The 72,089-nt window shown below is 36.3% G+C and overlaps 3 protein-coding genes and 1 long non-coding RNA gene across 5 annotated transcripts; 2 read left to right on the forward strand and 2 right to left on the reverse strand.

The window, feature by feature from the left end:
- Window positions 1-6,217: 6,217 nt before the first annotated feature.
- LOC113302806 lies at window positions 6,218-9,121 on the reverse strand. Of its 2 annotated transcripts, XR_003337103.1 has the most exons (5): window positions 8,814-9,121; window positions 7,604-7,988; window positions 7,206-7,514; window positions 6,991-7,100; window positions 6,218-6,521 (listed from the first exon to the last, which is right to left on the reverse strand). It is a non-coding gene; the product is annotated as an uncharacterized LOC113302806 (long non-coding RNA). The 2 variants fall into 2 exon arrangements; XR_003337102.1 differs by lacking the exon at window positions 8,814-9,121 and having other exon boundaries at window positions 7,604-8,766.
- Window positions 9,122-18,649: 9,528 nt separating this feature from the next.
- LOC113305421 (zinc finger BED domain-containing protein RICESLEEPER 2-like) lies at window positions 18,650-51,043 on the reverse strand. The gene is made up of 4 exons (XM_026554460.1): window positions 50,999-51,043; window positions 49,238-50,705; window positions 48,310-49,146; window positions 18,650-18,762 (listed from the first exon to the last, which is right to left on the reverse strand). Exons 1-4 carry the CDS (start codon window positions 51,041-51,043, stop codon window positions 18,650-18,652), a joined length of 2,463 nt encoding a protein of 820 aa, XP_026410245.1.
- Window positions 51,044-58,133: 7,090 nt separating this feature from the next.
- On the forward strand, window positions 58,134-61,338 carry LOC113306564. Its single transcript, XM_026555491.1, has 3 exons — window positions 58,134-58,612; window positions 59,788-59,945; window positions 60,495-61,338. Exons 1-3 carry the CDS (start codon window positions 58,378-58,380, stop codon window positions 61,170-61,172), a joined length of 1,071 nt encoding a protein of 356 aa, XP_026411276.1. The 5' UTR covers window positions 58,134-58,377; the 3' UTR covers window positions 61,173-61,338.
- Window positions 61,339-61,506: 168 nt separating this feature from the next.
- On the forward strand, window positions 61,507-68,245 carry LOC113306563 (probable serine/threonine-protein kinase At1g54610). The gene is made up of 8 exons (XM_026555490.1): window positions 61,507-63,079; window positions 63,586-63,870; window positions 64,229-64,546; window positions 65,632-65,859; window positions 66,277-66,377; window positions 66,614-66,713; window positions 66,811-67,221; window positions 67,671-68,245. The coding sequence occupies exons 1-8, from the start codon at window positions 62,591-62,593 to the stop codon at window positions 67,872-67,874; spliced, it is 2,136 nt and encodes a 711-aa protein (XP_026411275.1). The 5' UTR covers window positions 61,507-62,590; the 3' UTR covers window positions 67,875-68,245.
- The last annotated feature ends 3,844 nt before the right edge of the window (window positions 68,246-72,089 follow it).

Raw genomic sequence — 72,089 nt, forward strand, 5'->3', positions numbered from 1 at the left:
GTATATATATATATATATATATATAGCATACGACTTTTTGTCTCAAGAAGTAGGAGATAGAATAGATAGACTTTTGAGTGACAGATAAGTTCAAGTCTTCACATACCTGTTTGTCGAGAAGTTCCACCGGTTCCTTGAGTAGTTCTTCTTCTTGTATGATGAATCTCCATGAAGTCCTTGATCTCAATTACACTTACTATCCTAGTCCGAGACTTAGCTATAATATACTAGAAATTAAGACTTATAGTTTTGATCACTAACATTGACAAACATGCTTGAGATAGCAACACATGCAAGTTCGACCGAGCAATGCTCTAACAATCTCCCCCTTTGTCAATTTTAGTCACAAAACTATCAATACATATGGAACACAAAAAAGATAAGAAACTTTAGTAGCTCATATTCCACATGTCTAATCTTCAACATTCCTCGAAATCTTCGTCACTTCCAAGTACTCCAATGATCCCGAAGGTTGTAAGTTTAACATCATCGTTGTTGAAGATCCGTAGCTATAACAATGATAAAGCATCGGTCTCGATCATTGTTATACAGTGTCATAGTATTATTACACAGCGTCAAAGTCCAATTGTATCACAACTTCAAAAATAATACTACAGTGATATGTATCACTCCTCCTTAGTCAATACTCCATCTCACATGGAAACCACTCCCCCTTATACAATGATCCGAAAACCATATGTATTTGTAGCGTGAACTAATTATTAATTCTCCCCCTTTTTGTCAATAAAATTGGCAAAGGTACAAGAACGGGATCATAATGAAATTTCCGTAAGTCATATTTCATGACTAAAAGAAAAAAAAATACATAACATCTAATTTAGATACAATCATATATCCAAAGATAATAGCATTCATCAAGGAGTTTAAAGATACAAGATAACCCCTCTAAAATTCCACAGCCGCACACCCCTCAAGATATGACCATTAAGCACAAGTTCAACAGAACTCTCCCCCATTTGATGTCATTCCCAAGGGAACAACAAGAGCGACCTTAATTTCAAAAGAAAATAAGGATTTTGAAACAAAAAAGGCACTAACACAACAAAAACAACTCTACAGAAACTGAACTGGAGCAAACCTACTGGAGTTTCAAACTCAATTTCCCAAAAGATAGAGATAAGCATAGGGGCAAGAGTTATAGAAACGTTTTAATGAACCAAAACAACACCAATAGACTGCCGCAAGTGTTGAAACGTAGCAATGTCTAATGGTTTGGTAAGAATATCAACCAATTGTTGTTCGGAAGGCACAAATTCCATACTTATGATACTATTTTCATAGAGATCACGAATAAAATGGTACCTTATGTCAATGTGGTTTGTTCTTGAGTGCTTAACGGGATTCTCAGTGATTCGAATCACACTAGAGTTATCACAAAAGATTTTCATTATTCCAGTATCAACTCCATAATCAGCTAGCATTTGTTTCATCCATAGGAGTTGAGTACAGCATGATCCAGCAACAACATATTCTGCCTCACATGTAGACATGGATTGAGAATTTTGCTTCTTGCTATGCCAAGTTACAAGATTCAGTCATACATTGTAGAAACCCCCTGATGTACTTTTTCTATCTTCTACACATCCTTCCCAATCAGCATCTGAATAAGCAGATAGATCAGTGTTAATATCAAAAATGTAAGATAAACCATACCCGGCAGTGTGATTAATATATCGAATGATCCTTTTTGCAGCTGCAAGATGTGATTCCTTTGGATTTTCCTGAAACCTGGCACAACAACCAACACTGAAAGAAATATCAGGTCTAGTAGTTGTAAGATACAAAAGGATACCAATAATAGATCGATACAACTTTTGATCCACTTTTGATCCTTTTCCATCTCTATGTAGTTTACCAGTAGTGGGCATAGGTGTTAATTTTGGGGAAGACTTATCCAGACCAAACCTTGTCACAAGGTCTCGAGCATACTTCTCTTGGGATAAGTAATTACATCCTTATGTTGTTGAATTTGTAATCCTAAGAAGAATTTTAATTCACCAACATTGCTCATTTCAAATTCCTTAGCAAGAGAGACTTGGAAGTCCTTTGCAAATTTTTCAGAGGTTGATCCATAGATGATATCATCTACATAGATTTGAGAAATAACCACATCTTTTCCACTCCATTTGGTAAACAAAGTTTTATCAGCTCCGCCTCTTGAAAAACCTTTTCTAATGAGAGAAGTGGTAAGTTTTTCAAACCAGGCTCTAGGTGCTTTTTTTAACCCATACAATGCCTTTTTGAGTTTTAGCACATGATCTGGGAAATCAGGGTTTTCAAACCCCTTAGGTTGAGTGACATAGACTTCCTCCTTTAAAATTCCGTTTAGGAACGCGGATTTTATATCCACTTGAAACAGCTTAACCTTAAGAAAACAACCATGAGCTAACAAAAGACGAATGGACTCAAGGCGTGCCACAAGAGCAAAGGTCTCGTCAAAGTCAATCCCTTCAATCTGTGAATATCCTTGAGCGACAAGACTATCTTTGTTTCTGACAATCGTGCCAAATTCATCAGACTTATTCTTGAATATCCATTTGGTACCAACAATATTGATATTGGAAGGGCAAGGTACAAGTTCCCACACATATTGACTTTGAAATTGATTTAACTCTTCATGCATTGTATTCACCCAAAAGGGATCATTCAGATCTTCATCAATATTCCTTGGTTCTATTTGTGAAAGATAACAACCAAAATTGCACATATTTTGAAGTTGTCCTCTTGTTTTGGCTGTAGAGTCTCTTCCTCCAATAATACTATTGGGATCATGATTCCTGTGAACCCAGAGATGTCGTGGAGGGACACGTTCTTGTTCGTCAGTAATGGCTTGATCAGTGCACTTCTCCTCATCACTAGAAATGTCAGGATCAGTAACCGTTGGGATAACTTCATCTGATTCTGGAATTTCTTTGACTTTCTCAATTATCTCGGTTGGAGGAAATTCAGCAGGAGGATTATCATGACGAAAGTTACTAATGTCGTTGATGATAACATTGGCAGATTCCATCATGACTTGTGTTCTGAGATTAAATACTCGAAAACCACGACTATCAGAAGCATAACCAAGAAAGATACCTTCATCACTTTTGGTGTCGAATTTCCCTTTCTGTTCTCGATCTTTCAGAATATAGCACTTATTTCCAAACACCCTGAGATAGTGTAGGTTGGGTTTCCTTCCATACCACAACTCATAAGGAGTGATAAGGGTTTTAGACCGTATATACATACGGTCGATCAAGTAACATGCTGTAAAAACAGGTTCTCCCCAAAATATTAATGGTAAGTTTTTGTTATGGAGCATTACCCTGGCCATTTCCTGAATATTCATATTCTTTCTTTCAGCAACTCTATTAGCTTGAGGAGTGATAGGTGGTGAGGATTGTTGAATGATCCCCAGTTCTTCACAGAATTCAAATACTTTGGTGTCTTTGAATTCAGTTCCACGATCGCTTCTAATTTTCTTTAGTTTGCGACCTTGTTAGTTCTGGATCCTTTTAACAATAATCTTGAATTCACCAAGAGTTTCTTTCTTATGAGAAAGAAATGCAACCCAAGTGAATCTGGTGTAATCATCTACCATAACTAAAGCATACTTCTTACCAGCAACAGTGGGTTGTTGAATTGGTCCGAAGAAATCCATATGAATTAAATCAAGTAGAGCTTTAGTGAGAATATCTCGAGATGATTTGTGGTGAACTTTCGTTTGCTTACCCTATTGACAGGCACCACATACACCTTCAATCTTTGCATTGATTTTGGGAATGCCTCTAACAAGTTCTTTGTTAATGATCTTAGTTAGAAGACGATAATTGATGTGACCAAAACGCTCATGCAAAAGATGTGTAGATTCCACCTTAGTGAAATTACAACGGTTGCTAAACTGAGTATCAAGTAGATAACAGTTTTTTTTACCGCGAGTTCCTTGGAAAATTACTTTCCCAGTTTTGTCTACAATGTCACATCCATTTGCATTGAAGACAACTCGATGGCCTTTGTCACAAATTTGACTAATAGAAAGAAGATTAGCAGTCATACCTTTTACGTATACTACATCATAGATTTCTGGAACACCGGGCAGTGTTATCGTTCCCTTCTTGTTGATGTATCAACAACTCCCATCTCCAAACGTTACAAGACCTCCTTCATAGTCAATAGACGAAACAAACCATGTGAGATCACATGTCATATGTCTACTACATCCACTATCAAGAAACCATTGGAAAGGAGACGTAAATCTTAAATAAAAGGCACCCATACTATTAGTACTTCTCTGTTTAGAGTTTCCTGATAGTTTTGTATGTCCTTTCATAGTATCAAAAAGTTTTTTAGTTTTCTTACAAAGATTACTTGCAACATTCAGACTCTTTTGAAACGACATACAAACTTGTTGAAGGTGATTAGAACAATCACAACAACAATTCGGGTCAAAACCTTGAAGTTTGTCTGAGTGGTTCCTAGTCATATCAGTTTTCACAACAACCGGTCGTTGATTACTATATGATTTACGACTATTCTTTAAAGAGGAACAACTGGAGTTTCTCAGATTCACCGAGGGACAATTACCAGATATCAGATCCTTAAGAATTGCAATTTCTGCAACAAGACCAGAGTTGATCCGGATTTGTTCATCCAACCCTTTTTGAAAAGTTACCAGTTTATCAGACATTTTTCGATAGTTGGTTTTTAAACCTGGTGAAGCGTCAATTGAGACTTTATGGTCCATATAGTCAGATCGCTACAAACACAGACTTGAAGGTCTTAAACTTGTTTGCCTGCTCTGATACCAATTGAAAAAGTGGGGGTCTAACAACACCACCCAATATTTCTCTTAGCAATCTGTATGGACTAACTTCGAAATACTTTCTAGAGAATCAACTAGACAGTCAGACTCAATCTAGGTAAAAGTATCTCAAGGAGTTAATATCTCTCTTTTCTTTTGATTTACTCGAGCTAATAGAAATCAGCGAGTCTTTAATCAAATACAAGGAGTAACTTGGATGGTACCAAAGACCAATATCCAAGGATCAATCAATGACAATCAACAACCAAAGGTTGGATTACTCTAATTGATGATCTAACACACAGCCTGTATTATTTCAATTATAAATTTAAAACAATATAACGCGGAAATTGAAATAACACAGACACCAGAAATTTTTTTAACGAGGAAACCGCAAATGCAGAAAAACCCCGGGACCTAGTCCAGATTGAACACACACTGTATTAAGACGCTACAGACACTAGCCTACTCCAAGCTAACTTCGGACTGGACTGTAGTTGACCCCCAATCAGTCTCCCACTGATCCAAGGTACAGTTGTACTCCCTACACCTCTGATCCCAGCAGGATACTGCGTACTTGATTCCCTTAGCTGATCTCACCCACAACTAAGAGTTGCTATGACCCAAAATCGCAGGCTTTGACCATAAACAAATCTGTCTCACACAGACAAGCCTATCAAAGGATCAATCTGTCTCCCATATATAAACCCTAAAGTTTTTGTTCCGTCTTTTGATAATAATCAAGGTGAACAGGAACCAATTGATAATCCGGTCTTATATACCCGAAGAACATCCTAGATTAATCAATCACCTCACAACAATCTTAATCGTATGGTAGCGAAACAAGATGTTGCGGAATCACAAACAATGAGACGAAGATGTTTGTGATTACTTTTTATATCTTTCCTATCGGAGATATCAATCTCAAGACAATCAATCTGATTGTACTCGTACACTACACCATTTTAAGGTATTAGCAACCTATCATAGTTGTTACTAAACGGGGTCGCAACAGGCTTTCGCTGTTGCTAAACATGGTGTTGCAATTTTTAGCAACGTCATAAGGTTTGTTGCGAATCTCGCTCAGCAACGGACATTGGCGTTACAATTTTTTTTTATTAGCAACAACAGCTTGTTGTTGCTAACTTGTTGCTAATTACAGAAATACCCTTACCCGGAACTAGATACTGTTGTTTCTGGTTCTAATATATTGGTTCTGGTTCTAATTTAGAAATAGAGGACTGAAGTTGCTAATTTTTTGCAACCACAAAAAAAAGGTCAAGTCTCTTTTTATTGACCTAGTCAAAATTCATTGCCCCCGCATTTCCCCCCTGCAATTACCCAATTCCCCATATTCAACATCTACACAGATATACAAACTACAATGGCAATACAAAACTGATACAAATGTAGTTGAGAATCATCACTAGATAATATTATTATTAAAGAAAGGAGTCTTCAATTGAAACAAATGTACACAAGTAAACTTATGTATGTTGTGGCTGACATACAATATTCGATCTATGTTGATGTTTATAAATGGATGGGTAAGCTAGTTTGTGTCAACTGACAGAGGCATTGAAAAACAGGGAAAGAAATACTAAATATTACCAGAAGTATCACCAGACTCCGCTTTCTTAACCAATCTCCTCAGCAAAGATTTCAACTTCTTCAAAAATATCACCAGAGCACTTCTTTTTGACTTAAGCCCAAATACCTGCATAATAATCAATTTGATGTTTCAGTACTAAGGTCAGAAACAAAAGACTAAACCCTAGATTTCGATTATTTTATGTATGCAACCAACAATAATGTTACGTTAGTTGATGATAAAAGAATAAACCATCAGAAGAGTATGGGGATAACCAATAGCCCAAGTAGTGCCGCTTATTTATGAATGTCATATAACCTGTCCGCGGTGAAATTCTTTCAAAGTTACAAGTATCACAGAATCACCATAGTTACCGTTGTAAGGTGACAACAAGAAAAGAAAAAAAAGAGGAAAATAATTTTGTTAATAGGGAATCCAATGATAGAAAATATGTTCTACCTTTTTTTAATATAGAACTAATCAAGACCTAGAAAACTAGAATGTCCATAAACACTTCCGCACAATTAAAGGATGTCTACTAAAATATGCAATGTACTATGCATATGGCATAGTAGGATATGAAATGAGGAGTCACCTGGAACAATTTGAAGTGTTTTGTGGTCTTATGCACATCCAGTGAAGATGAAGAACTAGATTTTCTTATATGATTTCTTCAATTTCTTCAGCTGTAAACGGAGGCTCTTCCTTTAAAAATTCAAAAATAAAATAAAATTATACCAAGTTATTTTTTATGTCCAACAGATGCATAAAGTAACAGGATTTAGAACACAAGTTAAAAACACAAATTACCTCTAGTTGCATATATAATTGAAGATATTGGGTTTCAACATAATTGCCTCTGTAAGATGTTCAATTGCTTGCTCTAGCTTTCCTAGTTAAAATTAACGAACAATTTTAAAATGAACTAGACAAAAAGAAAATCCAGGCAGCGAACCACATCATTCACTTATGCTATTGTGTTTCTATAACTTGCAAAAAACATAGATGCCTAATCACAGAGCCAGTAGAGAGATCGAATTGAACAAAATAAACATCACGTTGACATCGTCAATGGGCTTCCAGGTTTTCATCAGTAACCTCCACAGTGGAATCTCCCATCTGCAGTACCCATTTATATCATATTAATAAACACAACAAATCCATAATTACATAACTCAAATAATCAACGTTCACGAAACAAGTTATACCTTTTAGGGAGAATCATTATCAACTCATACTTTGGAGGCTAAATCATGATATAGAGAAGAGGGGAGGAAATAGTGCCTCTTCGTTGGCTCTTATACCTCGGCATGGGAACCACCTCCCTCTTACCATTAGGGTCTACATTGTTAAATCACACCACCTACAAATGCTACTGATTTTAAGATGTCTAAACATACCGCATACCTAAAAAAAAAAACTAAAAGTCAAGACAAAGAGGACAAAATACTTGTTAAGCATTTTTACAAACATGCTGAGTTTGAGATTCAGTGATAGGGTTTATCCATTCTAACTTCATCTACATCTTTCTTGATACGCTGCCTTATTGTTGCATGCCATACTACTAATTACCCACTGCAAATTTTAACAAAACTGAAAAAACAAAACAAGTGTTTATCAATTACTAATACAGAGTGTATTGTAATTAATCTTATAAAGAAAGAGAGAGGGAGATATCTTCTTTTTTTCATCTCAAAGAACCAGTTAATTTGTAAGCATCTCAAAGAACATTTGTTTTTCTCCCTTCTTTTTTTCTCAATATACTTTTCTTATTACTTCTGTTTTGGACTACTTCTCCCAGTACCTGAAAAACACTTATAAACAGAGATGTCCAACATTCTAGAAAGATACATCAGAACAAAATCCAAATGGAAATGGACCATGTAAATCTCAGATCAAAATGGTTGAATCTACTTATAAATACCCCAAAAATATAGCAAACTTTGCAGCCATATGTGAAGAAATACAATAGCAACTCAAATCTTGACTCACAAACTGAAACTAAAACCAAACCCATGAAAAGGAACTATGACATTGTCTGTAAAACAAAAAATGAAGTTCAGATTACAACATCACTACCTCAATTGGTATTAATACTAACAATTGGAATTATAGCTTTCACTTTTCGGTAAAAACAAATTGGTGTTAGCACTAATTTGAGTTTGGTAAAAACAAATTAAGCCATTAGAAATTAAAACCAATCGAAACTTTAATTCCAAAACCACCCTAGAAACTAGTGAAACATTTTATCTTTTTTAAATCTATGAAAAACCTAGATCCTTAGTCATAAAAGAACTTGATTATCATGAATCAAATAAATCATACAAAAACAAGTATCACCCATCAATCACAAAAAAAAAAAAATACGAATCAGATAAATCTGGAGAAAAAAAATCAAAAACAATATCTGATTATTACCTCCTCTGTTGAAAGATACAGAGTCTTCGGTTGAGAGAGAGAAAGAATTCGTGAGAAGATGAGTTGATGGTGCTGCTGATGGTGGTGGGTTCTCCAAAGAGTAAATGATGATGTTGATGATTTATGATTCTCGAAAGAAAATCAGAAAAAAGTGACAAGGGGGAATGGGAAAGATAAGAAGAAGAAAGTGAGAAGGTGGAGGTGAAGGAGAAGCACGAAGTGGGATCGTCTTCTTAGGGTTTTAAGTACCCTGGTTGTTAATTTTAGTGGATTCAGATTGAAAGAGCTTCAGTTCATCAGAGCTTCAGTTCTGTGGCAAAGAAAAAATGAGAAGGAAAACTCGACAAGGCATTGGATATAGGGTAAATATGGTTGATGGGTGGAAAAAAAAGCAGAATACTTGACCGAAGTTTGACTTGGGCGTAAAAATTACTCCTAGTGTTCCCTACCACACACCCATTTTGCATGCTTGAACACTCAGCAGTTGCTATTCGCAACTGAAATTTTGCAGTTGCAAAATTAGCAACATCAGACTACCGTTGTGAAAATTAGCAACAGATGATAGAAGATGCAAGATCAGATCACACAACTACGATAAAAGTAGTATCGGTCTGGCTTCACAATCCCAATGAAGTCTTTAAGTCGTTAACCTGGTTTTAGAAGAAGAAAACCAAAGGTTAAAGGAGAACCGACTCTAGCACGCAAACTAGTATCACACATAAGGTGTGGGATTAGTTTTTCAAAGTTGCTAGATGTCCCCTTATATAGTCTTTCAAATCAGGGTTTCTCCTTGGTCACAAAGCAAACAATATCCACCGTTAGATAAAAACCTGATTTAGATTCAAGCTAATATTTCTCAACCTTTAGATCGAAAACTTAGCTTGTTATACACAAATGAAATGCACGCTTCTAGGTTTGTTAACCGTACCCAAACGTATACATTGTTGGTTCAACAATATTTAACCAAAAGGTTTGCCATATGAGTATTTCATACCAACCATATTCTTCTTCACCATAACTAGTTCAAATGACTCACATGAACTAGTTAGAGAGTTGTTCAATTGCAAGGAAATCTTATGTACTACACAAGACATAATTGAAGCAAAGATGATTTGATTCACTCGAATCGGTTCATAACTTTATATCCACGGTTTGAAAATTGCATTCCTTAGTCTTTTTAAGTTTAAGTTCAGAAATCATCTTCAGATATATAACCTTCTTAAGTTTGCACACTAGGTTCGCGGACTTAAGCCGCCGGACAGAGTTTACAAACTCCAGCAGAAAATCTCGTAAAAGACTTTCTGCCGGTTCGCGGACTGGTACTCACGCAACTAGTTTGTCAACTCCAGCAGAATTTCTCGGGATGAGAAGTTCGGAAGTTCGCGGAATGAGTTCGCGGACTTGGCAACAAGCCATTCTTCCGGTTTCTCTTGATCAGCAAAGTTCGCAAACTTTGGTTCAAGGATAGTACTTATGCACATATGTGTTTCCACAACAATACTTATGTCCATAATTGGTTATGTAATCTAAACTCTCATTCCAATCATTGAAACATTCTTAGAGGAGGTTATATAGTTGTTACACCATTTCTCATCAAGCAATTTTCAAAGTGATTGAAACATATCATGACTTTCGTCACTGGGTAAAGATAAACATGGTCAAAGCGAAACTCTTACCAACACATATTTCGAGATATAGATAGGCGAGGTATACTCGGCTCGAAATACTAAATGTGTATAATCTAAGTATATATATATATAGCATACGACTTTTTGTCTCAAGAAGTAGGAGATAGAATAGATAGAATTTTGAGTGACAGATAAGTTCAAGTCTTCACATACCTTTTTGTCGAGAAGTTCCACCGGTTCCTTGAGTAGTTCTTCTTCTTGTATGATGAATCTCCATGAAGTCCTTGAGCTCAACTACACTTACTATCCTAGTCCGAGACTTAGCTATAATAGACTAGAAATCAAGACTTATAGTTTTGATCACTAACATTGACAAATATGCTTGAGATAGCAACGCATGCGAGTTCGACCGAGCAATGCTCTAACACCATCGGTCCCGGTACGTATACATACTAGTTTAATGTAAGATGGGGTGTTGCATAGCTAATTTTGCATAATCATATGTTGTTGACCAGCTTGTAGGGGTTTTGTTGGTATATCAGTTGCGTCTGTCCTCGTTGGTTCCGCAATGTGGATTTACAAATCCCAGTGTGTATTCAAAATTAATGAGCTCCCGCAACTTTTTTTTTTCAATTATCAACTTTTTTTTTATATAGAAAAACTTAGACAAAGGACTAAGGACCATACATAGTGTTAGCAGTACTTGTGCTAAGCCTGCTTTCATAGTTCTTACACAAAATAGCTAAATTAAGAGTATCCAAATTTTGAAGACGATGGATAATTTTTAGGCTAGTTAACACAAAATAAATAGGATGTATTCTGGAGCAATTGTCTTCAGCATTGCTTCTTAAGAGATCATAGTGGATGAGGTTGAATCTCCCTTTGATTGCCTGGTAGTATAGAGAATGAAACATTTGCAAAATTTTCATGGATTCAGCTTGTACTTCATTGTTCATGTGCTGCTTTTCCTTGGCCCATCTAAAGGCTAGATCTGCACCTTTCTCCCCATTCTCCCAAGTGGCCTGAGTATCCTCTTCTATCAATGTTGTTTCCTGTAACATCCAAAATAGTTAGTGCAGAGAAATATTTGAAATTTTTATGGTCCTGTATAGTACATATTCTGATGATAAAACCAAATTCCTATGGAGTGTTTTGGTTTAGATCATATGGAAAGTGATGTCTGTCTCAGTGTCAGACTCTCCTCCATTTATAGAAAGGTAATTTAGAGTATGAGTTGGCAAGTTTTGAACTCTGTTATAGTCACACAAGTGTTGCTTGATGCACAGAGAAGTATTTTTTCATTTGGCTTAGTGCGATTGAAAACAAGACCACACCTAGCTTCCAAATATGCCAAAAAGTGGTAGCATAGGTATTAACTTTTCCTGGTGTAGCTCCAGGGGTAAACCAAGAGTTAAATCAATCCATAAAGCTCGTGGTATTATCAAATTTTCCATGTGAAGTTCCAATAGTTTCATGCCAAACTTCAGTTGCTGACGGAAAATTTAAGAACAAATATGTCATTGTTTCCTCCCCACTACTTCATACTTGACAGATAGGGTCAATATAATGCAGAATGCTTGCGGTCTTTGCATTAGTGGGTAGAATTTCATGAGCACATTTCCAGAGAAAGATCTTGTTAGCTGGAGCAATGTTCAGTTTCCAGATAACCTCTCAATTTCTTGTTTGGATATCATTCATGTATAAGTTGTCTATCTTAGCTTTATAAATGGCTTTGACAGAGAACTTTCCAGTTTCATTTAAGTTCCATTGGATAGTATCTTCTTCTTCTGGATGAGTATCCAATGCCAAAATGACCTCAACAATGTTTAAATTGAAGATGTGATGGACAAGGTGAATGTTCCGATTCCCAATTGGGCTGCAGAAGATGTGTAAGAAATTCAATATGTTGTGGACAATGGATGGGTTTTATGAGCTTGGCTGTTGAATTTGGGAGCCAGAGATCTTCCTATATTTTGGTTCTCTTCTCATTGCCAATCTTCCAATTGCATTGCTGTTGTATATTCTGTATACCTTCTAGAATACCTTTCCAAATCCAAGAATCTCCAACTTTTGCTTTTGTATCCATATTTAGGACATTTTTTCCTAGAAGGTACTTGGCATCCATAAGTTGGTACCATAGAGATTCCTTATCTTGTTCAAGTCTCCAGCCAATTTTTGTGATCATAGAGCTGTTGAAGAGCTCCATATTCATGAATCCTAATCCCCCCCAACTTTTTTGGTTTGCATATAGCTGTCCAAGCCTTTGGATAGTAGCCTTTGGGGTTTTCCAGGTTTTTGCCCCAAAAAAAATCTCTTTGAAGTTTGTTTAAGTCTTGACAAGTTTTCTTTGGAATTCTGAAGCAGTTTATTTGGTAGATGCTAGTTGTTGAGGTAACAATTTTGATTAATACTTCTCTTCCAGCAGGGTTTAGAGGAACATTTTTCCAGCTGAATAAGCTTATCAACTCCTGGAATGAAAGATTTGATTTTGCTTCTGTGAGTAAAGAGGGGAGATCCTAAGTATTTATCATCCAGCTGAAGAACTTGAATTCATATAATATTGCTGATGATGGGGATGAGATTTGGATCAGTGTTCTTGCTGAAGAAGACTCCAGATTTGTTGAAGTTGATGAGTTGACCTGAGGTGTCACCAAAGATATTAATAATGTACATTAGGTTTTGAGCTTCCACTTTGTTAGCTTTAGAGAAAACCATGCAATCATCAGCAAAAAGGAGATGGTTGATTGAAGGTTCTCCTCTGCAAATCTTTATTCCAGTGATGATTCCCAGCTCTTCAGCATGTAGAAGAGTTCTAGAAAGATCTTCCATGCAGAACAGAAAGAAATATGGGGATAAGTGATCACCCTGCCTGAGACCTCTAGTGGGATTGAATAAAGTATCAGGATAACCATTTATAAGGACAACAGAAGTGGTGGTGGTGATGCATTGCATGATTTTTTTGCACCAATGATCATTAAAGCCCATCTTGGTCATAATGGTATTAAGAAATTTCAAATCCACTCTGTCAAAGGCTTTTTCCATGTCTATCTTTATACCCATACTTCCATTTTCACCTTTGATACCTCTTTTGGATCTCATAGAATGAATGAGTTCATGAGCAATAGCAATATTATCAGATATTTGCCTCCCAGGAATGAAAGCAGGTTGATAGGGAGATATGATTTTATTGAGATAGGGTTTCATTCTCTAGGCTATGAGTTTGGATATGATTTTATAGGTTGTGTTGCAGAGGCTTATAGGTCTAAACTGGCTAGGGGAAGTGGGATTATCAACTTTAGGAATGAGGGAGATGAAAGTAACATTCATCTCTTTTAGCATATGGCCTGATATGAAGAAATGTTGCACCATCTTGACAATGTCTTCTCCAATCAACTCCCAATTAGATTGGAAGAAGTTAGGTGGGAAGTCATCAGGTCCTAGGGCTTTGTCTTTTGCAATGCTGAAGAGAATGACTTTAACTTCATTGTGATTTGGTGTTCTGTTGAGCATATTTTTGTCAGTTGTGTTGATGGTAGTAGGGATTAGGTTGATAATTTATGGGTTAATTATTGTAGTTTCAGCAGTAGCCATGTTAGAGAAAGTTGTGTGAAGCAATTCTTTAGTTCTTGATAATCAGTGATCCATTCTCCTTTGCTGTCTTGGATAACATCAGTCTTGTTTTTTCTTGTTCTAATCTTTGTTGCTCTATGGAAGTATCTTATGTTTTGATCTCCAAGTTTTATGAATTGGTCCCTGCTTTTAGTCCTCCAAAACTTTTCTTCAATACCTTGTCAATCTCTGAGACCAGGAGAGATGTTGCTTACATTCTTCTATGTTAGTTTTAATATTACCATAAACTTCCTTGTTCCAAATTCTAAGATGAAGTTTGGTATCCTTAAGTTTTCTTGCTATTAGAAAGGCACTGAAACCAGTGAGATTCTTTCTCCAGCATTTAGCTATGATCTCCTTGCAATCATTATGGTCTAGACAAGGACCAAAGAATTTAAAAGGAATTTTACCAGTTTGCCAATAAGGATTAAAATTAAGAAGAATTGGGTAATGATCAGACCCAATAGCCAACATGTTAGTTACGGTGGTATTTGGATATAGAAGGAGCCAACTTTCAGTTGCTAATCCTCTATCCAATCTTTGTTCAGTGAGAGTAGGGCCACTTCTTTTATTTGACCAAGTGAATGGACAGCCAGTGGTACCCATATCAACTAAATCCAAATCAAGAATTTTGCTGTTAAAAAGAGAAGCTTCATTAACATCAATTGGTTGGGCACTAAATTTTTCAGTATCATGAAGAATGATGTTTAAATCTCCAATAACCAACCATGGCAGATTCTTATTGGCAACAGTACTTTCCAGCATTTCCAAGAATCTATTTTACTACTGGTGTCAAAAGGACTACATTAATCAGTATATAACCAATGAGAGCCAGTGACAGGCTTGACTATAGCATTAACATGGTTTAAGGAGAAGTCAATGACCTCAACATCAAGGTTACTTTTCCATATCAAAACTAAACCACCACCAGCGCCACTGACCCCACCTGGATTAACAAACCAGTAATTTTGAACACACCTCAATCATGGTTTTCTTGAGCTTATCTTGTTTTTGTTTGGTTTCAGAAATAAATATGATATATGGGTTTAGCTTATTTAGCATATCATTAAGGTATTTTTTTGCATCCTTTGTCCCCAAACCTTGACAATTCCATGCCAAAGTGGTAAAGAATTTCCAAAAGTATGAAACATTAGGATACTTTGAAGAGGGTCTTCTAGCAATGGTGTTATAAAAAGTAAATAAGTACATATAGAAGAACAACCTGACCATCAGTATAAGAATGAACAAGAGGGGATAGAGGGTAGAGAAGTGTACCATGTGTTCAGAAGAGGAGCAGCCTAAGTCACCATTAACCATCAAATTATTGTTGGAGTCCAAAGGTTCAACAGAGAGATCCTCCTAGTCTTTGAATATTTTGAGACAGTCAGAGTCAATTGAGTTGGTGTCAGTGTCAGCCTCAGCTTGTATTGGTTTCTTCCTTTTTGTTTCCATCATGGTAAGCAGTGGAGTGGTAGTAGTAGTTAGCTCAAATACATGTGCTTTTTTTTTCCTTCCAGGCTTCCTTTTTCTTCTTAGCCATATCAATATCCATTTTCTCCTTAATTTGAGCTAGAGTTGGAAGGATGTTGAAGGGGAAAGGTTTTGGTGGTGGAGAAGTAGGGAGAATTCCATCAGGATCTATAACTGGGTGTTGATCATTGTTTGAGCTACTTGCATTTTTGGTTCTTGCAACATCCTTCATTCTTGGGAAGTTTTTCATATGATTTCTACCAACTTTCTTAGGTGCATCCAAATTCTTATTTTTGATCTTGCAAGCTAAAACATCTGGATGGGGTGAATTTTTTTCTACATTAATTGGAGAGTGAGCTCCAAAAATGACTGGTTCTTTTGAAGAAGAGGTCCGGTTTGCAATTGCTTTCTCTAGTTCTAACTTCTTTGCAATCTTCATTCTGATATCAAATTTAGCTGCAGCATCAGCATCTGAGTATGACCTGTAAATAACATTCTTCCCAGCTTGAACAACTTTTTGTTGAGGTGTTCTTGGAGGGGAAGCTGGTTGAGGTGTAGGAAGGTTGTTATAATGGTATTGAGAGTGGGTTGGTGGTATGGAACATGGAGGACTTGGGTAGTCAAGGATTCTGCAGACTTTAAAAAACTTAATTCCATTAATGAGAGCATAGGCAAATTCCAGCCAGTGTGATGTAGTAGTAGTTTCAAAAGCTTCAATACCAAATTTAAGAGGTCTAGTAACATCAATTGTAAGTTTTACCTCCAAGTTTTTTCATGTATGTCTCTTCCATAAGCTTTTTTTGCAGTTTGGTATACTCCAACAGGTCTGAGGATGCCTTGAATGTCAGGGATGATATGTGCTGGTATTCTTTTAATGAGCAACCAAATCATAACCTTTTTGAATTTTTCTTCATCAATCAATTCAGGACCTCCTGTAGGAACACCTACCAATACCATGAGTTTATTAAATACTCCTGTTGTTCCTCCATTTTTCAGAGTAGAATAGTCTTCTTCATGGGTTAGCCTGAGAATGTATTAATTTCTTCTCCTATTCCAGATCTCCAATTCCACTCTACTTTGCAGTTCCCAGTATGCATTTATGAAACTGCTTACTTTAGAAGTCTGGAAACAAACATTGCTGCAGAGTTTTCCAATAAAATACCATTTCCAGTCCAGTGGTTGTTTTGTTCTTATGTTTTTAGGATTGATAAAAACTTTAGGAAAAATACTTAGGGATAGTAAGAGCAGAATTCATTTTGTTAACTAGGTTTTCTATGCTAGGTGAAGGTGTATTTGAGGATGAAGCCGTAGGATAGTAAAACTCAATTAGGCAATGAAGGGTGAGAGTAGGGTGAGGTTCACTGGGCAAAGAAGGGTGAGTTTGTAAATTGTTTAAAAGGAGGGAAGTGTTACAGGCTTTAATTTGAAAATGATTCACGGGTTCATGAGTTTGTTTGTTTTTGCTATGTTCTTTTGTTTGACTGGGAGGGTCCTTGGATCCTGTGTAGTTTCGTTGGTGCACAGGGATACCGTCAATGAAGTAGCAAGTTATATCTTTGATAGTTGATTGGAGCCTACAGCTTTTTCAAATGAAGATGTGGACTCATGCTTAGATGGGAGCTTGATGGATAATGGTACTTTGAGGCTTAACCTGTGACAGCAGAGTTGGTTAGCGTAAAAAGACAAATTTAGTGTATTACCTTTGGCAGCATTGGTGCTGCTGAATTGCGGTGATATTTCTTTGACCAGTGTAATAATGGCATGGGCCAGTGGTGTATTTTCTTCCCGTTAGAGTGTACGCCTCGGGTTTTTTATTTCTGATATCCGACAGAATTAATCTTTGTATACAAATAATAGACTTTGAACGGGTCAGCCTGATAATTCGTGGCTGGATCCTTATTCGAGTCCATGTGAGTTTTACAATCACCAAGTGTTCGTAACCGCTCTTCATGTACCAATAAGAGTATAACATAGGAATTAACCCAAATCATGGATCCAATAGACTTGACAGAACACGGTTACGTCTGATCAAAGAGTCTAGTGAAGTTGTAATAATATTGGGGATGTTTAATCAACGGCTGCGATGTAGAGACGGTTGCTCTTCCATAACATAAAAAATGTGAAAAGGAGAGAAACCTTTTCATTTTACCATTCAGTTTCTTCACAGTAGAAACACATTTGAGATCAGATTCCATAGTCAGGGACAAGAAAACACCATGCCTCGAGTATTGTATTGTGAGGATAGCATCGTTGAGGAAACACCAGAGATTTTGATGGAACATACAATGGATTGGTACAATCCTAATATCCCCATATCCAGTTTTCCATATGGTATTGCCTTACCAAATGGCAGAGAGGCAGTTAACTACACTCGCAACTTCAATTGGTATTGGGTGACCTTGCGTTATAATCGAAGAGTGAAGTTGGAGCAACTGTATGATAAAATCCCTCCAGGGCATGGATATGTTGTGAAGAGGCCAAGATATAATTTGCCTTATTCCAGTTAGGTAAGTGGCTTTTACATGCATGGATTTAAAAATCCTTAATTTGATTTAACTGTAGTTATTAAAATAAAAAGTTGGTTCAAACTTGATTAGGTAATTGTTGATGATTCCATCTTTCCACCAAGAGGCCAAAAAGGTGTTGATGGTGAAGATGGGATTGCTCCTGAGCAGGGTGGGGGGGTGCATGTGTTCAAAGATAGTGTTAATGAAGTTGGTGGGGGGGAGTGGAGATGGGGTAGTGATAATGCCAAGGATGATGCAGTTTCTACCGGAGAAGGCCAAGAGGCACAAGGGCCTTCTCCAGTTCCAAATGGTGATAGAGTATGGGGTGTTGATGCTGGATGGGTTGTATTTGCTACTCATCTCAGGCGTGGTCGTTTTGTGGTGACGAATGTGTTGTGTTGGTGGGTGTTGGATATGTTGTGTGTGGTGGAGTGCGTCAGGGTTTCTATGAAGTAACAATGCCTGCACCTGTCAGAGCAGCAATTCTAGAGAATGCAAATGTTCCCATTCCTCCTCATTCTGTGATATTCCCCCAGTTGGATATGCTTAGTCCTGTAATTGGTCGAATTGCTGCTTAAGTGGCCGCCATAGCTAATGCAGGGTATCGAGAAGTTAATCCTCCTCATGATGAGCCAGAGCCAGCACCTGAGCCAGCACCAATACCAGCACCAGAGCCATCACCTGCTCCTACAAATCCACCTGAAGATAGTACAGAGAATCCAGCTGCACCTGCTCCTGCAAATGATTCTACATGACATACTAGTTATGTCTAAATTGGTAAGTATTGCAAAAACAATTGCAAAGAGTAGTGAGGCTTCCGCAACACAATTCGTTTGTATTAGCTCAATTTTCTCTTTCCTTCTGAAAATATGGTTTTTCTATGGCATATCAATCTCCGAAGTGCATTGAGTTTACTTGGGCAATGCACTGGAGTCACATAATTTCAATATGAATCGTTTTCATCGTTACTCCAAGCAGTCAATACTCTTTTTTGCAAAAGATATTATTATGGAAGCTTTACTTTGCTTCCATATTTGCACTCTTGCCCATATTTTCCATGTCATTTTATTTCTTTCTTTAGCCTTTGTTTCTGCTAACCTTACTATTTCTCCTACTGGTAGATAGCTGGTTTACTTGGCTTTTTATGTTAGGGCCCAAAATTGATATGAAAGGTGTCAATTCAGTATGAAAAATATTAAATCCAGATATTTTAAGATAGTAGGGGAAACCAACCCTTATTCTATAGTTCATATGAGAATTTATTTTGCATTTCTGCCGAGTAACTACATATATTCTTGCATTTTTATTGGGGATTTTTTCTCATGATTGTACTACTGTATTGCCATCTTACTTTTATATGAGGAGATAATAATGTGGATTCTTCCACGAATTACTTATTGATAAGTAAGTTATGTTTTTTTATATGCACATGATGGAAACAGAGAGGACATTCAGATTTCAGATGGTCCAGGCAAATGAAGAAGCCAGTTTATTTTATGCAAACTGATCTCTGTTTCCAAAGTTGTGTTGTTTTGCTATTGCGAAAAAATGCTCAAGATTACTTTTCCTAGTAGAGAAGCCAATTTTTTTATCTCGAAGAAGGAAGTTTGGAAGGAAGATTTGTAGGCATGATCTTTTATATCGGATTTACTTTTTATTTCTTATGATTTTATTTATGGTTATATGAGGTGGTATCAATATCAAAATTTTCTAATAATTCAATGATTTTCATGTAAACCAAATTATAACTAACATAACTAATGGGGGTACCATTAGTATTTTATTGCGGAATATAAAGAAACACCCTTATATAATGACCAATCAAAAAAAATGATGATCAAAAGTATAATAATGATGATGGCATCATGTTTTGTGGTAGTGCTTCCGTCGGTACTTTGAAGAACACGACAAAATGCTAAGGAGTAAACAGGGTGAAGTTCTTACTGTTACCGTAACAACTATGTATGGTAAGCACAACACAACATGACTATATGTAAGTGCTTGGATAAACGCAATATCTGCAACGGTTTTTTCTATTTATTGGGATCTTGTAGTTGACCGGGGGATCCTAAATAAGAAATCGAAAAATGATTGATTGAGGGACAAGCTGCCAGTACCTCATAAAAGTGTGCAGGTTCAATCCTGCGAAATTGATACCCCGAAGTTAATCTTCGAGATGTTTCCTTTATATAAGGTTATATACATAATAATAATAGAAACTAGATATCTTTTTAGGCTATCTTATTAACACAACTAAATAACTACTTATTTTATTAGATCTTGATTAAAAATATAATAGAACAAAAAGATGAAGTAAAAAAAAAAGCGAACATATCGACGTAAAACTTTATAAAATAATAAGACTTTTTGGATCACTTTATATTACCAAACTATGTTTACTATATGCAAATAATACTAACTTAACTATAAAAATGTGTTTTATGTGATAAACACATAATAAATAAATCTGATTTTTCTTGAAAAACATGGAAATTTTGATGTAAGTTGAGTCCCTTCATTTTAAACCCATTATATATTTTTCTAAATCAATTGTGTTCATTTATTTTAAACACGTTACTTTTCACTTTGCTATATAGTTGTGTCTCTTCATTTTAAACTCATTCTTTGAAAAACATTGTTGATTCTTGTGAAAGACATGTAATTTATGACCTAAATTTAATTTTAACAAAAAAAAGAATAAATTGATTAATCAAGATAGGATGATTAATGAATTGATATTCTGTTAAAAGAACTAATGAGTTACCTAGTTACCTTGTATTGTTTTAAAGGAATATTCCCCAATGCTTTTTGTCTCCCTTTTTATTTTCCGATCTAGAAGAAAAAAAGAAGATAAAAATTAAAACAAAATAAATGCATGGATTGCAAAGAGTAAATAAGATTCCTTTATCTAGGTAGATTTTATTCAAAATAAAAAAAGTTCTACCCCTTTCAATAATTCAATATTACCAGGAATACCAACAAGCTATTTAGCAGAAGTGTATTTGATCACGAGTTTTAAGGATAAGTGTGGATTCTTGTTTTACATGAAATGTATATGGATTTATAAGATTTCATTATATATCCATGATCTTATGTTAAACTATCATGGATTAAAGTGGAATCTTTTAGAGATTTGTATGGAATGGAATAATAATAATAAAGTTAAAAATCAGGTTGTCTATATGAAACACGGTTAGTGTTTAATAAAATGTCTGATTGAATTTTTTTTGTCATGGTCTTCTAATCAATTGTGTTTCTAGATTGCACATAGTTGAAAGAGGTAAAACAAGTTACCAAGTTCATGGATTTGCTATCAAAGTGAGTTTTGATTAAGATGAATACGTGAGTACTTTTTTTATTGACATTTATTATAAAAACGGGAAAATTGAAAACAAAATTTGTTTTGATGATTTACCAAGGAAAACTGATATGACTTGAACCACTATAATAGTATAAAATTATGGGGTATTAACGAAGTGGTAAGACTAAAGTTTATTTGCAGTTGTCTCATTGAATGAGGGAAACTGATATCATTTTCGATAGAAATATTCTATCAAGAATCCATAAAATTCTCTTCCCATAGCTAGAGATTTAAAGAGGAAAAAAATAATATTTTGTTCCATAATTTGATCAGGAAATTTAGAAAAGTCTTGGATCATGAAAACATATAATAAATTCAATACCAAAGAATTTTTTAGGAGCATTGAAATATCTAATTTGTATACCTCGGATTTTCGTGGAATTAAATATCCATGGTTTTGAATGCCTCGAATTTGTATAAAACTATATAATTCTATTTTAAATACCACGGATTTATACAATTATCTATAAATTGAATACACCCCTAAAATGGTTTTGACTTTTTGGTTAAAAACTTCCATCATTGACCCAATGTATCTTAAAAAAAAAATGATGCCCCTAAAAGTATGTTGCCCAAAGTTAAACTTTGGCCATTTTATGTCAGGGTCGGCCCTGAAAGTGTGTACTTCGGGGCCATGGTAAGTAAAATGTCTATGGAGATAAAATTTGGTTCTTAAGCCATAAAATGCTTTAGATTTTGAATGATCTTATCATATGTTTATCATGTGAAAAGGTCTAATTTTTATTTCTATAATAGATGTTGGACGTGTTGTTGAGGTTTGCTTGGCTGCAAACTGTGCTGAACATCCAAGTGTCATTCTTGCATAAATAAGCCATGCTCGTGGTTATTGCATGCTTAGAAATCTTCCGTCGTGGTCTTTCGAATTTCTTTACTTGATTTTAAGAGTTTTCAAACATCAGCAGCTAACTTATGGTGATTTTAACTTTATTTTTTGCTTATTACACTATCTGGACTCGGTTACTGCCGACTGATCTTAATCATTATATTTACTTCTAAACTTGTGGTCAGAATGCTGATATGGTTTTGGTTGATTATTTTTTAGGATTGAGAATGAGCACCTGAATAACGTTAGGAAGTTTCGTGCATTTGCAAACGTACCTCTCCCTTTCAACTATGATGAAGACAAAGACGAGTAAGCCAATTAGGAGGAGAGGACCACCCAATTACCACTAATAATTATCTAGAGCCGTTCAATTCTTGCTGGTGACTGTAAATTAACTATGAAGTAGTTGGATCCCATAAATATGAAAATTGAAGAGATTATTACGGGGATAAGATTGAAATTTACCTCAATCTTTGCCGCTTAGGGTTCTTCTTGTTTCCATTTGTATACCTTTTCTGCACATATGTACTTGACTTGAGATAAACCAATCTCTCCACATAAATTTCTAGATACATGCTCATATTAATACCACGGAGTTGAACCCTTCTAGTTTCTTCGTTATCTTGATCGCATAGGTGCGGTTGTAGAATGGTTGAGGTTCTGGTGGTGGGTTTGAACTTATAACATGGGTGTTTCTTGGAGTGTTATGTTGAGTTGAAAATGATAATTTTTTATTAAGATTGAGTTTAAATTGTGGGAATGTCCAACTGAGTTCATCCAACGGATAATGGTGATGGATTGAGAAGTAGATGATGAGTCTGCTGAGAATGAAGTTGCAGGTATGAAGATTTTGGTACTGAAGTTATGATGAATGAGCCTTAGTGGTGTGTTTGATGTATACAATGGTGTAGTTGAAATTACAGAATTGGAGCTGGAGGTAGTAATGGAATTGAGATTAAATCAGTTATGTGACTGAATTATTAGAATGAGGAATAGATGAATGTGTTGAGTTGATTTTCTTTAGTGGAAGCTTGTAACCGCAATTGCAGGTAAGCTAAATTGTGATTAAGAAAACCCTTATGAAGTTCTTGTAGAATCCAGTAAAGATATTTACCTTAACAGAGAAATAGTACTACTTGTTTGTCTCGAGTAAGATTTTCTAACGATTAAACACAATATAGAGAACCAAGAAGAAACAAGAAACAATTCGACAAACAAAAGATTTCACTAATTCTTTGGAAAAACTATTATAATAGTGTTTACCTCACAAGAACTAGTCACTTAAACTTCTCTAACAATAAGAACCCTATCTGCTTTTTTCTTCTCTCACAAACATATGTTTGTAGACTCTCTAAGAATAAGATATCTATAACTCTAACCCTACGGGCCCTTTTATAGATAACACAAACTTATCCCCCAAGAACTTCCTAGGTTAGTTTTCTACATAAACTAGATAAACAATTCAACTAGCAAAACACATAACTTGGTAAATACCCCAAGTAATGTTTCTGACCCGTTCTGGAAGATTCCAGAACTTAACGGAACAAAACCTAACAATCACCACCTTTTGTGACGTGAACAAAACCAACATCTGTCTTCTTACTTCTTCACTTCGACGTACAAAAATCTTCTTTTGTCTCACCCTTATTCAGGGACCGCCCTCCTATAAGGGCCCTCAATTATCTAGGTTGATAATTAAGCCATGTCAAAAGAGGACACAGTCGCAGACACCTTCCGTTGAGTTGTCTTGAGCTTTCGTCTAGAAGTACCACCTAAGCCTAACCTCCTCCTTGTTCCATCAGCACCATCGGAACATATGTTTCTTAAACTTCTAGCACCACCACAAACAACTCTTACATGTAATCTATACAAGTTCTTGCACCATCTTTCCATCAAGATTACACTATTTCCATGATATACACTAATTACTCCATCTTTAGTAGAGTATCTCATTCAAAGTGATTCTAAACTAGGTAAACTAATTAGATTCCATTTCATCTTCGGCACATGTCTAACATTTGTGATTGTTTAAACTGAGTCATCAAACAATTCCAGGAGAACTTCACCGACTTCATGAACCAGCGATCTAGAGTCATTCCCCATGTACACAAACCCGCTCCAATCTTTACAATTGTTGTATAATGAACGATTGTTGCAAACATGCACATCGACACCACGGTCTAATACCCAACCTCCCTGACTTTTAAGACGGGCGTCAGTAGGACCTCATCACGAACACAATCTTCCGATAGCATCGTTAAGTCTGCAGTATGTTTAGGAAAATTAGCTGAAACTTTCCTAAAACCTTCCTTATTCCTAGGACAATCTCTAGAAAAATGCCCTGGATGACAACACTTGTAGCAATCACCTTTTAAAACTACTCGTTTACTTTTGTTATTACCAACTCTCTTCACATTATCTACAAACGCATATTCAAATATAGTACTAACCCGGTATCTCTTTCGCATCATTTCCTCCGCAGCTAAAGCACGCAGACTTATAATGTAGTAAACGACGATCAACTCATAAAATTCTGAGACGATGTTTTGTATTATGCAGGAAGTGTCCAAATCAGTTGTAGGGCTTTGTCTTGATCATTCAAGTTGTCTCCTACAACTTCGAGTTTCGATATTAATGAATCAAAGGCAGAAATATGATCCATCACCGGAGTATGTGGGAAGACAAATGTTAAAATAAGTATATGTCTCGAATTAATCGGATAATACTTTACGACACTTGTTTTCGTATATGACATGAAAATATTTCCATCATAATCATGGGGAGACTATATGAAGATGTTTTTCAATGATGTTGTAGTAATAAGTTCGTTGAGACTTGTGAAAGCAAAAGATTTTAGACTTATAAAACTTAAAAATAGAAAACTTATTGCAAAATTGATTTCAGGATATTAAAAGTAACCAAGGCACTAGATTCCACTATTACACATGAATGAACGATACCAAATATGTTTCAAAACTCTAACTATCCTTTAAGTCCTTTATTTCTTAATTCACACATAATCAAACATATTCCCAAATATTAATTGTATTCCCTAAGAATAGATTATCAATCAATTAAACAAAGTATAATCTATCAAATTGAATCACAAGTAATGAAGAAAATTATGTGAACATTTAGAACTCCGCAAAAGCGGTGATTGAATGAATTATAAATTTTAAATTAGAGAAAATAAAATTGTTACCAATCATTCATGCATAGATAGCTTCATCCATTGCCTTGGTTGCGCGAGAATTATCTCATCATCATGGAAACACGCTCAAAATTCATTTTTATTGCTCAAAGGGTGTTTACAAAGATGAAATGGGAGAAACAATGATAAAACAGTGATTTTCTTTTCTCTCCCAAAAAAACTCTCCCCAAATGTGCTATCTAGCTCTCTATTTATACACACAAATACACATCGCTCAAATATATTCTTCCATAACTCCAAAATCTTCTTCTTTTTAATTAAAAATATCTTCAGAATATTTTCCTTCTCTTTATTCTATATATTTCTTTACTAAACCCATATCTTCTTTAATTCGCAGAATAAAATCCAAGATAAAATCATCTAAGGATCTTTCTTGTTTAATACAAGATAACTTCCTTTTTCTTCAAAACTTCATGTTTGTAAGGCAAGAAGATATTCTTATTCTTAAATATAATAAATCCTTTACCGTTGAAACCAAATTTCCCGCCAATTTTTTCTTTTCAAATCAAGGAAGAAGATGGAGCCCTCTTAACCAGTAATGGGGTGCGATTAGCAATTGTCTCCCTGGGATGTCCCTTATCAGTTAGGTGCCCCTTATCCAAAACTGAGAGTCCGAATAACATGTGTCCTCCGGTGCCTATACCAACTTTTCGAGCCGAATTTTCCAAAAATGTTTATTTTCCAAAAATACCTACAAACACATAAAACACCATAATAAGTAGAAAATCGAGTACCAACAGTATTGAAAATTGAGGACAATTTGGTCACAAAAATGTGTCAATCAAATACCCCCAAACTTATTATTTGCTAGTCCTAGAGCAAATCTAATCTAGAAAAATAAAAATGACTACACTTAGCACGTGCAACAAGCCGTTAAACCGCTAGATGGCCTTAGCGGCGGAGTGTTGTCTCCGGAGGGTTTACCAGAGGTGTACCCACAAAGCCTTTACTCCAGACCCTATATATATACGCAGAACCTTGGAAGGCACTAAAGAATCTCCTTGGTTGGCATACAATCATTGACTATAAGAGGAAGTACCCTGATGCGAAATTCCAATTGTTGTACACGAGTTTGCACTCATCATACTAAAATTCATATATAAGTGACAGAGCTCTACTCAGATAGTTTCTAGACATCATAACCGGGGTCAACCAATCGCATGGAAAGATTAAGAGGATGGATAAAGAGAAATATAGATGGTTCAAAGTGAACGGTGTTTCCCATATCTGTCTGAAGGCCTCTGCCAAGATGAACCTATCCTAATGGACTGAGATACCGGTCTGACTAATATCAACACAACTGGCATATACAAGGGGACCAGTGGTCGATAAACCTAACTCTAGGTCAACACAACTGGCATATACAAGGGCACCAGTGGTCGACTTTATTGATTTTATTCCGGTTGGTCTGATGGTATGGTCTCAAACTTTTTTTTTCTCTTTTTTTTTTATTTATTTTTAGGTATCTAAATCACCCTATTTCACCCTAGCATTGGTAACAACTTGAGTCGTGTGCCCCACCAAATCACTTAAGAAATAAAAACCGAACGGATTAGGATTCAACGAGTTATGGCGAAACTACCATGTTTTTTTTTAAAATTCTAACACCTGAACTCTGTGCTTTTATGAATAGACTCTTTAGATGTTTCCATCTAATCAGATTGGTTCCTCAGCTCCTACAACCAAGATGTTCCCATCCACTTAGATTGGTTAGTGCCAACCTTAATAAGCATAAATTTCTAGGCTCTGGAGTTTATTTATTGCAACTAAAAGCTAACAAAAAGTTTCTTCCCCACCCCCAAACTTAAATCTAACATTGTCCTCAATGTTTCTAATGAAAGAGCAATACCAAAAAGTAAGGTAACACGAGGAATCAGTAAAGAGAGAAGTCGGAAAGATAGTATCTGGGTGAAGAGAGAAATCAAAAACTAATATACAACATACAATCGCCTCGATGGTCAATCAAGGGTAAACATGGTCCTCCAGAGGGACCTCCTAAACATCACCTGTAGGAAAGGGCTCTAAAAAGGGTTTAAATCTCTGACCGTTAACCTTCGAAGAACTACTACCATCTGGTGGCTCTATCTCAACAGCTCCATGAGGAAAGACAGTACGAATAATAAAAGGACCTGTCCACCGAAAACGTAACTTCCCAGGGAAAAGATGCAAGCGGGTATCATACAGAAGAACTTTTTGACCTGGAGAAAATGAATTTCTTAAAATATTCTTATCATGCACAAGTTTCATTTTGTTCTTATACTCCTTCGCATTATCGTAAGCATCTATACGAATCTCTTCCAACTCATTGAGCTGGAGTTTCCTATGGGCTCCTTCCTTGTCAAGTGAAAAATTTAGCTACTTAACAGCTCAATAAGATCTATGTTCTAACTCAACAGGTAAATGACATGCCTTGCCATACACAAGACGATAAGGCGACATTCCAATGGGGGTCTTAAACGCAGTACGGTAATCCCATAAGGCATCAGTAAGCCTAGACGACCAGTCTTTCCGATTAGGATTAACTGTTTTCTCTAATATACGCTTTATCTTCCTATTGAAAACCTCTACCTGACCACTAATCTGTGGATGATATGGGGTAGCTACCTATGTGTAATACCATATTTCTTCATCAAAAGCCTAAAAGGTCCATTACAAAAGTGCGACCCTCCATCACTAATTATAGCTCGAGGTGTACCAAAACGTGTAAGTATATTATTTTTCAAGAACTCAATCACAACCCTATGGTCATTCGTTTTACACGCAACCGCCTCAACCCACTTAGAGACATAGTCTACAGAGACAAGGATGTATAAGTTACCAAAAGAATTAGGAAACGGACCCATAAAGTCAATACCCCACACATCAAAGACCTCAACAACTAAAATAGGGTTCAAGGGCATCATGTTCCTACGGGAAATGGTTCCTAATTTCTGGAAACGTTCACAAGTAACACAGTAACTGCGGGAGTCTTTAAACAGCGAAGGCCAATAGAATCCACACTGCAATATTTTAGCAGAAGTCTTCTTAGCACTAAAGTAACCCCCACAAGCATGATCATGACAAAAGGAAATAGTACTGGACTGGTCATTCTCAAGTATACATCTCCTAATAATCTGGTCTGGACAATATTTAAACAAATAAGGATCATCCCAAAAGAAGTGATTCACCTAGGCTAAAAACCGAGAACGATCTTGTTTACCCCAATGATGGGGCATTCGACCAGTAACAAGATAATTCACAATATTCGCATACCAAGGTGCTTGGGTAACAAAAAACAATTGTTCATCAGGAAAACTATCCCTAACAAGAGGAGAATCATTAAGGGTATCCACAACAAGCCTAGACAGGTGGTCTGCTACTACATTTTCTGCACCTTTTTTATCTCTGATGTCTAAGGAAAATTCCTGCAACAATATGATCCATCTAATCAATCTAGGTTTAGTATCCTTCTTGGAAAGAAGATACTTCAAAGCAGCATGATCAGTAAAGATTATGACCTTAGAACCTAAGAGGTAGGATCTAAACTTGTCTAAGGCAAACACAATAGCTAATAGTTCCTTCTCCATAGTGGTATAGTTCAACTGGGCATCATTCAGAGTTTTTCTAGCATAGTAAATCACACCAAGTAACTTATTTTCTCGATGACCTAGCACAACACCAATAGCATAATCTGAATCACCACACATGATCTCAAAGGGTAGGTTCCAGTTGGGTGCCTGGACTATGGGGGCGGTAGTGAGTAAATTCTTAAGCTTCTCAAAAGCCTCTAAACAAGCATCATCGAAGACAAACTTAACGTCTTTTGCAAGCAAATTGCAAAGAGGTATAGAAATTAAGCTAAAATCCCCTGATATCTCTTACGGTTTTTGGGACCTGTAAAGTTTTAATAAGGTCAACTTTGGCTCTATCTACCTTTATACCCTTCGAAGATACGATATGCCTTAGAAAAATTCCTGAACGAACCATAAAGTGACATTTCTCCCAATTAAGCACTAAATTCTTTTCCTTACATCTAGTCAAAACTAATGACAAATGATGCAAGCACTCATCGAAAGACGAACCAAACACTGAAAAATCATCCATAAATACCTCTAAGAACCGTTCTACCATGTCAGAAAAAATGCTCAGCATACAACGCTGAAAGGTCACAGGAGCATTACATAGACCGAAAGGCATGCGTCTATACGCAAAGGTACCAAAGGTACAGGTAAAAGTGGTTTTCTCTTGGTCTTCTGGGGCAATAACAACCTGATTATAACCGCAGTATCCATCTAAAAAGCAATAATGGATACGTCCAGCTAATCTCTGTAGCATTTGGTCGATGAAGGGAAGGGGAAAGTGGTCCTTCCTAGTGACCTTTTTCAATTTCCTATAGTCGATACAGACACGCCAACCCGTGGTCATCCGGGTTGGGATTAACTCATTGTTATCATTCTGGACTACAGTAATACCGGATTTCTTGGGAACAACCTGAACGGGGATGACCCACTTACTGTATGAAATGGGGTAAATAATGCCTGCATCTAACAACTTAAGAACCTCGGTTCGAACTACTTCTTTCATATTAGGGTTCAGTCGACGTTGCATCTCCCTAGAAGGTTTGGTGTCACTCTCTAAATAGATATGATGCATACAATCAGTAGGACTTATACCCTTAATGTCTGCTATGGTCCACCCTAAAACTTCCTTGTTATTCTGAAGGACAGTCACTAGCCTACTTTCCTGATCACTATCCATGTCGGATGCTATAATCACAGGTAAAGTTTCAGATGGGCCTAAAAACACATACTTCATGGAATCTGGTAATGGTTTAAGGTCCAGCTTATGAGGCTTTTCTAACGAAGGAACTAGGGTAGACTCAGAAACGGGTAGAGGTTTGAACTTAGGTTTCCATCCATTATTAGTGTCTAACAAAGGGGTTGAGTCCAACAAAGCATTCAACTCATTAATCACATTATCATCATCAAAATCAATCCCAAAGTGAGCTAGGCATTTCTATAATGGATCTTCTAACAAAGTGTTTGGTAATGACTCCTCGACTAATGTTCCTATCATGTTCACCTCTTCTATGCTCGAGTCATCTAGTTCAGAGGGTAGCTTACTAATATTAAAAATGTTCAGCTCAATAGTCATATTACCAAAAGACAAATTCATAATACCATTTCGACAGTTAATGATCGCATTGGATGTAGCTAAAAACGGGCGACCTAAAATCACTGGTGGTTCTGTGGGTCAGGGACAGGTTGGGTATCTAGGATAACAAAATCCATTGGATAAATAAACTTGTCGACCTCAATAAGAACGTCCTCGATCACACCACGAGGAATTTTAACAGACCTATCAGCTAACTGAAGTGTCATCTGGGTAGGTTTCATCTCACCAAGTCCTAGCTTAAGGTACATATGGTATGGCAGTAAGTTCACACTGGCTCCTAAGTCAAGCAAAGATTTCTCGACACGGTGTTTACCTATTGTGCAAGAAATAGTAGGGGACCCTGGGTCTTTATAAGGAGTAGTGGTATTCTTAATAAAAGGTTTCACATGACTATCTAGGAAGGATTTCTTCTGGACACTATTTTTTCGCTTTCGCGTACACATATCCTTAAAAAACTTGGCATAAGCGGGAATCTTCTTAATCGCATCTAACAATGGGAGGTTGATAGTAACCTGCTTAAAAACCTCCAATATATCATTAAAGTTGGACTCCCTCTTAGTTGGAACTAGAATCCGGGGGAACGGGGCTCTGGGAACAAAGTCGGGCTCAGCAGGACCCTCATTGGTCTCTTTGGAGACTCTATCAGTCTCCTCATTTTCTGGCTCAGAAGGGTGAACTACATCATGTTCACTATCAGGCATGGCAACCTTATTGTCAACTTTCTTTCCACTCCTAAGGGTTGTTATATAATTCACATGATTGTACGATTTCTCTCCTTTAAGGTTAGGATTAGTTTGAATAGGGAACCTTCCATCTTCTCTTTCACTAAGAAACTTAGCTATTTGGCCGACTTGAAGTTCTAAGTTAGCAAGAGACTGAGAATTATTCTTAAAATTCTGCCTGGTTTCTTCTTGAAAACCACAGTGGTTCTTTGATAACATCTCATGGTTCTTTGCTAACATAGTAAGGGTTTCTTCTAAGGTGGAGATCTTTTTCTCATTCTGAAACTGGGGTTGACCTGAAGAGTTCTTAGCATAACCAAAACCTAGGGGAGGCTGAGAATTACTAGACTGTCCTTGATTCTGACGCTTAGACCAATAAAAATTAGGATGGTTTCTCCAACCAGGGTTGTAAGTCTCTGAGTACGGGTCAAACTTCTGTCGGTTATCAAACCTAGCATTGTTATAGACAACATGGGCTTGCTCTTCACTAACCTGACCTTCCCAAAACGAGTTATTGGGTTCTACTCCACAACTAGACACTTGAGAGGCTCTAAACCTATCATCAGGTTTAAAAAGAGACCTATGTTTAGGATGATTCAATTCCAAAGCTTTTAACCTTCTAGACAAAGCAGCAAACTTAGCATCAGACCCGAAGCTTGTATCTATCACATTGGTGCTACTTCTATTGAACAAGAGTCTTTTGGGGGGTTCAACACAAGACTCCCACTGTCGGGATTTTTCAGCGATAGCTCCTAAGAAGGTGAAAGCATCATCAACACTTTTACTAGTGAACTCACCAGCGCACATAGACTCAACCATGGCTTTGGTTGAATAGTCTAAACCATCATAAATAATCTCTACGAGTTTCATCTTATCAAATCCATGGTGAGGACACTGGGATAGGAGATCATTGAATCTCTCTAAGAACCTATAAAGAGACTCTCCCTCTTGTTGCACACTAGCACTAATTTTTTGCCTAACAGACGCAGTTTTATGCTTACTGACAGACGCATTTATGTGTCTAATATAGCCCAATTGTATATATTGTTAGTACCCATTTTTGTACTTATGATGGTATTTTATTTATTTGTAGGTGTTTCTGGAAAAATAAGGTTTTGCGGCGAAAGTGACTGAATATGTGGCATTTGGACCTCTGTAAACAGTGAACCGGAAGTACCCCGAAAGTATGCCGGAAGCGCCACATAAATGCACCGGAAACGTCCCAGAAATGTCCCGGAGGAACCCAGAAAAATTACTATTTCCCCCCCCCCCAAAAAAAAGGATGTTTCCACCCCAATTGCTAAAGGGACACCCAACAGTGGTTAGGGGGACACCCTTTCTTCACGATTCAAAAAATGGCGGGAAAATCTTATGCCATGCACACTTCACTGGCAGTTTAGGGTTCGATCTTGTGTGGGCTTTGAGCGAGATTCAATCGCTGGAAATGATTGGGATGGACCTAATATAGCCTAACAGGCTTGGTACAATGAATTGGATCGAAAAACTTGGGCTGAACAATCCGTTAGAGAAGATCAAAGCTAAACAGGGACCGAATCATCCTGGAAAGAATATATGTGGAAGATACTCGAGTAAAGAGGGAAGATATTGTACCTAGAAGGATATATATCGAATCCTAGAAGATAGAAATACCAAATATCTTCTATTAACGCATAATCAGAGTTTGAAAGGAAACAGAGGCGTGCAAAAGGAAACATGGAGAATAAAATCTTCGGTGACTTGCAGAGAAGAAAAGGGAGTTATTACAAAGATATTCTCGGGATTTACGTGTCCTGTTGTGTATATAAGGTGCTTGGGTATCACAGTAGAGGGTGTTGAGAGTTGGGAGTAGAGAGGAGAGCGTTGCAGAGGAAGAATCCACCATTTTTCTCTGTTTCTGCTGCTGCCATTGATGAAGATGAAGAACACGAAGAACAGACAGCCAAAAACCGTCGTTCTTCAACAGTGACAACGACCAGTCCCTGTGGGTCGTAGTCAGCTACGCAAACAACAACAGTAGTCTTTTATCGTTCTTTGTAACGGTGTTTGCAACAATTATAAACGTTGCAAACACCCGATTTTCATCATTTCCTCTTTATTTCATCACTGTGAACCATTTTTGAGCCATAAATAATTATTTTGAGAGCATTTTTACTATGATGAGTTAAACCCCAACACTGGGACGACGGAGGAGGCCGAGCTTCATACATGGGTAATTTTATTAATTCTTTTTAAGACTTTTGCATTAAAAATTAATTGAAATATGATTTGATTAAATTGGGTGTTATTTGATTAGATGGGTCATGCTTAGCTTAGGTGATTTGATGTTCCATGCTTAACATTTACAATCAATTTTTTGAGAATCTACTTTGGCAAAATAAGAGTCCATATAACTTATGTTTTGAGCGATTATTGTCGAGAATAATTCATTGAGCCCTATTTTATGAAGATTGGCCGAATCATTAGTCCCAGTACCTCTCACCATTGTTAATATTTTATTGTATATATTTATCTTTTTTTATTAAGTCTAAAAAATTATCCTTCACAAATCCGAGAGTTTGAACCTTCATTACTACAACCCCAGAAAAATCATAATCATTTTGGCGCCGCCGACGCGGAATTGTGTTTAGGTAGAATTTTTTTTTTAGGTTTATTATTTTTTTTTTTAGAATTGTTTGTTCCTTTTTACGTTTCTTTTTGTCTTTATTTTGCAGGTTCAAAGTGAAAACTAAGGACTTGGAGAGGAAAAATCTTAAAGCGAAAAGAGAAGAAAAGAGGACAATTTTAGGATTTAATTTTTAATTCTTTTTGAGTGTGTGAGGAAAACTGTAATTTTTTTATTTTATTTTTTCTTTTTGAACTTTAAACTGGACTGGACATTTGGACTTTAATTTTTAAACCCTACGGAAGGGTACCCTTAAATACAAACTGTGTGCAGGGAAGGACGGTGATTACAATATCACCTCGGCCCCTCGGGTTCGCACACGGCATAGAAGTCGTGGCCCGAGTCGACGATAACGGTTCATCCCCCGTCTGGTACGGGAGGTAAGTCCAATCGAAACACTCGCGAATCCCCTGCAAGCGAGTTACTGTACTCCTTAAGGTGCTAATTGTTTGAGGACGAACCGGACTGTCTTTATTTTCCTAGTAAAGGGCAAGGCCTGGCCTAAACAAGATAAGGGTTCGGATTCCATCACCGCTCCCTTCTTGCCCTCTTTAGGAGAACAAAACCTAACGTGAACCCAAGCTTTAAAATCTGATTAGAAAGAGACCGATAGGGTATCGCGCTTATCAGGAAAAAATTTCGAAGGATATTGGTTACTTTCTTAAGCACACCTCGAAGTTCATGATGGTTTCTGTGAGTTGAATGCGTTACTGCGCCGCCTTTTGATAGCGGTGAGGCCTTGGGTATCAAAGCTCCACTGAGCTTCCCTCGCCTCAATTCAACTTACTTTGACTCGGATTGATTCCAGAGGAGTTTGCTTAAATTGTAACGAATTCCCCTTCGAGAGATAGAAGCAAGTCTGGAAACAATCTAAGTTGAGCCATCATGCTTGTTGTTTTCTAGATTTTATAGGTTTGATTTGGTCGAGTCATCCTTGTTTGTGGTTGTGTAGAATTCCCTTGCAATTAAGAATGTCGGACTGATATAATAGAAGCCAATACAATGAGTATCGACCTGAATTTAAATATGGACATCATCAGTTTTATGACCATGGTGGGAATAGTAGTTGGGAACGCCAACCTTTTCAAGGTTATGATTCATACCATAGTGAGCCCAATTATTATCCACACACGAATTGGTCTTACGAGCAAGAAAATCAGGAATATTATAGTACTAGTCATGCGTTTTTGGAAAATTACTTAAAAACTAGTCCTGATTATGACATTTCTAAACCTGTTCAATCTCTAGAAGAAACCTACCAACAAATTCGAAGGGAGTATGAACGTGCAGTTAGTTCAAGAGAAGAGAGTACGCAACGGTCTAAGATATTCAATGAGACTTGTGAACGTATAAGTGTTACGCTCAGTGAAATTCAAGCACGTTTAGAGGCAGAAAATGAACAGTTAGCTAATGATGCTCGAAATAATCTAAATTTCTAAAATAGTGTTTCCAATTCTACCCTTGATATCAATAGTGAATATTTGCCCAATCTAGAGGACGAGGTTAGAATAAAAGACACTACTTATTTAGATAAGGTTCAATCATCTTTGTACTATTATGATGATGAGGATAGTAGTAATGAATAATCTGAAATATGTAGGCATAGTGATCAGGAATCTATTAATCCAATTGAGTTTTATAATGATTATATTATTTCTAGTTCAAATCCAAATAATTTTTATGATTATTCACCTATTCAAAAGGACGAGGATTTGATTAGGGATACCACCGTTTTAGACGATGTAGTTTTTCCTTTTGATTACGAAGCCGATAGTGGTTTAGAGGAACGGGTTCATTTCGAAAATACTGTTTTAGAGTCTAGCGACTTAGAAACAATAGTCTTGGAAGAAGAAGATAGACCCGTAGAGATGAGTAAAGATGCACTACCTGATAATAACTTAGAAGAATCTCTTGAATATTTTAAGGACTCTGAAGATACGGAAATTCAAGAAATAATTAGAGGTCTATCTAGAGACACTGAAAACTCTAAGTTTGGGGGTGATTATCACTTCCCTAGTGCCTTACCTTTAACTCTCAGAAAGTCCCCACACTTAGGACTTGATATTTTTGCCTCGACCATTTTACAAGATTACCTTCATACTCGTTTTCCCGAGCCTAATGATGTCGAAGGAGTTCAGTCGTTAGAAACCCATCCTCTGGTTGATGTGGTTTGCCCAGGCTATGATCCCCAGATTGACTTTGTTTTCCCACCAAATAGTTTTCTTCCAACTGTGGGAACGTTTATATTCCAAATGTGTCGAATATTAAATTGTGAGACTAAACCTAAATGCTTTAGGAAATTAGAATCGACACATTTGCTTAAGAATGACCACTACTCTCATTTTGGTCAATTATGTAAGTCAAATCTTATTGACTTAGAGGATCCTTAGTTATTTAGGTTATTATTGTGCTTTTCTAAGATCATATTTGAGTTTTTCCAGACTCTAGGACCTAATGATTCGGATCCCACCTATGAAGAAACGCAACCAATGAAAATTTTCTATTTAGACCCTTTCATAGAACCTGAACCTGAACCACAATTAGATATAAATTTCTTAATCAGGAAACTAAGTAAGGGCATGCTAGTCTTGTTCACTTTCTTGGTTCATTGCAGTTTCCTTTGGTCAGCTCTATTTAGTTTTGAAGACCCACAATTATTTTGACTGTTATTTTATGGTTCGAGTTGACTAATCCTTTCCTAAGTCTGGCTGAAGACTTTAAACTTAGCACTTCTTGGGAGGTATCCCATGCTCATGCAACACGGTAATATCTTTCCTTAACTCTTCCGCTTCAAATGGTAACAGTTTCTCCTTGTTCATGCTTTTAGTTTCATCTTTAGAACATTGAGGACAATGTTAGATTTAAGTTTGGGGGTATGGAAGAAACTTTTTGTTAGCTTTTAGTTGCAATAAATAAACTCCAGAGCCTAGAAATTTATGCGTATTTAGGATGGCACTAACCAATCTAAGTGGATGGAAGCATTTTGGTTGTAGGAGCTGAGGAACCAATCTGAATAGATGGAAACATCTAAAGAGTCTATTCATAAAAGCACAGAGCTCAGGTGTTAGAAATAACATGATAGTTTCACCATATTTCGTTGAGTCCTTTTCACTTCTATTTTTATTTTTTTCATTTTAAACTATGTTTCTCTAAGTGATTAGGTGGGGCACACGATTCAAGTTGTTACCACTGCTAGGGTGAATTAGAGTGATTGAGTTACTATAAAAAAAAAAAAAAAGTTAAGACCGGACCAGTTAGACCAATCGGAATAAGTATTAACACTTGGATAGCAATATGCGTGTGTTCTCCCTGTTTTCGTCGCCTAAGAAAGCGTGGAATGCAGGACCCGTGGGAACTATCGTGTAATCTGCTGACAAGAAGCATGCGTTTGGATCAAAAAGATCTATTCATGCCGTTAAGTTAAAAAAAAATGGTTATTGTTCTGTGTAGTCAACTGCTGGTTCCCTTGTATTTGTCAGTTTGTTGATCTAGATTTAAGTTATTGACCGCTGGTTCCCTTGTATATGCCAGCAGTGTTGATATTAGTCAGACCGGTATCTCAATCCATTAGGATAGGTTCATTTTAGCAGTGGCCTTCAGACAGATATGTGAAACATTGATCATTTGGTCAACATCAACACCATCTATGTTTTTCTATATCCATCTCTTAATCTTTCCATGTGATTAGTTTGACTCCGAATATGATGTCCATAGTGCAACTATCTGAGTAGAGCTCTGTCACTTATATATGAATTTTAGTATACTTGAGTGCAAACTCGTGTACATCAATTGGAATTTCGCATCAGGGTACTTCCTCTTGTAGTCAATAAGTATGCCAACCAAGGAGATTCTTTAGTGCCTTCCAAGGTTCGTTGTAGATAGCTAGGGTCTGGAGTATTAAGGTTTTGTGGGTATATCTCTTGTAAGCCCTCCCGAGACTATAACTCGGCCACTAGGACCACCTAGGGGTTTAAAGGCTTGTTGCATACGCTAAATGCAATCGACGATGCCTGCGACAGTGAGTTAGGATTTTATTTTCTATTTGATTTGCTCGGGACTAGCAAATAATAAGTCTGGGGGTATTTGATAGACGCATTTATGTGTCTAATATAGCCCAATTGTATATATTGTTAGTACCCATTTTTGTACTTATGATGGTATTTTATTTATTTGTAGGTGTTTTTGGAAAAATAAGGTTTTGCGGCGAAAGTGACTGAATATGTGGCATTTGGACCTCTGTAAACAGTGAACCGGAAGTACCCCGAAAGTATGTCGGAAGCGCCCCAGAAATGCACCGGAAACGTCCCAGAAATGTCCCGGAGGAACCCCGAGAAATTACTATTCCCCCCCTCCCCAAAAAAAGGATGTTTCCACCCCAGTTGCTAAAGGGACACCCAACAGTGGTTAGGGGGACACCCTTTCTTCACGATTCAAAAAATGGCGGGAAAATCTTATGCCATGCACACTTCACTGGCAGTTTAGGGTTCGATCTTGTGTGGGCTTTGAGCGAGATTCAATCGCTGGAAATGATTGGGATGGACCTAATATAGCCTAACAGGCTTGGTACAATGAATTGGATCGAAAAACTTGGGCTGAACAATCCGTTAGAGAAGATCAAAGCTAAACAGGGACCGAAGCAGGAAGATACTCGAGTAAAGAGGGAAGATATTGTACCTAGAAGGATATATATCGAATCCTAGAAGATAGAAATACCAAATATCTTCTATTAAAGCATAATCAGAGTTTGAAAGGAAACAGAGGCGTGCAAAAGGAAACATGGAGAATAAAATCTTCGGTGACTTGCAGAGAAGGAAAGGGAGTTATTACAAAGATATTCTCGGGATTTACGTGTCCTGTTGTGTATATAAGGTGCTTGGGTATCATAGTAGAGGGTGTTGAGAGTTGGGAATAAAGAGGAGAGCGCTACAGAGGAAGAATCCACCATTTTTCTCTGTTTCTGCTGCTGCCATTGATGAAGATGAAGAACACGAAGAACAGACAGCCAAAAACCGTCGTTCTTCAACAGTGACAACGACCAGTCCCTGTGGGTCGTAGTCAGCTACGCAAACAACAACAGTAGTCTTTTATCGTTCTTTGTAACGGTGTTTGCAACAATTATAAACGTTGCAAACACCCGATTTTCATCATTTCCTCTTTATTTCATCACTGTGAACCATTTTTGAGCCATAAATAATTATTTTGAGAGCATTTTTACTATGATGAGTTAAACCCCAACACTGGGACGACGGAGGAGGCCGAGCTTCATACATGGGTAATTTTATTAATTCTTTTTAAGACTTTTGCATTAAAAATTAATTGAAATATGATTTGATTAAATTGGGTGTTATTTGATTAGATGGGTCATGCTTAGCTTAGGTGATTTGATGTTCCATGCTTAACATTTACAATCAATTTTTTGAGAATCTACTTTGGCAAAATAAGAGTCCATATAACTTATATTTTGAGCGATTATTGTCGAGAATAATTCATTGAGCCCTATTTTATGAAGATTGGCCGAATCATTAGCCCCAGTTCCACTCACCATTGTTAATATTTTATTGTATATATTTATCTTTTTTTATTAAGTCTAAAAAATTATCCTTCATAAATCCGAGAGTTTGAACCTTCATTACTACAACCCCAAAAAAATTATAATCACTTACGGTAGAATTTCATATAAAAAGCAGCAATAAGTTCCTGCCATGTTTCAATGGATTTAGATGGTAGGTTGTTCTTCCAGGTCTTGGCTTTATCTCTCAAGGAAAAAGGAAACATCTTAAGTTTTAAGACTTCATCAGTAAGATCTTTTATTCTAATTGTCCCACAAATTTCCTCAAAGTCCCTAATATGAAAATAATGGTTCTCATCATCTTTCCCTAAGAATATAGGGATCAACTGAAGAATACTAGGTTTTATCTCGAAATTAGCCATAGTGGCTGGCAATTTAATGCACGAAGCTCGGGTGGACCTAGTTGGGAACATGTAATCTTTCAAAGTTGCCATCGCTGGCACAGCTGAAGTACTAGGGGTATTTTCCTCACGAAGAGACAGATTCTCAAAACTGAAGTATCCAAAAACAGGGCTCTCAAAAGAAGAGTCTTCGAGCTCCCCGCCTTCACAAGAAGAACTACTAGGTTTATCACTAATCAAACGACCTAGAGTGTTTCTTTTCCAAGCCCGCTCTTTAATAACCTTGGGAATACACTAGAAAAACAAAAGAAAAAGAAAGAAATCCTAAAAGGAAGGGAAGTTCTATGCAAACACAAACAAGGCTGACTCCACCAAAGCAAACCTAAAGATTTATAGCAAACAAAAAGCATGATGGCTCCACTTAGATTGTTTCTAGACCAGCTTCTAATCCTTCGAAAGGGAATTCGTTACAATTTAAGCAAACCCCTCTAGAATCAATCCGAGTTTAAGTAAGTTGAATCGAGACGAGGGAAGCTCAATGGAGCTTTGATACCCAAGGCCTCACCAGCGTTACAAGGCGGCGTATTCAACTCACAGAAACTATCATGAACTTTGAAGCATGCTTAAAAGAGTAACCAATATTTTTCGAATGACTTTCCTATTAAGATCGTTACCCTATAGGTCTCGTTCTAGTCAAATTTTAGGCTTAGGTTCGCGTTTGGTTTCGTTTTCCTAAGGCGGAAAGAAGGGAACGGTGATGAAATCCGAACCCTTATCTTGTATGGCCAATCCTTTCCCTTTACTAGGAAATTAAAGCAGCCATTTTCAAATCCTTAACATATATGCAAACGAAGGAATACAGTAACTCGCTGACAGGAGATTCTCGAGTGTTTCGACAAACTTACCTCCCGTACCAGACGGGGGATGAACCGCTGAAGTCGACTCGGGTCACGACTCCTATGTCATGTACGAACCCGAGGGGGCGAGGCGATATCGTAATCGTCGTCCTTCTCTGCAAACAGTTGATATTTAAACTACCCTTCCGTAGGGTTTAAAAAAAATAAAGTCCCAAAGTCCACAGTCCAAAAATAAAGTGCAAAAAAAAGAAGATAATCTAAAAGAAATAAATAAAAAATTGTCTCTCTCTTTTTTTAATTAATTTTTATTCTCCTTTTCTTTCGCTCTTTTCGCTTTGCCTTTACTCCAAATCTTTAAGTATTCACCAAAAGCTTTGGCAAATTTTTCTTTCGCTCCAAATTCCAAAATCTGTAAGGAAAAGATAAAAACCCAAAAACGTAAAGAATAACAAATAAAATAAAAATGAAAAACAAATAAAAACCTAAAAAAAAAAAATCTAAAAACTCTAGCCTAAAGACAAGTCCGTGTCGGCGGCGCCAAAAACTGATGATATTTTTCAATGATGTTGTAGTAATAAGTTCGTTGAGACTTGTGAAAGCAAAAGATTTTAGACTTATAAAACTTAAAAATAGAAAACTTATTGCAAAATTGATTTCAAGATATTAAAAGTAACCAAGACACTAGATTCCACTATTACACATGAATGAACGATACCAAATATGTTTCAAAACTCTAACTATTCTTTAAGTCCTTTATTTCTCAATTCACACATAATCAAACATATTCCCAAATATTAATTGTATTCCCTAAGAATAGACTATCAATCAATTAAACAAAGTATAATCTATCAAATTGAATCACAAGTAATTAAGAAAATTATGTGAACATTTAGAACTCCGCAAAAGCGGTGATTGAATGAATTATAAATTGTAAATTAGAGAAAATAAAATTGTTACCAATCATTCATGCACAGATAGCTTCATCCATTGCCTTGGTTGCACGAGAATTAGCTCATCATCATGGAAACACGCTCAAAATTCATTTTTATTGCTCAAAGGGTGTTTACAAAGATGAAATGGGAGAAACAATGATAAAACAGTGATTTTCTTTTCTCTCCCAAAAAAACTCTCCCCAAGTGTGCTCTCTAGCTCTCTATTTATACACACAAATACATATCACTCAAATATATTCTTCCATAACTCCAAAATCTTCTTCTTTTTAATCAAAAATATCTTCAGAATTTTTTCTTCTCTTTATTCTATATATTTCTTTACTAAACCCATATCTTCTTTAATTCGCAGAATAAAATCCAAGATAAAATCTTCTAAGGATATCTTTCTTGTTCAATACAAGATAACTTCCTTTTTCTTCAAAACTTCATGTTTGTAAGGCAAGAAGATATTCTTATCTTAAAGATAATAAATCCTTTACCGTTGAAACCAAATTTCCCGCCAATTTTTCCTTTTCAAATCAAGGAAGAAGATGGATCCCCCTTAACCAGTAATGGGGGTGCGATTAGCAGTTGGTTCCCTGGGATGCCCCTTATCCAAAACTGAGAGTCTGAATATCGTGTGTCCTCCGGGTGCATATACCAACTTTTCGAGCAGAATTTTCCAAAAATACCTACAAACACATAAAACACCATAATAAGTAGAAAATCGAGTACCAACAATACTGAAAATTGAGGACAATTTGGTCACAAAAATGTGTTTATCACTATACACTACCAACGTTGGTGTTCATTTAGTAAAAGTTATATCAATTTCTCTCCCATCAAGATCAAATCGATTAAGGCTGTCATTATATGATTGGCGTGAAATTTCCCATTTTGCTTTTATATAAACTTTTGCCTCTTAAGAGGAAATCCGGTCATATCTAGCAGATAAGTAGCGTTTGTTGGAGAATTGCTCAGTTGAACTCACCAAACGTTGGTATGTCAAGTTTGGTTGTCATATTTTAGTGTGTCAAAACTCATCTAAAGTCTCTTGATTAAATACTAGAGGTCAACTTCGTTTAGGTTAGACTAGAAAGTCTAGAATGTTGAGACATATAAGTATTCCTCTGAAGACCGGAAGAATGTGAAGAAGTAGCGAACAACAATGAAGACATCATCCTTATACTTGAGGTTAGTAATACTGATTTGAACTTGTTTCATTCCTAACATATCTTTTAAGTCTTGCTATATTTAAAAAATTACTGCGAAGTTGTATATACTGTACATATTGTATATGTTACTCTAGTGATGAGACATGATCATAATAGTATGATCATAGTATTAAGGAATTAGACTACGAAGTATAACGCTTATCTTCTGAACTTCGTAAAAATAACATCGACATAATCTTTTGTATATTATTATGATTATGTGTACGGGTTATGGTGAATATTTCATCCTAGGAAATAATGTTTTACATTTGTTTAAAGAAAGTATTCATGAACTTGTTTCGTGAATCGAAAGGTAAATCAATAGGCTTATTGGTACGGCTATCCATTGCATATCTTTGGATGACCAATATGTGTGAAATGGTAGAACCGATCTTAACCCTGATTATGTATCTTGGTATAACTAATCACAATGCCTGACTTATGATTTGGTATGACCGGTCTTGGTAATTAGTGTAACCAATCCTAAGTAGTCACCATTTGATGGTATTGATCGATCATTGTAATTGGTGTGACCGATCCTAGTAATTGTTGTGACCGATCACAAGCTTGTGTGACCGATCCTTGTAATTGGTGTAACCGATCCTAGTAATTGGTGTGATCGATCACAAGTAGATACCATGTATAGATGTGACCGATCCCTGTAATTGGTGTAACTGATCCTAAGTAGTCACCATTTGATGGTATTGATCGATCCTTGTAATTGGTGTGACCGATCCTAGTAATTGGTGTGACCTATCACAAGCTTGTGTGACCGATCCTTGTAATTGGTATAACCGATCCTAGTAATTGGTGTGATCGATCACAAGTAGATACCATGTATAGATGTGACCGATCCCTGTAATTGGTGTAACCGATCCTAGCGACTGGTGTGACCGATCACAAGTAGGTGATATGTTGAGGTAACTGATCCCAGTGATTGGTATAACCGATTGAACCCATGTATGTGACTTGGAAGGACCGATCACAACTAACCATTGTGTCTTTGGGATGTCCAATCACATAATAGTCTTGGAAAACAGACAAACCGGTTCTAAACTTGTTTGGGAGTGTGGTCTAACCGATTCCAAGAAGCAAATCCATATAAATATGAAATAAGGGTTTGCAGTGAAAAGATGTCAACATACTTTGAACACGAGCATTAACTCTTATCATTTATTGTTCAAAGATATTCCTTAGTACTCAAGGAGATCTCGTGTCGAAATAACTTGAGAATCTTTTAATTAAGATTTTTGGTTTTATATGATTTAATTACCAGCAATTAATGCATAGCTCCAGAGAATAAAAATTATTAATGTGCATTTACCAATTGGAGATTTTCTATTAAGAGATTTCAGAAATATTGGACAAGTGATAGACACATTTTTGTGACCGAATTATCCTCAATTTTCAGTATTGCTGGTACTTGATTTTCTACTTATTATGGTGTTTTATGTGTTTGTAGGTATCTTTGGAAAATAAACATTTTTGGAAAATTCGGCTCGAAAAGTTGGTATAGGCACCTTCGGACTCTCAGTTTTGGATAAGGGGCACCTAACTGATAAGGGGCACCCCATGGAGCCAACTGCTAATCGCACCCCATTACTGGTTAAAGGGGCTCCATCTTCTTCCTTGATTTGAAAAGAAAAATTAGCGGGAAATTTGGTTTCAACGGTAAAGGATTTATTATCTTTAAGATAAGAATATCTTCTTGCCTTACAAACATGAAGTTTTGAAGAAAAAGGAATTTATCTTGTATTAAACAAGAAAGATATCCTTAGAAGATTTTTTCTTGGATTTTATTCTGCGAATTAAAGAAGATATGGGTTTAGTAAAGACATATATAGAATAAAGAGAAGGAAAAATTCCTGAAGATATTTTTAATTAAAAAGAAGAAGATTTGGAGTGATGGAAGAATATATTTGAGTGATGTGTATTTGTATGTATAAATAAAGAGATAGAGAGCACATTTGGGGACGGAGAGTTTTTGGGAGAGAAAAGAAAATCACTGCTTTAATAATTTTCTCACGTTTTCATCATTTGTAAACCTTTTTTGAGCCATGAATAAATATTTTAAGTGTGTTTTCGACGTGATGAGCTAATCTCCAACACTGGGAACGACGGAGGAAGACGAGTGTCATACATGGGTAAAATTATTTAATTCTTTTTAAGACTTTTGCATTAATTTTAATTGAAATATGATTTGAATTAATTGGTTGTCAATTTAATTTGATGAAGTATGCTTAGCTTAAATGTTTTGATACATCATGCTTAGGATTTACAACTAATTGTTTGAGAATCTACCTTGGAAAAATCAGAGTCCACGTTAATTTTATTTATTGAGCTTTAATTGTTGAGAATAAATAAATCGAACCCTATGTTATGAATTCGACGAAATCCTAGTCCCAGTAACTCTCTTCATCTTGTGACAATATTTTGTATATATTTTTCTTTTATTTCTTAAAATCAATCTCATCAAGTCCGAGTGAACGACAACCTTCTTACCATTATATAAAAACCATCAATTTTTGGCGCCGCTGACGCGGGCTTGTTTATAGATTTGTTTTTAGGTTTTATTTTTATTATTTTTGTTCTTTTTTACGACTTTTGGTATTTCTTGTTTGTTTTCAGATTTGGAGCTGAGCTAAAGAAAAAGGGAGAAAGTGTTGAAAACAAAAGCGAAACCAAAGAAGGAAAGAAAAGAGGAATCCAAAAGGAGTGAAGAAGAAGATTTTTTGTATATATATATTTTATTTTATTTTTAGAAACTGTAAATAGAGAATTAATTTTTGTAATTTTTTATTTTTTATTTTTGGACCTTTTGAACTTTATTTTTGGAACATTGAACATTATTATTTTTAAAACCCTAAGGAAGGGTTTATTTAAATAAAACTGCTGCAGGGAAGGACGACAGTTACGATACTGTCTCGGCCCCTCAGGTTCGTACACTGACATTGGAGTCGGCGGCCTGAGTCGACTTCAACGGTTCATCGCCCGTCTGGTATGGGAGGTAAGACTCTGTCCACCCACGAATCCCCTGTCAGTGGGTTTCATTTTGTGTTAAGAATGTCGAACTAGTATTATAATAGCTAATACAACGAATATCCGACTGAACAAAATGTACATTACTACTTTGACCATAGTGTGAATAGTGATTGGGAACATCAACCTATTGAAAGTTGCTCATACCATGGTGAGCCCAATTACTATTCGCATACCCCCGGGTTATACGAGCAAAACGATCTTCCTATTTCTCTAGAAGAGTCTCTCAAGAGTTTCAATGAGTCAAAACAGAAGTTTCACTTATTTATTATGGAGACTTATAATATTCCGCTTCCAGAAGAGTCCGTAGAGCAGTCAACTAAGATGTCTCTAGAAGAGTCCCTCAAGCAATTTACTGAGAGTACAAATAGGATTGTGGAAAGATTTGCTCAAGATAGTCTTAAATTCCAATATAGTGTTCCCAATACCACCCTTGAAAATAAGGATAGTTTTTATTCACATAATCAAGATGACGAGGTTATAATTAGTAACACTACTTGTTTAGATGAGGTTCGGTCATTTTCATGTTATTATAATGATGACTGTGATGAGGATAGTATTGATGAAGAATCTGAAATATATAGGCATAGTGATGAGGAATCTGTTACTCCCAATGAGCTTTATAATGATAATGTTAATTCTAGTAAAAATACAAATAATTTTAATTATTAACCTATTCAAAAGGATGAGGATTTGACTAGAAATATCCCTGTTTTAGACAATGTAGTATTTCCTTTTCACGAAGCCAACGAAGGTTTATAGGAACGAGTTTATTTTGAGTCTAGCGATTTAGAAATAATAGTCTTAGACAAAGAACTCGTAGAGATGAGTGAGGCTGAAACTAACTTAGAAGAATCAATTGACCATTTCCAGGAATTTGATGACCTAGAAATTAGGTAAGTTGTGACTAGTCTTTCTAGAGACTAGGGCTGCACATGGGTCGGTTTTGGCCTCACCCACCACCCAACCCACTGATGGCGGGTAACAGAAGTTGTCACCCGCAACCGACCCAACATCACAATGGGTCGGTTTTCACCCGACCCATTGTGACGTCGGGTTTGGTCGGGTGGATGGTGGGTTACCCACCATAAAATAAAATGACATTACATAATAAAGTTGATGCAAAGTTGCAAACTCCAAAGTTGATAAAGCTAACAATAAAAAGGAACAGAGTTCAATTTTCCAAAGCTCAAAAGATAAAAGAGTGCATTACTATTGAGTATTGCCTACTATACTAAAGCCTAATATCATATAAAGCGACCAACAGCGAGTCGCTGCAAGTTTTTGGATGTTTTACCTCCGAATGCGCTGAAAGCCTGAAATAAAACGAAGTCTGTAAATTAGTTACAGTAACAAAGATGAACTCAGAAACATCAAGCTACTGACAATAACCCTTGGCGTCATTACCTTGTCTAAGCCAATAGGAATCAATCATCTATGACGATGGAAGAAGCAGCAAGGTCACCGAATAGCTCTGCAAGCGAAATGAACAATTAGAATGAATGAAAGGGTAGATGAATTTCTTGAAACAAGTAAAATAGCTCTGCAAGCGAAATGAACATTTTAGTTTATCCATCCACAACAACAGCAAGTACCAACACAAACTGCCCATTAGTACACCGAAAGTCATTGGTTAATAACCTTAAGAGTCTTCTATGCTATTCAGGCTCCTATTGAGCATGGATTTCAGAAATGCATCTTGGAAAGCGATTGCCAGGTGGGAAATCTTTGCCTGGATCTGTAAGGTTCAATTTGGATGTGAAGAAGTGGACTTGACAGATTCTGAGGGCGTTGATACAACAAAAAATAATTTCTGCACTACGAATGATTCTAATAATGGTATTGAGAAACTGAAGCTTGTTGTTTGTCTCCTGGCATCAGATTTCAAGTTTCCCAAATACTGGGTTTTCATCAGGCTTTCCAATATGTCGCTTGAGCAGTATTGGGGTTACCACATCTTTCAACAAGGGCATCCATAAACAACAGTTGAGCAGCAATTCCAAATAAAAATGTACAAGTACTACACCAATTTCGAAATGGATATATGATATTTAGCTAAGCAAGGGTTTATACATCTACATCTACAACAACAACATGTATTATCATGCAGGATCAAAACCTTTACAAATTCAACCACACATAAACCTCCACATCCATGGCAGTTTATACATCATCTGATATTTAGAATAATAAGATTCACATAACAAGGCAGTTTATACATCATTAAGTATGGATTATTAACATAATAGGGCAGTTAATCTATTCACATAGCATGCATTATGTTTAGTAAACCATGTAATCTCCTGTAATAAACATGCTGCAGTAAAACTCACAGTGTCATGAACAACAATAGAGCCAAGGAAAATTTAGACATACCAGACTCAACAATATCAATCTCCTCCTCCTCGACTCCAAGGGTAGATGAATCCATGTCTATTGGTGTTCGTAACCAATTTTGTAACAAAATTAAGGCCTCAAGTGTCTTGGGATTTAAGGAGCTTCGAAAAGGATCCAAAATTCTTTTTCCGGTACTAAATGCTGATTCTGAAGCAACGGAAGAAACGGGAATAGCAAATATATCTTTAGCCATAGGTGGCAAAATGTCAAACCTCGCAGCATTTACCTTCCACCATTGTAATATATCAAAAGTAGCATTTTCATTTGTGGGTGTGTAAATCGGTTCAGCCAAGTACCTTTCTACCTCAGATCTCCCATTGTCCTCCACATTACTCAATTGATGCTTTCGTTTATTCCTTCCCGCCATATACTTGGCCTTGCTAGAAATAGTACTTCCAAAACTCGAAGAACTTTGAGTAGAAGTAGAAATAGTCTCGCCCACAGATTCTGATGAAGATACTGCACATCTAACATTTTCTGCTTTATAAGCTGCAAACAGCTCCACAAAATTTTTCAGTACTTCTTCAACCCATTTTTCTACAAGTTTTTTCTTCATTGCTGGGTCATAATGCACAATTAAATCTTCAACAGTCACAAATAATCCATGTTCTTTCTCTCGTGGATCAAGAAGTACAGCCATAAACATCAACGAATTCATCTTTCGGTATGTTCCCCAATATTTGTTGTACTTGAGCAACATTACATCACCCATGTGGCTTAAGAAAGGGTCCTCATGTGTATTTTTCCATTCTTCTAATTCTTGACGAACAGTACCAAGTTCCAATAAGAAAGAATGAGAAGTAACATAAGTAGAAGCTGAAAATGCAACAGTTGCTTCATAAAATACGTGTAGAAACTTAATCAGAACTCTCGCGTTGCACCAATCGTATTGTTCAGGAGCATTCACTTTTGGCCTGTTTTTTTTTCTTGGCTTTCCTGACAGCAGCAGAATCTTCTTCTTCAGTAGTATCAAGTTCTTCTTCATTGTCTGATTCCAGATCATAATCAGCATCAAGATCAACAGTGTCATCACCATCACCCATAATATTATCTGGTACTGGAATATCAAAGCAGAACTCTTCACAAAATGCCTTATCCAACTCACGTAGCCTTTCAAATGCCTTTTCATATCTTTCAGCAGCAACAAGTATTAAGTAAGTAGAATTCCACCGCGTTCTCACATCTAATATCAGACCCTTTTTACAATCTATTCTTTCCGACTCAGCATCCTCCGTAAACCTTTTATATCTTGCGGGAGATTTCGTGACATATTTTACCACTGCCCTGATCCTGAGAAGTGATGTATGATACTTCTTCATACCGTCCTTCACAACAAGTGCAAGTACGTGAGCCGCACATCGAACATGTAAATGTTTAGCTCCAAGTAATGCAGAACCCCAACTCTGAACTCTCTTCCTCAAATAGTCAACAACAACTTTATTTGCAGACGCATTATCAAGCGTCACAGTGAAAACCTTTTCAAGTCCCCAGTCTAGCAAACATTTCGCCAAAGCCTCTCCAATATTTGTACCTTCATGGCTATCAATCAAGCAAAAACAGATAATTCTTTTATGTAGTTTCCAGTGATGATCAATGAAATGCGCAGTCACTACCATATAATTGTAATTCTGCGATGACGTCCAAGTGTCAGTAGTAAGGCACACTCTTACCTTGTTTGCTTTGAAATAACTTTTCAGATTAGCCTTCTCTGTCAAAAACAGCTTGCACACATCACGGTATATTGTCATACGACTTGGAAGCTTAAATCGAGGCTCAAGATACTTACAAAAAGCTATAAAACCTTCACCTTCAACAATTCTAAAAGCCATTTCATCGGTAACGATAAATCTAATCAGCGCTCTCCTGCACGCATCTTGAGAAAAAGACACCCCAACCAACTGTGGTTCCTCTCCAAGCTTGCAAGGCTGGAAGTCAAGTATTTGTTGTCCGTCAGCTCTAGCCTCATTCATTTCATTCTTATACTTCTGACACTTATTCAAATGATGTTGGAGATTAGAAGTCCCATGTTTCTTACCATCCAAATTTTTCTTACCAATCTTGTAATTAGCCTTTTTGCAATATTTACATTTCGCTCTCTCACCATTTTCATAAATATCATAGTGATCACATACCTTTGATATCTTCACACCAGCATTAGGATTATTATCTAATGTTTCACCTGCGGCACAAGCATGTGAAGGTTCAGAAGCTGGTGTAGATGAGCCAGCGGTACTCCCTGTCCCTGCTGATGGTCGTCCATGCACTTGTACAGAACGCGGTGGACGTGGAGGGGGAGGTCCCATTTGTGATGCCAATCCATGTATAATTGGAAGATTAGAAGCAGAATCATCTTCTGATATTTCAACCATGGTAACCTGCACAAAAGAAACAAGTTACATCGGTAAAACACATTACAATCAAACACCATACTAACACCATACTCAATTGAATATTTGCAATAATTGAAAGTACTAACACCATACTGAATTGAACACCATACTCATGACTTAGTTCAAATACCAAATAAATTAACTAGGTTGTACTAAATAACTGAGATTGATTTAAAATTTAAAATCAAACTACTGGTTCTGAACATAAATGAGTAATTCCAAATACTCATTGTTGCAGTTGCATCTTAGAAGAATAACACCTCTAAAAACACACAAACATTAACAACGAGGTCCACAGTAAGACTTCTCCCTGATATTATCATTTATACAAACAAGTTAAACCCTAAATTGAAAATGCATGAATCAAGGTCTATAAAGAAGACCAAGATCAATTCACACGGCATTTATAGACTGTATTTTAAGTTTCAAAATTCTAATTGACTAGGTAATTTTCACAAACAGTTATAGGCTACTCTAAAAAATCAATTAGAACTTGCTAGGTAATCAATTCAAGGCTTGATTTATGATGGTAATTATAACTTACTTGGCTGCCTAGATTTAAAAATCTTCATGAAATCATTTATCACATTAAAATATATACACATCTTGATATTAAGAGTTAATTAAACACAAAGAGATTAGACAATTTCAAGCTAAATATGTCGGTGTGCAAAATCATCATAGCAGGAAAAGAGGTTCACGGACAAAGTTAAGTTGTTAAATTCTCGGTTGATAAACATACACATAACTAAACTAAATTGAGCCTAAACACATAAACATTCAAGAATCCTTTGAATCTACTGATTAAACTCTTCATTACTGAGTTCTAACATAGTAACATCATACCAATTCATTCCAAACTGAAATTAAAAAACAACACCCTAAACACATAAACCCTAAATTGAAAATTACAAGAAATCACATCATCAAAAAATTACAAGTTTACAACGGTTCCTAATCTTACCTTCCGTTATTGGTTTGCTTCTGGTGATGCCGATGATCCACAAAGCGAATCTGAGACTGAGCGAAGAAAAAAGAATGGAGTTGGAGTCTGTCTGAGAAGGAGAGAAGAGGCCGCAGAAGAGAAGAGAAGGAAAATGCGATTAGGTTAGGTCTTTTACTTTTATTCATCAATTCAACGGCTCTGATAATTCATCCTAGGTTAGATCTAAGGTTCAGGAATCCTATGTTAGTTTTGGGTGGGTGGGTGGGTCGGTTCGGGTGACGGAAGTTTCTACCCGCAACCGACCCAAGATAGGTGGGTTCTGGCGTGCCTCACCCATAGTCGACCCATGCCTCGGCGGGTTGGTTCGGGTGCGGGTATTTTTGGTCGGGTACGGGTTGGGTCGGCGGGTTGGGTCGGGTATGTGCAGCCCTACTAGAGACACTGAAAACTCTAAGTTTGGGGGTGATTATCATTCTCCATATGTTTTAACTCTTAGAAAGGTCCCTCACTTTGGACTTGATATATGTGCCTCAACCATTGTGCCAGATTACCTTCATGCTAGCTCTCCCGAACCTAATAATGTCCAGGAAGAAGTTCAGTTGTTAGAAACCCATCCTCTGGTTGATTTGGTTTACCCATGCCATGATAACCATATTGATTTTGTTTTCCCACCAAAAACTTTTATTCCAATTGTGGGAACGTTTGAATTTGAAATGTGTCAGTTATTGAGTTTTGAGACTAAACCTAATTACTTTAGGAGATTAGGGTCGACACATTTGTTTAAGGAACACCACCACTCTCATTGTGGTCATATGTGTGAGTCAAATCTGATTGATTTAGAGGATCCCCAGTTATTCAGGTTATTATTATGTGCTTCTAAGTTTTTATTTGAGTTTTTCCAGACTCTAGAACCTGAACATTCGGATCTAACTTATGAGGAAATGCAACTCGTGGAAATATTTTATCTAGACCCTGTTATAGAACCTGAACATGAACCACAGCTAGATATAGTTGTCTTAAACAGGAAACTAGACAAGGTTGTGCTTTATTTGTTAGTTTTCTTGGCATGTTGCAGATTCCTTTTACTTGTGATAGCTCTATTTGGTTTTGGTGATCCGCAGTTATTCCGGCTATTACTTTATGATTCTATAAGGTGACTGATCCTTTCTTGGTCTGGCTGAAAACGTTAAACTTAGCACTTCTTGGGAGGTAACCCAATCTCATGCAATACGGTAATATCTTTCCTTAGCTCTTTTTCTTCAAATGGTAACAGTTTCTCCTTGTTCATATGCTTTTAATTTTATCTTTAGAACATTGAGGACAATGTTAGATTTAAGTTTGGGGGTATGGGAGAAACTTTTTAGTTGCAATAAATATACTCCAGAGCCTAGTTTATGTTTATTAAGGATGACACTAACCAATCTAAGTGGATGGAAGCATCTTGGTTATAGGAGTTGAGGAACCAATCTGATTAGATGGAAACATCTAAAGAGCCTATTCATAAAAGCACAGAGCTCAGATGTTATAATTTAATAAAAAAACATGGTAGTTTCGCCATATCTCGTTGAATCCTTTTCACCTTCTGTTTTTATTTTCTTATAAGTGATTGGGTGAAATAGAGTGATTGAGATACAAAAAAAAAAAAAAAAGACCAGACCATCAGACCAACCGGAATAAATTCAATAAATTCGACCACTGGAGCCTTTATATATGCCAGTTGTGTTGACCTAGAGTTAGGATTATCACCCGCTGGTTCTCTTGTATATGCCAGCTGTGTTGATATTAGTCAGACCAATATCTCAGTCCATTAGGATAGGTTCACCTTAGTCAACATCAAAACCATCTATGTTTTTCTCTACATCCATCTTCTTAATCTTTCCATGTGATTGGTTGACTCCGGTTATGATGTACATAAACTATTTGAGTAGAGCTCTGTCACTTACATGAATTTTAGTATGCTTGAGTGCAAACTCGTGTACAACAATTGGAATTTTGCATCAGGGTACTTCCTCCTGTAGTCAATGAGAGTATTCAAACCAAGGAGATTCTTTAGTTCCTTCCAAGGTTTTGCGTAGATAGCTAGGGTCCGGAGTAAAGGTTTTGTGGGTACACCTCTGGTAAACCCTCCGGAGTCAACACTCCGCCGCTAGGGCCACCTAGCGGTTTAATGGCTTGCTGCACGTGCTAAGTGTAGTCATTTTTATTTTTCTAGATTAGATTTGCTCGAGGACTAGCAAATAATAAGTTTGGGGGTATTTGATAGACACATTTTTGTGACCGAATTGTCCTCAATTTTCAGTATTGTTGGTACTCGATTTTCTACTTATTATGGTGTTTTATGTGTTTGTAGGTATTTTTGGAAAATAAACATTTTTGGAAAATTCGGCTCGAAAAGTTGGTATAGGCACCCGAAGGGCACATGTTATTCGGACTCTCAGTTTTGGATAAGGGGCACCCCAGGGAGCCAACTGCTAATCGCACCCCATTATTGGTTAAGGGGGCTCCATCTTCTTCCTTGATTTGAAAAGAAAAATTGGCGGGAAATTTGGTTTCAACGGTAAAGGATTTATTATCTTTAAGATAAGAATATCTTCTTGCCTTACAAACATGAAGTTTTGAAGAAAAAGGAAGTTATCTTGTATTAAACAAGAAAGATATCCTTAGAAGATTTTTTCTTGGATATTATTCTGCGAATTAAAGAAGATATGGGTTTAGTAAAGACATATATAGAATAAAGAGAAGGAAAAATTCCTGAAGATATTTTTAATTAAAAAGAAGAAGATTTTGGAGTTATGGAAGAATATATTTGAGTGATGTGTATTTGTGTGTATAAATAGAGAGTTAGAGAGCACATTTAGGGACGGAGAGTTTTTGGTAGAGAAAAGAAAATCACTGCTTTAATAATTTTCTCATATTTTCATCATTTGTAAACCACTTTTTGAGCCATGAATAAATATTTTAAGTGTGTTTTCGACGTGATGAGCTAATTCCCAACACTGGGATGACGGAGGAAGCGAGTGTCATACATGGGTAAAATTATTTAATTCTTTTTAAGACTTTTTCATTAATTTTAATTGAAATATGATTTGAATTAATTGATTGTCAATTTAATTTGATGAAGTATGCTTAGCTTAAATGTTTTGATACATCATGCTTAGGATTTACAACTAATCTTTTGAGAATCTACCTTGGCAAAATCAGAGTCCATGTTAATTTTAATTATGAAGCTTTAATTGTTGAGAATAAATAAATCGAACCCTATGTTATGAATTCGACGAAATCCTAGTCCTAGTAACTCTCTTCATCTTGTGACAATATTTTGTATATATTTTCCTTTTATTTTAGTTTATTAATTCTTAAAATCAATCTCATCAAGTCCGAGTGAACGACAACCTTCTTACCATTATATAAAATTTGATCAACAAGTATTTATTGGAATCCGGTTTTGGAAATTCCTTGGTGTTCAGACATCCTTGGTCTATAAATATCTAAGTTTGCATTTCTTGTAAACTATCCTAAGAGTCAGGCAAACTTCATTTCTTTTTGTTTTTGGTGGAGCCGTCTAATCTGAGAGGAAAGTATCCTAACTAGGTGAAATCTCTTACGACCGCTCGTTTAAAGACTTTTGTGGGATCAAGAAGCTCTACGAGTAACGTTGGTGGGAAACTAGATAATTGCAGTGTTATTAGTTTCCGATTGATTTGATTGACTAACTGTTGTTGAAACTTTGATTGCACCTAGTTTATTTGTGATTGATATAAGATTCACTCAAACTAGATCAGTGTATGGACGGGATCTTTACAACTGATTGTAGATCTAAAGACATCTTGTGATATTCCATCGTTAACAGACTTCGTTCTATGCATGATTGATCACAAAAGATTCAAGTGTTGTTGTGCAGGTTTATTGAAGATTAAAGAAGATTTGAAGACGAAGAAGATTTCTTATTAGTTATTGTATCTTGTGATTGTGTGCACAAACCTTGATCGGCTGAGATCCAACCAGAATCGATTTATCGATTGATTAGTTACGTGATATCGACATTATCTGTATTTATCTTTGAGATCTATATTGATTGAGTGCGAATCTAGAATTGATTATTTTGGTAGTTAAAGTTAGATTGATCTAACCAGATAAAGGAGTTTATTAGTTTAAACAGAAGATCCTTTGTCAAACGACTCATCTATATCTTTAGCAAGATTGATTAGAGTGGTTACCAAACATATTATTCCTTTGTTGTTTGGAATACGATCCAAAGGACTTGTTATTCGCATGCGTGACTCTAGAAGTCGAAGGCGCAGGGATACTGAGGGAACTAAGTAGTTAGGGATAGTCTGCTTGGTTTAACTATACGAAGTTGGTATTGGATTTTGTATAGCGGCTTAATTATGAGAGTATTCAAAACTTGACTAGGTCTCGGGGGTTTCTGCATTTTCGGTTTCCTCGTTAACAAAATCTTGATGTGTCTTTTACTTTGATTTCCGCATTATAATTGCTTTATTATAATAACGTAAAATACACAAATATGTTAACTCTGAAATACTTGATAGTGATCCTATAGAGTTTGGTTATTACCGAACCTATTGTCAAGTAACACACTTTGTAATTGTATTGTCTCGATCTCGTATCCATAGACGATTACACGAAGTGTGAACCGTATTGTCGTATTGTCTCGAATTTTTCCATAGACTATCACATTTGGTAGAGGACTTATAGGTTGAAACAAAAAGATTACGGTGTATTTGGGTACCCTCGTCTTTTCATCGTTCTATAAGAGGCTACAGCTAATGCTCCAATTGAGTCTACCAAATTATGATTCACGTTCTCAAATTTAATATCTTCTCACTTGATAATGATGAAAATATAATGCCCGCGGCTGTTGGTACCAGTTGATTGAATTTTTTTAGAGGCAATATTTGCAAGTCCAACACTGTTTCAAGTCTTTACATGCTTATACAATTTCAGTTTTTTCTCTTTTGAGTTTTCCTGGTATATTTGTAATGACTTAGCCACAACGGTCATAAGGGGGAGTGTTATAAACCAATATTTATTTACTAAGATGCCTTTGTGTCTAATATTAGGGCTTCCCCTATCTCTATATAAATAGAGACATAAACCATTATCATTCCTACACATGAATAAGAATTCTCTCTCTCTCTTCTTCTCCTCTACTTTGTATCTCCTTATCTATTTTCTAGTTTACAAGACGTTATCAAGACTGTTAGAGCACTGATCGGTCGAACTCGCAAGTGTTTCTATCTCAAGCTTGTTTGTCAAGTTTCGTTGTCAAAAATATAAGTCTTGATTTCTAGTCTACTTATAACTATGTCTCGAATTAGGATAAAATGTGTAGTTGATCTTTAGACTTCACGACGTTCATCGATTGAAGAAGAAGTTCTACTAAGGGGAGCTTGGAGGAACTTCATCAACAAAAGGTATGTGGAGACTTGAACTCATCTATCACTCAGAAGTCTATTCTATTCTATCTCTTATTGAGACAAAGTCATATAGCTATATAGACTTCATATTATACACATTTGATATTTCGAGCTGAGTTTAACTCGCTTATATCTTTCTCGAAATATGTGTTGAAAAACTTTTGCTTTAACCACGTTCATCATTATTCTTGACGAAAGTCAAAAGACGATCATGTGAAAATTGTCTGGTAACATCTTACATGATTTGTGTGAGACAGTCATTTGATGTAGACTCGAAATGTTTCGTATTGATCATTCGATCACTTGTAAAATAACTTTGAAGCTAATAGTTTGTGTGAGACAGCTATTCTCGTCTTTTAGGAATGTTTCAATAATTGAAATGGGAGTTTAGAACAATTAACCATTGTCTAGATATATCATAGTATGCGTACCTGTATGCAAACTGCTGTAAGAATGATTCAGGTCCGGAAACTAAGTATGCGTACGGTTTGAAATGTTAAAGTCCGGAAACTATGTTTGCATACCCGTTTACAAACTGTTTCACCTGAGTTCGGTCTGGAACGACAGTATGCGTACCCGTTTGCAAACTGTCGGACATGACCAAAGTCCGGAACTTTAGTTTGCGTACCCGTTTGCAAACTAAGTTGGTTTAAGTTCTAAAATCGGTTAAGTATGATTTCATACTCATGAACAAATACATTTATATATTAAGAAATGCAAAAACAACATAATAAAATAACATCATTTCCTATTTTTCAGGATCGAAACACTTGACTTTGCCATATAAATACACAATTATATTTATAAATAAAAAAATAATATATATATATATATATACGTGTCCGCGTCCTAGTTTCTTCGGAATTTTGTATTATATGCATCCGCGTCGTGTCGTGTCCGCGTCTGTGCAACCGAGCTGTCTGTCAGAGGCCTCTTTTTCCTTCGATCATTTCTTCTTCCTCACCGGGGGCAAGCTTCCTCACATGGCCTTCGACAAAAACCTTTATAATGTCACACCAGAGAAGTTCACGCATATTCTATTCGATAAATTTTGTATCCGTTTAAACTGAAAAAAAACTTTATTTATTTGTTTTTATTATTCGCTCTTTCTCTCTCCTCTCATTTTTCAGTTCCTCATCATCTCGTTTTCGGCAACGTTTTGATCATTCAACCAAATTTCCAGATTAAAATCGAAATCAAAATTTCATTTCATTTTTTCAAGCAAAAACCCTCCCCTTTGAAACCCTAATTATAGGGGATCATCATCATCACCATGGATCTTTGTTCTCTTCATGTAAATAGTGGTCATTTCTCACCCAACATTTACTCTCTATTCCAGAGAAATAATACTGAAAAACCCCTTTCATGCAAGTTTGGGAGAATTTTGAGAATTGAAGATGAGAACATTGTTGAAATTAGGGTTTCTAAGTTGAATCTTTCTTCTGCTAATCGATCTCTTGTTGTACGAGCTATGGGAAAGAAGAATCATGATAACTCGTCTTCTTCTGGTAAAAACTTTTTTTATTTTATTTTATATACATTAGGTTGCATGATTTGGAATTCTGTAGCTAAAGCTTTGAATTACATACAGTGCATGAAATTGGTCGTTCGTAATATGTAGTAGTCTTCTAATTTGATTTTAAAACCATAGTTAAACCGTAGTTCTTCTGCAGAATTGGACTTAAGTTGTTTGTAAAATGTGTGTTAGACTCTGATATGTGAGGAGATGCATGTATACAAAAGATGTAGTCTTGAGTTGGCATCATTTTCAGATGTGATTAATCACTGAGATTTCTTGCATGAATGTGTGATGTATCGTGCATCTAATGTTGACACTTGACAGTGTTGTTTATTGGAAATAGAAGTAATTGTGCTGAGAAGTTACACTCCAACTGAATGTGTGTTGTTTGCATCTCATGCTTTGCTTGGTGTGGAACCTTGTTTCTCTTAAAAAACAAGGGATTTCCACCTGAAAGTACATGAAAAATATTGTATGTTGATACAACCTAGAAAGTTTCAATTGGGTCACAATTAAAATCCAAGTTGAAAGATTCAACATATTGGGAAATTTGGGGTCTATACAATCTGTCTACCCAAGTACTTGTTTAGATTTTAGACTTGTCGCACTAGTACTTCTTCTCCAATGATTGTGCACAAACGAGATAGTATGCATCTCCAAGCAAACTTGAAGGATATCAGCTAATGTTTCTGGTGTACATTGATGTAAACTCTTTCTGCTGTCTCAACCTTTAGCTGACATTCTTCAGTTTGTCTTCTCTTTACCTGCTAATGTGCTATACCTTACGGATCACTATCCCGTAGTGCTATGATAGTTTTTTATGTAAGCCAGAGTATACTGCAGAATAAGAGCTGGTAATATTTTGTTTAGTTATGCTCTGTATCTAATTGTGCAATAATTTCTCTAAAGGAAAAGAATGTTCCTGGATGCAAAACATTTGTTTGCTCTTATCTTATCGTTTTCTATTTTTATTTTCCTTGTCTTATTTTTGTTTTAATCTACACCCAAATATCATGCCTACACTATATCTGTATGTGCCTTAAGTCTTAGTAATTCGGGCATGGATGGTGGTGCAAAGAATAATTTGACCGAACTTCTGCTCAGCATCTTATGTACAATATGGATCTATAGACAGCTGTATCGTTGATCATGGTTTTGTTACAGGGAGTAGCGATAAACCTGTTCCAGAGGGAGATGATTCAAAAGGAAGCAACTCAATGCCTGAAAGCAACAAATCCGACGACCCTACCACGCATAAGTCACATCATCGTAAAATTTCAGATTGGAGAGATTTTAGAGCAAATCTTGTTGCCCGGGAACAGGTATTATCGGCATTCTTTATTTATTAATTAATGATAATTGCATTTGTTCCATCAAAGATTCCGAAGATGTGTCTTGTTATGTTTAAGTTTAAATTTTGTAGATATAAGTATGCAGGCTTGGCGCTGACTATGATCGATAGTACCCTTCTCAAAACTAAGATACTACAAATTCTAGAAATTGTGTTTTCAAGTCTTGCCATTCACTGTAACACTGAAGAAATTGGTGTGTCTAGTTGCCTTTTGGTCATTTTGTCTATTTGTAATTGGTTTATGCCTTTTTGTTGGTAATGGCGAGTCATAGCATGTGTTCTTTCTATCTTATCTGGCTTTGCGCCACCATGTGAAGGACCATAAAAGCTTAGGAGCAGTTTTACTGATAGAAAGTAATTTATACATGTTCAGTGGTTGGACTATCATCCTCCAGACCCTGCAAGACTACCGATTTATTGAGTCATTTTTGTTGAAGAATTATGGATTGTCATAACCATGACACATGTATTTGTAGAACAATGATAGTAACTGAAATGGAAATGTAAATTTCGTAAACAGGCACAACTTGTGGACGTAGATGCTCATGTTGACGGGTTTACCCAGAAGTCCTCAAAACTGCTTGGCCCAAAATGGGCGCATCCAATTCCAGTACCAGAAACAGGCTGTGTCTTGGTGGCAACTGAGAAGCTCGATGGTGTTCCCACATTTGAAAGAACTGTTGTCCTACTTCTCAGGTCTGGATCAAATGACCCACGCGAGGGTCCCTTTGGAGTTGTGCTGAACCGGCCACTTCACAAGAAGATCAAACACATGAAACCCACAAATCTCGATCTCGCAACAACATTTTCTGACTGTTCATTGCATTTTGGTGGTCCCCTTGAAGCTAGCATGTTTTTACTAAAAGCAGAAGAGAATTTGCATCTCCCCGAGTTTGAACAGGTAGTACCCGGACTTTGTTTTGGTGCAAGAAACAGTCTTGAAGTAGGTGCAGACCTAGTAAAGAAAGGGGTTCTCAGGCCCCAAGATTTCAGATTCTTTGTTGGATATGCAGGTTGGCAGTCCGATCAGCTAAGAGAAGAGATTGAATCAGATTACTGGTTTGTTGCTGCATGTAGCGCAAATATGATATGCAAGAAGTCTAATTATCCTTCTTCCCCAGATTTATGGGAAGAAATTTTGCAGTTAATGGGAGGTAGATATTCAGAACTAAGCAAGAAACCGAAACAAGAAGGTTGAATGAAAAAGCAGCCTACCGCTTTTCTGTACAGTAAGTACTCTTAGAAGTTTATGACACCTCGTCACCACCCTTTCCCCCTAGTCTTGTTGATCTCCTTTCTTGTATGTAAGACTTGCTATATTAGCTTTGAGAATAAGTCATCAGTACAGTATTTGATTTTACTTAGTTCCCATTATGAGTCCCATGCTTCGCTATTGTGGTCAGTTTCCTACATTACATTCTTTTACTTGGATTCAAATGTAAGAGTAAGCAGAGTACAGTATTACTAGAAGCAGCCACAAACCCAGTCGTATCTGAAGCTCAACCACCACCGTGGAAGAAGGGCTGAAAAAGCTAGCTGAATGCTGAAGTGTGGAAAAGAAGCAAGAATGAGTAAAAGGTGGGACCTACCTTGAAACGAGCAAGCACGTTGATTTGTTTAATGAAGTGATGAATACGAGACTCATGACTTTGTCGATCCAATATCCATATTTCCACCATCACCATCTTAAAATGGAGTTTTGACTCTGTCTCTCTCGAAGGTAATAATAAGTGCGTGCAAAGAAAAAGCGAAGGAAAAAGAATAGATCCTTTGCAGGCCAAAGGAGGAAAGGTCCAGTCTTTACTCATATATATATATTTCTGGTACTTCACCATCAATCAATCGGTCTCACCCAACACGGGAAGGTCGTGCGTGTCGTTCTCTCTCTCTGGCACTTACAATTAAAGAAAACAGGTAAACACACAAATACGAAAACCAACAATCAGACAGAAGAAGAAGAAAATAGAATCAGCGCCTTAAACAATTTTCTTTCACACCCATTATCTATCTATCTATTCAATTGAATCGAATTTCTAGGGTTATACATTAAGATCCGATAAATTCTCATTTTCTTAAGTGTTACTTACTACTTCCCAACGTTACACTAATAAATTTTGTATTTTTCTTTTCAAATAACACGGAGGAGGAGTAAGATAAGTTTTCTCAGTTTTTTTTTTTTTTGTATCGATTCTTTCATTCTTTCTCATAACACTGTGACCCTCATCAAGAAATTTCCTCAAAGGAAAGAAGAGATTTTTTTTATTATTATTATTTTTAATTCAGTATAAGACTGGGAAAACTAAATTTGAAGTATCCTTCTTAGTTTTTGTATCTTGGGTTTTGATTAAAGTTCTGTAATTTTTTGGTCTGGATTATTTGACTTAATTTTTTGATCATAGAATTTGAGGATCTAGCTAATTATTTTTTGAATTATTGAGGGGGGTTGAAGAAAATTGAATAATTTTCTTGATTAGTCTAGGGTTTGTTATGCATTGTGGGATCTCAGCTCATTGGAGGTGTAATATAGAGTTGGATGCATTATAAATGGTGGTCAGAGTTAAGTAACAGGTGAGGTGAGAGACTGTTCTTGAGTCTTGACTGAGAAGTGGTAAGATCATGGGTTGCATATGCTCAAAAGGGAGTCAAGATGGAATTCAATATGTGCAAAGCCGGAGTGAGAAAGAATTTAGGTCTTCTAAATTATTGGTTGCTCCTTCTAAGAGAGATCAAATTATAGTGGAAACAGATTGTAGTTCTAATGGGACAACAGTGAGATTGTTATCAAAACCAACATCACAAGAGATTATTGCAGTGTCGACTCCGCCGCTTTTATCATCAGATGATGGTGTTGGAGTAGTAGTAGAAAAGAAGAAGCCATTAGTTAGTGATAGAAAAATAGTAACTAATCATCAGAGACGTGCGACGACGGAGAATGGAGTGGTGACATTAGGAGTTCCGCCTATTTCTAGGATCATCAGTATGCCCCGTAGTATGGAAGCAGAACAGGCTGCTGCAGGTTGGCCATCTTGGCTCACAGCAGTTGCTGGCGAAGCAATTAAAGGCTGGGTTCCTAGACGAGCAGATTCTTTTGAAAAATTAGATAAGGTGAGTAATTATTTTCTTTGTTACTTCTTTTTGTTGCAGTTATATTCTTGCATTGTTAATTCTGAAACTACTTCTTTACTATACGTCGTCTCTCAAAGAACGATACTTGAAACATGGAGACCTACAGATGGTTTCCCATATTCGTACTAATATAGCACGTTGGATTGGAGATACAAATACGAATTTGATAATTTTATGAAAATCTGTTTTGAACCCCATTGAGGAGAATACAAACTGAAAACTCGCCCTCCTCTCTGTAGAAACACAAATTTGATAGTAATAAGACTAAAATTTTAGAAGAAGAACTAGAGAGGATAAAGTCACACTAGATGTGTTGTTATTTGATGATCTTGTTTTCTGGAAAACAGAAGAAAGTGTCACCTGCTTGGAGATTAGTTCATATTGAACCTGCTTACGATGCAACAATTAAAGCTGTAAAGTGTAAACCAAAAGAGGAAAGATTATCATATGTAGCTAACTTTCTATTGGACCATCTGTTTGTGCAGATCGGACAGGGAACTTACAGTAGTGTCTACAGAGCTCGGGACCTAGAAACTGGGAAAATTTGTGCATTAAAGAAAGTAAGATTTGTTAATAATGATCCAGAAAGTGTTCGTTTTATGGTGAGGGAAATTCATATCCTGCGTAGGCTTGATCACCCAAATGTTATAAAGCTCGAGGGCTTGGTTACCTCACGGATGTCCTGCAGCTTGTATCTTGTATTTGAATACATGGAACATGATCTTGCTGGGCTTGCAGCTTCACCTGATATCAAGTTCACTGAGGCACAGGTGTTTGCTCTACCCTTGTAAATTTTCGAAATGTTTGTGGTTAATTGTTGGAATTGGTTTATGTTAGTTCCCCAGGGACCAAGACTGTGTGACTTGTCTAATGATCTTATGTGCTTGAAAGATAGTCGAGACTTTTATAACTTGACATATATCAGAGATCCTTTGCGTGCAAACTAGCGGGAACTAGGCCATGAAAAAAACTTTTGTCATCCTGAAGGAACTGAACAATATTAAGAACTTATATCCTCGAATGTAGCTTTAAATTACCGATCAACAGAGAACGTCTAGCTCTTCACTTGGATAATGTACTTGTTGTCAGCTGTATCTCATATAGGGAGTATATGTGCTGCCATTGCAGATCAAGTGTTACATGCAGCAGCTACTTCTCGGGCTTGAACACTGTCATACTCGAGGGGTCTTGCATCGGGATATCAAGGGTTCCAATCTTCTGATTGACAATAATGGGATTCTCAGGATTGCTGATTTTGGTTTGGCGACCTTATTCCGCCCTGATCAAAAGCAACCACTGACAAGTCGTGTTGTAACGCTCTGGTATCGGCCCCCCGAGCTTTTACTTGGCGCAACACAATATGGGGTTGGTGTGGACCTGTGGAGTGCTGGTTGCATCCTTGCTGAATTGCTTGTTGGAAAGCCTATCATGCCAGGAAGAACTGAGGTATGTGATTTCCTTACGTAATAATCCCGTTTCCTTTTCCCCTCATCCTGCTAAGCAGAGTTATCATCCTAGTCAAAGATTGATCAGTGTGAAACTTTTTTGCCTGTGAATCAGCCTAGCTGAACTTGTATATATCATGTTCAAACATCTCGTGTATAAAAAGTTTTAATATTAGTTACCATCCTACTAGGCTACTACTATTTGAGATAAGACAAACTAAGAAGCATGGAAACCGTAATTGGTTATTTTCATCGATCACATATCTAAAAGGATAGTCAAACTGGTGGAAATGGTTCTGATTTGACTGGTTTGTGTGAAGTTTCTGCTGTTGGGCCATAGGTGGGCATGGGGTTGGGTGGTGGTGGGTATTTAAGGATACGAAGACCCTTAGGCTGGCATAATTGTCATACTTACATTCGTTAAAAATAATTCCCCTGTTTCATCAATGTGGTAGTCAGATAGTCATATTTGGTAATATTTGGTTATCTGTTTCTGAGATGTTCCTACTTTTATAATTATGACCTTCATATAAAGGTCATCATGAAGACCTTAAGGCCCGCCATTTCTGGTGAGGATGATCTCCTCTGTACAAAATCTTTCTATTCTTAAGTTTTTTTTTTTTATCTTAGCAGTATCATTTTTAAAATCAGCCACTGATTTATAGAATGAATTAGATTAGGTTATAACCGAATTAGATTAGGTTATCTGCTTCAGAATGATTTTGATATTTGGAAGGACAACTTTGGGAAATGGTGCTTACCCTCCACGAGAATCAGCCATAAAAGCATCTCTCTGTCAAATCAACATGCTCATTGAATAGCAAGTAACAACCCAAAAAAAGTTCTGAGAGATCTATTATTCGATAAATGATAATTACGAGATTGAGGAACATTAGCTAAACCTGGTGCTCAGCAAACAGAAATTAGCTGTTACTGCAGGAGTTGAATAACATTTTTCTGGAAAGATTTGTTAAAAAATGTCCATTACTTTTCTCGAAAATCATTAATAATTACCTAAGCAGAGGGGAGAGTTTGATGGGACATTGTTTGTTTCTGATTCTTAAAACCTGCTATATATGTTAACAGGTGGAGCAGCTGCACAAGATTTTCAAACTCTGCGGTTCACCATCTGAAGATTATTGGAGGAAGTCAAGATTGCCGCACACAACGATTTTCAAACCGTCACATCCTTACAGGCGGTGCGTTGCTGAGACCTTCAAGGACATACCTTCTTCCTCTTTGGGCCTTCTTGAGGTTCTCCTTGCAATAGAGCCTGAGCGTCGGGGATCGGCGGCTTCTTCACTTAAAAGCGAGGTTAGTTATTGGTTCTTTTTATCTAGCTTGCCATGGTGGTTTACCATGGCAGATTGAATGTGCCAGATTTTATTATAGTTTCAAGGAATCAACTTTTATTTTATTCATTCCCAAAAAACGGATTTCCAAACACTCATGAGTAAAATAAGTGACATTCTCGAGAGAAATTATATTGTCCAGGCATGAAGTATGTGGTGGATATATCGGCTGTAAATTATGTTACAGCTTAAAGTACAGTCAACTCTTTATGAAGCAAAAACAATCTGTATTCTGTGTATCTATATATCAAATTTATGGGCCGCCGACCAATGTGCTAATCTTAGTCCTCCAGACTTGCTTGGGTTTGATATGGATAGGAACATTGATGTATTTTGTTTCCATCATATTTTCTCTCCCATAACTGGTTGTACTTTCCAGTTTTTTACAGCAAAGCCTCTCCCTTGTGACCCATCAACTTTACCTAAATATCCACCTAGCAAGGAGTTTGATGCTAAGCTTCGGGATGAGGAAGCTAGAAGGTATGCAATTTGATTTTTCTTGTTTTTGTTATATTCAACATTTATTCTCCTTGTAGTTCTCCTAACTCAAAACCAGCATTTAGTGACAAACTGAATATATGGAGATTTCCTTACTCTTTAAAGTTTAAGAAAAACCTTGTACTAGGCAGCCTTTTCTCGTGTTTCCTCTAAAAACTCAATACAAAAGCTAAAAGTAACATTGTTACCTTGCTTCCATTCTTTTTCCTTCATATCAGGCAAAGAGCAGCAGCAATGAAAGGCCATGGAGCTGAATCCCGAAGAAGGGGTTTAAGAGATGCCAAACCTGCTCCACAAGATTCTAATGCTGAATCACAGGTTTTAACTTAGCTGCCTGTTCCAAGATCTTATGGTTTCGTTAAGGTATTTCCTGTTTTAAGCACCTTTTGTCTTCATTCTGTGTTTTCACTTTCAGAAACGTCATGGACCTTCAAACTCTAAAAGCACTAGCCAAAAGTTCAATGTGCAAGAGGATGGTGGAAGTGGTTTCCCTATCGAGCCCCGTGGAGGATCTGGGCAGAATAGTTTTTCTCGTTCTGGTCCTCTGATGCACCCTGGTTTTGGATCTGCACGGAGTACGGCTGTAAAGGAATACGAAGCTCAGGTGGTGGGTCCTACAAGACCATTTGGGTCTTCAAGGAACGGGGCAGAGTTAAGGACACAGAGATCGCATGTGGCTCAGGGATCGACCTGGTCAGAACATAAACTGAATGGAAAATACAATCAACTCGATGATGTTGAGGCCTCTGAAAAGCAGAAGTGGGAGGATGGTCCAGCATCTTCCCAAAAGAAAGGAGATAGAGTATATGACAAGGAGTCGACCACGGTACGTAACTTAAGCAACTCGTCTTGCCTCTCCTTTCTTATACCAGAAGACATTATCTTGCTTGTTTATCTGGTGATAAGAATGTACTTGCATATCAATATCTCCTCAATCGATAGATATCCAATATGTCAAGTTATACGAGTGGGGCACAAGTTGACGTGTACAAACTCATAATTTCATCCACTTTTCATGGTACATCTTGGTGGAATTGTTTATTATGATATTCATGCAATATGATAAAAAAATCATGTTTTTTTTCTTCCATATATGGCACATCTTTTCCTTTGATAATTGCTATTGAGGCAGTGATCTTTGACAGTTCTTTATGTTAATAATATGCATACACATAGATTAAATTAGGACCATACCCTGTACACTGTTTGAAAATTTTGATCCCATGACAACATAAAAAATAATTTTAAACCTGTGTTGTTTGTGTGTGATCTCAGGGTTATGTCCCTAAGAAGAACAGGATCCACTATTCTGGACCTTTAATGCCCCCAGGTGGAAATATGGATGAGATGCTTAGAGAGCACGAAAGACAAATCCAACAGGCTGTCCGCAGAGCTCGAATTGACAAGGCAAAGATCAAAAGCTATGGTGAAAATGGCCAGGCTGAAGCTCTACTTTATTCAGGGAGACAGGTTAGGTGAAACACTCTCAAGCTGCAAGTTTACCTGCTGTACCAAAACCCTCCAACAACATAAAAGCTCATCATCTAATCTTTGAATTGGTTGTACCTTCTCAATAGCAGATTCCAAAAAAAGAAGAAGTTTGCATTGTTGTTTCTATTATGAGAAATGGCCAGTTTAGGAATCAGCTTCTGGAGATATTTACTTGTACCTTTTCAATTGGTGGTATATAATGGTATTTTGTGTATATTTTCTCTTCATGTGTTTACTTGGAAAGGACTAAAAGGTGTAATACTACAGAAAGAAACATTTCGAATAGGCAGAGTTGGCACAGGGGATAAGGTATAGATTCGTTTCTCTTTCATTGAAGCACATATGAGTTATGCATTCCAGTCACTTGTGGTACCAGAGGTGTGAACTTTGTCAGCTTGGCTCGATGACCGAGATTAAATACATTGAATATTGCTTCCTAGATGCGAATTTATCAGTAGCATCGTAATAAACTTTTGTCCACCATATCAACCTCAATAGATAGCATCTCTAGACCTTTCAGTCCTTGTAGCTTGTACCGAGTAAATTGTCAGCGAAAGCTTGGCTCAGAAAGCGACGAGTCCCTTGGCACGGCCCACCGAGTCAGTCACGAGTTATAAGGGTGCGAAGCATACGTGTCCCTATCTGGTAAAAGTAGATGAAGTATAGTGAAAAATACTATAACCCCCATACTATGTGGGTTCAATATATAGAAGCCCCACGAAATGGATCATTTACTATCAACTCCATACTTTCAATTTTTGATATTTCTAGGCCCAAAACTTTTATTTTTGGGGGACATTTTGAATTCTTCCGGATTGCTGACGTCAGCAACTTTTTTAATAAGTCTAAAAATACCAAAACTAACCTCCACTATTTATAGTCGCTTTATACGGTATCAGAAACAAAACAATCAAATCATTTTTTTTAGCTCTCTCTTCTCTCTGCTCTCGTAGATTTTTTCTTCAGAAACAGAATTGGAATTTTTTCTTCACACGAATCATTGCATTGAAGAACAAGAGTTTGTTAGTTTGTTGTGTTGAAGACAAGATGAAGAACAACAATTCGTTAATTTTTTTCTCAATTTATTGATGTTATTCACTGGTTTTCAGATCTGACGAGAGTGAGTAGCTGGATTGAAGAACAACAAATAGGTTTGTATCAATTTATCTTTTCTGTTTGTATCAAATACGTTTGATTCACTAGTTTTTCTGATCGATTTTTTGATTTCGATCTTCTACTGATTTCCATTTATTTTTTTTTGGATTTTGTTGAGTCTGAGAAGAGGAAGAAGACATGTTGGAATAGAGAAATCAATATAAGTGTGTTTTCGATCTAGTTTTGAATTATATTGATTTCGATTTTTATGATTTGGATCTTTCTTATTTCGTTTTTTTTTATTTATTTATTTGGTTGATACTGATAACAGGATTTGGTTGATACTGAGAAGAGGAAGAGAAATAACAGTGTTTCAGAAGAAGGAAAACAACAAATCTAGGTATGAATTTTATTTTGGTTTGATTTCATAACTTTTTTCAATTTTTTTTTGATTATTTGTTGTTCTTGCATGTCCGATCTGAGAATTTGTCGTGGATTTCTTGTTGATACTAAGAGGAGTATGAAAAAACAATTTTGTTTCAGAATAACTATATCAGGTTGATTTATACATGCTATTTTTTTGTTACAGTATGTGTAACTTGAGGTTACACATATATATCCTGTTGTATTTTAAGCATGTGTAAAGAGGATGAAGATACAATTTTGTTTCAGAAGAGCAACAATTTTGTTTCAGAAAGAAAACAGTTGATGTAAAGATGTTGTTTTTTGTTACAGTATGTGTAACTTGAGGTTACACATATATATCCTGTTGTATTTTTAGCATGTGTAAAGAGGATGAAGATACAATTTTGTTTCAGAAGAGCAACAATTTTGTTTCAGAAGGAAAACAGTTGATGTAGAGATGTTGTTTTTTGTTACAGTATGTGTAACTTGAGGTTACACATATATATCCTGTTGTATCTTTAGCATGTGTAATTTGAAGTTACACATATATATCATACTTCATGTGTATTTGTAAATAGTTCTAGCATTTGTATCTTTTAAGACATATCTTTTACTCATATTTCTCTTGTTTTCCTTTTGTTGAGTATGTTGATTGCTCATTTTATGTTTAGCTTGCCGCATAGGAATTGCGTTCGTTTGTTTTTGGTATTTTTATTGTATGTTTGTATTTTTCATTTTGTCATGGCTTCTGTGAGTTGCATTGAACATGGAATACGGAAACTTCCAATAGTGGTTTGTTTGGGTTTGGAACATGGAAACTTCCAATAAATCTGTCTGGGTTTAAATATGCAGCTGATCTTCATTTTTGTTATACAGACATCATAAGTCTTTTTGGCTCATTTTTTTTTGTATTTTATTGCTTTAATATCAAGAACGAGTAATTAGATTTGTGATCCAAATTCAAATTTTTGTTCATACAATTTGTACTTGAAAATATTTTGATTGTTGTTGTTCTGAAAGAGATAAAAATGAGAGTTGGAATGAATAAAAAAAAAACAGACTCAGAATGGAACAAGCTATATTTATGTGTAACTGCGAGTTACACATGCTAATTGGATGTGTAGACACAAGTTACACATGCTAAGTGGATATGTAGACGAAAGTTACACATGCTAATTGGATGTGTAGACGAAATTTATACATGCTAATTGGAAAAAAAAATAGTAAATGCAAGTTACACATGCTAAATGGATGTGTAAACGAAAGTCGCACATGCTAATTGAAAGAAAAAACAAACTCAGAACTAGAACACACTATATTTATATGTAACTGCGAGTTACACATGCTAATTAGATGTGTAGATTCAAGTTACACATGCTTATTGGGTGTGTAGATACAAGTTACACATGCTAATTGGATGTGTAGAAGAAAGTTACACATGTGTACATCAACACATAAAACAATAACAACATTATAGTTACAGACAAAGACAACCAATATCTAGAAAAAAATTGCATTTGATTGAACAAGATCATTAATAATAAATACAAATTTAATCATAATATTCAATGTAGACAAGATAATCGCTCAATGTAGACAAAAAAGAAAAAAAAAACACAAAACATTATTCTTAAATCAAATTTTATAGGCGGATCACTCAATGGTTATCTTCATTCTTCGCTTTAAACAATTGATTTCAATCAAATCTCACTTTCACGAGATCTTCTACCACCATTACCACCGGCACCATCAATACTCATGTAACCACCATCAACACTATAAGAAGAGTGCCATAACCAGAAATGCAAGCTAATTAATATAAGACTTATCATATAACAATCACCAACATAACCACTACATCAATTTCATGTCAGCTATATACTTTTAGTGCCATCCAAGATCATATATACCTACTCTCAATATCATGCATATGTAATCTGAATAATTTAAGTACAAACACAGTTTTATGAGTATAACCTACAGATCAAGGCATTTCAATACAACTTTGTAAGAGAAACTCATATTCATCTGATTGTATGAATATGTAACTTCGAGTTGCACTTGCTAATTGAATGTGTAAACGGAAGTTACACATGCTAATTGGATGTGTAGAGGAAAGTTACACAAGCTAATTAGATGTGTAGACGCAAGTTACACATGCAAATTGAGACGTCAATTACACATGTTACAAGCATAGCATGAGATCAAATTTAGTTCATGACATCATCACAAGAAAAACTAAAAAGCAAAAATCACAAAAGAACACTAACATTATATCATCACAAACGATTGAAAGATCAATACCTATTAATGTAGGATCTTATTCAAGTTTTCTCTTTCTTTCTTTCATCATTGTAGATAAATAATAGTTCGAAACTGAATCTGTAATTGTTCTTCTTCTCCGACCTAGTTTGAAACTGAATTTGCGGTTGCTCTTTCTTCTCCGATCTATAAAAATAATATTATCAGTAACAAATTTGAACAACATGAATTAAATAGTAACAATAGGAATCAAAATTGAATTACTCAGCAACAACATGATTCATGAATCAAAATCGAATTAATCAGTAAGAACAGGTTTCGGAATCGAATTAATCAAGAACAACAAAAATCAAGCAAGACAGAAATTTTTGAATCAACACGAATTAATCAGTAACAACAGGAATCAAAATCGAGGAAGAAGAAGTTAATATTAAACAGGAA

Source organism: Papaver somniferum, chromosome 8 (assembly GCF_003573695.1).
Source record: "Papaver somniferum cultivar HN1 chromosome 8, ASM357369v1, whole genome shotgun sequence".
Lineage (NCBI taxonomy): Eukaryota > Viridiplantae > Streptophyta > Magnoliopsida > Ranunculales > Papaveraceae > Papaver > Papaver somniferum.

Excerpts from the sequence above, each read along its gene's own strand:
- LOC113305421 (XM_026554460.1), bottom strand. The coding sequence starts at position 51,043 with ATGATAATATCAGGGAGAAGTCTTACTGTGGACCTCGTTGTTAAT. Across the intron at positions 49,147-49,237 it reads GAAAAAAAAACAGGCCAAAA|CTTCTACTTATGTTACTTCT; the intron begins GTGAATGCTCCT and ends TTGCATTTTCAG. Across the intron at positions 18,763-48,309 it reads GATTGATATTGTTGAGTCTG|GAGCAGGTGCAGCTGGATTC; the intron begins GTATGTCTAAAT and ends AATCATTTGCAG.
- LOC113306564 (XM_026555491.1), top strand. The coding sequence starts at position 58,378 with ATGGATCTTTGTTCTCTTCATGTAAATAGTGGTCATTTCTCACCCAAC. Across the intron at positions 58,613-59,787 it reads TGATAACTCGTCTTCTTCTG|GGAGTAGCGATAAACCTGTT; the intron begins GTAAAAACTTTT and ends GTTTTGTTACAG. Across the intron at positions 59,946-60,494 it reads ATCTTGTTGCCCGGGAACAG|GCACAACTTGTGGACGTAGA; the intron begins GTATTATCGGCA and ends TTTCGTAAACAG.
- LOC113306563 (XM_026555490.1), top strand. The coding sequence starts at position 62,591 with ATGGGTTGCATATGCTCAAAAGGGAGTCAAGATGGAATTCAATATGTG. Across the intron at positions 64,547-65,631 it reads TCATGCCAGGAAGAACTGAG|GTGGAGCAGCTGCACAAGAT; the intron begins GTATGTGATTTC and ends ATATGTTAACAG. Across the intron at positions 66,378-66,613 it reads CGGGATGAGGAAGCTAGAAG|GCAAAGAGCAGCAGCAATGA; the intron begins GTATGCAATTTG and ends CCTTCATATCAG.